Genomic DNA, 72,089 nt, shown 5'->3' with positions numbered 1-72,089 from the left:
CAATGCCTACAATCACGTAAAGCTGAAAGGAATTAACAAACGCTTAGGATGGTGTTTGGTGTATGGTGAGGGTTTGTCATTAGCCTTCCTTCTCAGGATGATATGCACATTCTTTGTTATGCATTCTCAGATTTGGCTGTCACTCACTTCTCCAGTCTCATCTCCCTCTTCTTCACCCCACCTAACTGAAGCTGCACCAGATTGCCCGCAGTTCCTTAAAAATCTCCCATGGATTTTTATCCCTCATGCCTTTGCAGAAGTTGTTGTTTTTGCTTGAGGTGTTTTCCTCATGACCCTGTTTCTAACTTTCAAGGCAAGATCAAATGTTACTAGTTCTGTGAAGCTATCTATTCTCAATGTGTTTAGGCAGCTAGGTCTGCTGTCTTCAGTAAACTAATAGTATTAATGAACCCATGGGGGTTAAATCCCATTCACCTGACTTCACTAATCAAGGTCATTTTAAGACTTGCTTGTCCTTCAGGCAGCTAAATAAGATGTTTGCCTGAGTTATTTTCTAGAAACTTGGAGTCAGCTGTGTCTAGTTTGAGCCAAGCCAGTCAAGACTGGATAGGACCACTGGCCTTTCAATTCAGCATGCGTGAGTGTTCACTCAGTGACCTTTTGAACTGGCAGAATGACCAGTACTGCACCTTATTCCAATAACCTTTCCTTGCTCCCCATGCCTCAGACCTGCCACTTCATGATTCGTGTCCCATAAATATCCCAAACCCTTTGCCTTCTGGGAAAAGTCATGCCTTCTGGAAAAAAGTCACCCACCACAAAATTCATGAGTTTATATTATTTCCATTTAAGAGATAGGTATACCTAGAATTTCCTACTTCGATTTACTAGTATGAATTATGTCAATTCATCTGAACCAATGAATTATTTCATTAGGGGTAAAACAACAGCAGAACCATGAATGAAATTGCTGGAGGAGTCCTTAGCTGTGAGGAAGAAACAGTATCCAGAAAGTTATAAGATTCAGGAACTTGGTCTGATAGGAGGTTGAATAATTTCCCCAAGGTCTTGCAACAAATTAGTGGAGGAACAATGATTAAAATTATTCACATCTATCTGTAGAATTACTTCTGACTAGGAATTCTAAATCACAGAAGGACCATTCTGGTCACCTGTACCCTGTATTGTTAGGAGCCTTGCCTGATTTTCAAGTTTTCACACCTATAAATCACAGAATCTCAGGGTTGAAAGGTTGCCTCAGACGGGTTGTCTCATGTAATTATTCCTCCACCCATGCATGGATATTCTTTGTAACATTCTTGTCCAATTATTCTGAAGGCCTCAAAGAGGCTATGTGGTGGAATTGAGAACATTGTCTCTGAAACCAGAAGATTGAGTTCAAATATCAACTTCAACACTACTGTTGCATGTTCTTTGACAATGGGTTTAGCATTTATGCCTTGGTTTCCTAATCTGTAAAAGGATTGTAATAACATTATTTTTTTTCAAAGCAATATTTGTTTTGCACTTATGTGCAGGCCCTCTTCTAAGTTTTTTTCTATTTACCAGCACATTTATTCTATTAATATTTCTATGAGGTAGGGAGTATTGTTTTATTGTTTTCAATTACAGAAACTGAGGCATAGGAAAGTTCAATATCTTGTCCTAGATTATATAATTACATAGTGATAGTGCTGGGATTCAAACACGTGCAGTCTGACTTTAGAGTTTATACACCATCTACCATGTTCTACACCTCCTTGCTGCTCTTGTGTGTGTGTGAAAGTTGCTCAGTCATGTCTGACTCTTTGCAATCCTATGGAGTGTCCATGGAATTCTCCAGGCCAGAATACTAGAGTGGGTAGCCTTTCCTTTCTCCAGGGGATCTTCCCAATTCAGGGATCGAACCCAGGTCTCCCCCATTGCAGGCGCATTCTTTACCAGCTGTCTTGGGAAGAGCAAATGATAAAGTATATGTAAAGCAGTTACCACAGGTCCTGGCACACCCTAAATCTTAGTAAATATCAGTGCTGCTGCCCTGACTCTCCTCCCACTTCCAGTCTTCTTCCTAATAGCCATGAAGCCAGAGTCATAAACTCCTCAATTTATGAATGCTGTGAGAAAAGAGGGAAGCCTGCTCCATTTCCTAATACTGCTTCATGGTCTAGAAGAGGGACCTTGTATACAGGCAGGACTTCTCAATGCCCAACATCCCACCCACACCACCACACCCCCCCACTACTAAAGTGGCCTGATTGGGATAAGACTCCCTCTTTTTGATGGGAAGTAAGAAAGTGGTTGAGAGAAAGAACACTTCTTGATAGAGCAAGCTGAATTTATGATAAAACTTACTGTATTAGTATCACTGATATCTGTATCTTTTAAATATTGGGCATAAATAATGATAATACAAGACTAGAAAGATTAATATTGTTAAGAGGTCCATACAGCATAAAGCAATATACAGATTCAATGAAATCCATATCAAAATCCAATGGCATCTTTCACAAAAATAGAACAAATGATTCTAAAATTTGTATGGAACCACATCAAAAATCTGAGTAACCAAAGCAGTCTTAAGAACAAAGCTGAAAGCTTCATGTTTCCTGATTTAAAACTGTGTTACAAAGCTGTAGTAATCAAACCAGTATGGTCTCAGCTGTTTTGAATAGACACATCAATGTCTAGATCAGTGGAATAGTATACAGAACCCAGATACAAAATCATGCATAGATGGTCAACTAATTTATAACAAAGGAGCCAAAATATACAATGAGGAAAAACAGATTCTTCAGTAAATGATGTTGTGATAATTTTTTTGAACTTGACACTGAAAGTAAAGGCAACAAAAGCATAGATAAGCAATTGGGACTACATTGAACTAAAAATCTCTGAAGAGCAAAGAAAACCAACAAAAATGAAAAGGACACCTATTAAGTGAGAGGAAATACTTGAACATCATATATTGGTAAGGGGTTGGTGCAGTCACTAGGGAAAATAGCATGGAAATTCTTCAAAAACTTAAAAACAGAACTCACGTGTGTTCCCAGCAATTCCACTTCTGGATATTTATCTGAAAAAAATGAAAACCCTTAACTTGAAAAGGATCCCTGAACCCTATGTTCATTGCAGCATTATTTGCAATAGCTAAGACATGGAAACAAACTAAGTGTCTATTAATGGATGGATAAAGAAAGTGTAACTAATGTATCTCTTTATAGATACAGGAATATTATTCAATCATATAAAAGGATATCTGGTCATTTGTGACAAAATGGATGAGGCATTATGCTACATGGAGAAAGTCAGAGAAAAATAGTGTATTATATCATATGTGAAATCTAAACAAGAAATAAGCAAACAAACAAAAAGCAAAGGCAAACCAAACTCATAAGTAGAGAGAACAGATTAGTGGCTGCCAGGGGTAGGGGGTGGGCAGTGGGTAAAATGAGTTAAGGGAGTCAAAAGTTACAAACTTACAGTTATAAACAAGTCATGGGGATATATGGTATGGTGACTATAGTTTATAACACCATTTTGCATATTTGAAAGTTACTCAGAAAGTAGATCTTAAAAGTTCTCATACCAAGGGAAAAAAAACTGTACTATGTGTGGTGATAGATGTTAACTAGACTTGTGTTGATCATTTATCAATGCATGCAAACTTCAAATCATTATATTGTACACTTGAAACTAATGTTATGTGTCAATTATACCCCAATTAAAAATGATTGTACAAGTGTTCAAAGATGTAGATTCAGTATGGCCATTTTTTTTTCTTTTAAATAAAACCTGTATTAAAAGTATTAGATTTCAGATTATAGAAGATTCATCTAACGAACCACAAACCACTTCTAGACCATTAGAAGTAGTGTAATTAGATATACACATGGAAAGATAATCACAATATATTAAATTTGAAAAGCAAGTTACAAAATTGTATGTCATAGATCTCACTTAAAAACACAGTAAGAATATACTATAGTAATAGAAAAAAGTTCTAGCAAGACAAATTAAAACTTTAAGGTATATAACTCAACAATAAAATTATAATTAATTCAATTAAAAAATAGGCAAAGGTTTTGACATACATATGAATATTACTCAGTCATAAAAAGGAAGAAAATCTTATCATTCACTATAGCATGGTTGAACCTTGAGGATGTTAAGAGCAAAGAAAGACAAGTACTGTATGATCTCATTTATTTGTGGAATCTAAAAATACAAACAAAAATTTAAAAAAACCCAAACCCTTAACTCAGAGATGTGGAAAACAGGTTGGTGGTTGCCAGAGGTTGGGAGGTAGAGAGTGGTAAAGTTGGTGTAGAGGGTCAAAAGGTACAAACTTCCAGTTACAAATTAAGTCATAGGGATATAATGTACAAAATGGTGACTGTAGTTAATAATACTGTGTTGTATATTTGAAAGTTGCTAAGAGAGTAAATATTAAAAGTTCTCATCACAAGAAAAAAGTTCGCTGTGTGTGGTGATGGATATTGAGTAAACTGGGGTAATCATTTCACTATAAATACATATTTCAAATCTTTATGCCGCACACCTGAAACTTACATAGTTATATGTAAAATAATCATAACACAATATATGCAGTTAGAAGGAGCAACAGAAATATGAAAATCTAAAGAAAAGAGATATTACTTCAGAATAGTGGGATTAGGGGGGATTTCATTGAAAGAGTTGGCATGTGAGTTGGGCCTTTTTAAAGATAGGAATTAATTTGGTATGTGTGAAAGAAAAAGAATATGCTATGCAAGGGAATAACAGATTTTTTAAAAGAGCAAGAAATTGTGTGCGTTTGTGTGCCAAGTCACTGTGTGACTCTGTGTGACCCTATGGACTATATAGCCTGCCAGGCTCTTCTGTCCTTGGGGTTGTTCAGGCAAGAATACTGGAATGGGTTGCCATGCCCTCCTCAAGGGGATCTTTCCAACCCAGGAACTGAACCTGCATCTCTTATGTCTCCTGCATTGGCAGGCAGGTTCTTTATCACTAGCATCACCTGGGAAGCCATAAGAAATCGTGAGATGTGGTAAAAAAAAAAAAAAAAATGGTGTCTAGTTTCATTTGGAAGTGTTAGAAAATAATTTTGGAAGGTAGGTTTGGGCCAGTTTGTAGAAGACCTTGAGTATAAGATTAAAATACATCTATTTTTCTGGTTTAGGACAGAAGGATGTGTATGATATTTTATGGTATGAGATTGACCTCACCCACTGGGTTAGTCAGGTAAGTCTAAGTCATGTCTCTTATGTTGTTAAGGGACCAACACTTAAGTCTCAGAGGCTTAAGAAAACGAAAGTCAAAAGTTTATTTTTATTTATCTAAATTCTGCTGTGGACTTGGGCAATTCTCCAGGACAATTATCCTGTGTGTTTGTTGGCTCAGTAATCTGATCTCTGTGAACCCTATGGCACCTCCATTTCAACACATGTTTCTGTGATGGCTGTTGCAAGAAGAAAGTTCTGAAAGGTTGCCCACCTGGAGCTAAGGTACTCTGCTTTGGAAACCGTGTGTACACCGCTTCTGCTTACAGCCCATTGGCCAGATGAGCACCATGGCTCTTCCTAATGCGAACGGGGCCTGGGAAGTATGGTCTCTGTGCGTCAGGAAGTGAGGAGGACATGGATACCGAGGAGCCCAAGTAATGTCTACCACACCCTCACTTGCAGAAAATCACTGTGATTCAGAGCAAGATTGTATTTACAAACAAAATAGAGATATGTAAGGTTTCTAATATACTATTAACAGAAATTTCCCCATCTGTTGCATTTATCACTTTCAAATGAAGGAAATGTTGTTTATGGTTTATCCACCCACCACACATAATGAAAGACAGATACCTACTTATTTCCATAACCTTTATTATCTCTAGAGCAGCATAAATTGGTGTACCTTGTGTGGGACATAAGTTGGCTTCGGCTGCAAGTTTCAATGTAACCAGTATAGACCACAGCTTCCAAAGGACGTCTCCTCATCAGAATGTGATGAGAAAGAAAGCCACATTTAAGGGAAGAAGAACACTGACATAATGTGTATATACGCAGTTGCCTGAAAGTGATATTAACATGTTACATGCTCTTAAAATATCTTTCTCTTATGTAGAACGGAATGTAGAGATAATATGGTTTTGTCAAAAGTGCCTGAGTCAGAGAGTAATAAGCCAGAATCCTGACTTTACAAACTTATTGCTCTTGACTTTGAGCCTCAGTTTCTCATCTTTAAAATGGCATTGATAATAGCAGAATTGTGCAAAAATGTTTTAAGGATAACAGCTACATTTAATTAAGAGCCTAGCCTGTGTCAAGCATTTTACATGTGGTATTTTATCACATCATATCTATCCTCTATCCATCTCTCTCTTTGTCATCAACACAAGGACATTGATTAGCTCTTATGCAAGGGGAAGGGGTGTTCCAGATTGAGTCTAAACTGGGATTTAATGTATCTGATGAACTGACCTGGTGAATACAGCCTCAGGTGGGTTTGTATGAGGAATTTTTTCCAGAGGTTGCTGAAGGAAAATAATAAAGTGTTTCCATGTGGATATCTAGGAATTAGCCTGAAATAGGATGGACATCATGCTGTTTGAAAAGTAGGCATCCCATCCACGTACTCAAGTCTATACATAGCTAGAAGTAGATGGTAAGGAGATGACGTGGGGAGACTCTCAGACACAGAGACAGAAGCAGCACTTGTTTGGTAAGTAAGCGGCAAAGAGTAATTAATACAAGAGAGAAAAGAAGAGTAATCCCTTCCACTTTAGTATGAACTCAATGAGAATCAGAATGCAGCACTGCTAGAGTCTCTTAAGGGTTGTGATATTTAGAGTGTGCTGGACCATAGCATGCTTGAAACACAATCAGCGTCTTCCTGGTAAGCCTCCTCATCTTTGACTGTGACCAAGGTGCACTGTCTTCACGCGGCTTCCTGGCTAGTTCCCATATCCCCAAGGGAGAAAATGAAAATCAGCAAAAGAACAGTGTGGGTGAGAATGAATGGAATACTCACTGGGGTCCTTTGAAATGTATGGGAGGTTGTGTCTTTAGTACCAGATCCACAGATTCTAACCCAAGGCCTGACATGAAGGAGCTCAGAAAAGTCTTTATTAAAGAAGAAAACAAGTGAGGAATCAACCCCATCCTTGAGTGAATGCTGTTTCTCTGTGCGAGATAGTATTGGCATTCTGGACAGAACATTCTTCATTGTTCAGGAGTGTCTAGACCATTGAAGGACATTTAGAAACCTCCCCCCACATCCCCCCCGTGGCTCAGTGGTAAAGAATCTGCCTGATAACGCAGAAACTGCAGGAGACAGAAGTTCCTTCCCTGGATTGAAAAGATCCCCTGGAAGAAGGCATGGCAACCTACTCCCGTATTCTTGCCTGGAGAATCCCATGGACAGAGAAGACTAGCAGGCCACAGTCCATGGGGTCACAAAGAGTCAGATATGACTGAAGAAGCAGCCTGCATTTGTGCAACTCAGGAGCAGTAGTTCCCAGGGACATGTTCCATTCATCGTGGCAATCAAAATATAGGCCAACCCTACTTCAGATGCTTACTGTGGGGGTTCTACTTCCTCACATTGAAAATCATTGGTCCGATGGGGCTCACCATTGCTATGAAGGCATAGAACCAATATTTCTGTGGGAAGTCTTACAGCTTCTGTAACGTGGGGCCTTTCTTTTCTCTGTATGCTTAGTATACATTGTGATTGGGATTTTTTGCTTCGTTTGGCTGGTGCCCTAGGAATCTCTTAGAAGAGAACTCTGTTTGACATCCTCATGGGGATGTTCTGGTCCTGAGCAATGAGTCTGCCATGGCCAGCCTGGTATCCCCCTGAGAAACCAATTCTGGCCCTTCAACACCACCACCTTCTTAGTGTCTGTTGTCAGAAGTCGGCAGGCATATTTGAAAGAGGAGCCAAGTGGAGGTGAAAATGTCAGCTTTGTTTATGGTCTGGTAGATATTAAAGATCAGAAAGGTCAGGGCTCTTTGGAAAAGAGATTTGGGGCTTTTTCTACCTCCTAGGTCATAATCCATACTAGAGCCTAACAGATATTGCCTGGAATATTGTGGTATATGTGTAAGTGGAGGGGATTATTGGATGGAGAAGTTGGGATGAGTGAGACAGGAGAGAAAGATGCGTGTTAGGATCATTTGTCTTTTTTTTTTTTTTTTAATGGCCTGCCGTCTGAAATTCTAGCAGGAATACTGCTGGATCTAATACACACCACTAGGTGGCAGTAAAACAGAAATGTCTGCAAAGAAAGCAGAAATCCCTGCAGAATTATAAGTTTTATAGACCAAGACAACTGCAGTTGTAAAACATTATGGTGTATCAATTGGCATATTTGCTGATCAGATCTTTACAAGGTTCGAATAGGCTCATAAATACTGGGTTCTCTAGTTTGGCCTGTTCATGCTTCATGCTTCTGTTTAAGACATTTTGGAGGTTGGAAATTCAGCAAATGGTTGAAATAGCAAAGCAATATGCCACTGACAATTTGTTTTCCTGTGATTGAGGGAAAATATATATGTCTCGATCAGAAGCACTACCCAAACAAGCAGAATTTGCTACATTCAAAGATGAGCTCATTTTTCATGCAAAGCACAGATTAGGCTGGAATGAACCAACAGCTAAAACATTTTGCTATGTGATTTTTATAAGTGAGTTCCAATTCCCTTGCCATTCCCACAAGAGTCTTATTATATAGGGATGTTTCCATTTTTTAAAAAATAAGCAGTAACCAGCTGATGATAAAATCAGGCTTTATGATAAATGCATAAAATCATAGGGCAGGGGTGACATCAAAATACACTTTCTCATTAAAGTGCTGGTTTCATGTGAGTGTTTGAAAAGAAGAGTGAATTGATTGAGGATTGTCAACTTTAGGTAATGGGGAAACTGAGGCCTCGGTGTTAAATGACTTGCCCAAAGACATGTGACTGGTGAGTGATTTAATCAGGCTGTGAAGGTAGATTTCCCATAAGGCATTGGATGGGTTGAGACCTATTCAAGAATTTTTGGATACCAAAAAGCAAAAGAAGCAGCTCAGCTTCTTTCTGTTTTTGCAGATGTGTGCACCAATCGTCTTAGAGAAAAAGATAAAATTTCTTGAAAAGGTAGACCTTCATCATATGTTGACTGCTTGTTTTATATTTTTAGATAAGGATCTTGTCTCTGGCCAATCATTTACCATGGATTCTGCCTTAGGGAACATCTCTTGGCTTCCTCCACAGAGCAAAGGCGAACGTGCCCTTTGCTCTATCTAGAATCCTCGCTTATGCTTTCACCTGGTTAAATGCTGTTGAGGATGAATCTGATGGCCCTTTAATGTGTTCCCCAGATATCCTTCCTAAGTACTTTCTCCAGGGAGGAACAATTATTTGTCCTCATTGCCTAAACTTTTAGATGTAGGGTGGAGAACTCATCTGTTTTACTAGTCATTATAGGCACGAAGAGCTTCCAAGGTGGCGCTAGTAGTAAAGAACCTGCTTGAAAATGCAGGAGACACAAGAGACGTGGGTTTGATCCATGGGTCATGAAGATCTCCTGCAGGAGGGCATGGCAACCCACTCCAGTGTTCTTGTCTGGAGAATTTCATGGACAGAGTAGCCTGGCAGGCTATAGTCCATAGGGTCACAAAGAGTCGAAAGCGACTTATCACGTACACATGCATATGCATGGAGCATAGGAGGTCCTTAAATAATTACTTTATGAGAGAAAATAGTGATCCTAATCCTGGCTTGTACACAATTATATTCTTTTTAAAGATGGAATATTTGAGAATTTGAAATAGTACAGAGTATAAAAAGTTTAGTATACATTGCATATTAATTGTATTGGTAATCCTTTTAAATAACTGAAAGTTTTAATTTTATCACAGTAGTTATACATGAATATAATTAAAGTCTCTATCTACCTATGCATATATAGCTATTTATCATATATATACATAGACTTAATTGTTTGTTTTGCTCTAGGGAAAGAGAAACTAATAATTATTGATCCCTACTATGCGGCAAACACTGTATTAGGTCTTTGTACATATTGATGCTATTTAGTCTTCAAATAGAAGCAGTTTGTGTGATGAAAGTAGAGCTCAGATAATTATATAGCATGTCACGCACTCAGAATGTAGGAAAGCTAGATTTACATTCAGACCTACCTTCCTCAGAAGTTCCCGATATTTTCACTCTTCAGGAGCGAATGGGACTCTTGTGTCTCTTTCCTAAAAGGCAGTCAGTGGCAGAGTTGAGTGTTAGGATCTGGGACTCCCGACCTTCTTCTGGATAAACCTCTTTTCTGCATCAGACTTTCTACTCTGTTTAATGAGAAAAGAAGGTAAGAACTCATTTTCATGCAGCTGGAGTAATCTGGCAGATTTCAAGATTTCACAAGGCCCAGACTTTCCATTGGCTCTGTTTACATTTTGAAATGCATTCATTTGGCAATTGTCAGGGCCTCATGTGAACAGCTGCTAACTTGTGGTGTTAGCTAGTTCACAGATTCCTTGGTCCTCCTGACTCCAGCTTCTACAGAAGTTCAGAATTGGAAAACACAGTTTCTGTCATTTGTTTATATGTAAAAATTCATTTTCCAACTCTCCTACTCCTTGGTCTCACCCTAAACCACCTTGCGGTGTATTTGTCAAGGAAATTTGCCACTTTCAGTTTGGAGACAACAATTCAAGCCAGAGAAAACCAAGCACCAGAATTCATGAAACAATATATTAGAAACAGTTTAAAAATGGGAAAGACTGTATTTGTTCTATAGCAAGCAGAGCATTAAGAAAAATCAATAATAAGAACAACAACTAATGGTGATAATGTCTTCCTTGACTCATAGGGATATTTAAGAGTAAAATGATGTAATTGATGGGAAACACTTTGAAAAATAAAAGCACCATGCAGCACAAGACATTACGATGATCATACAATTGTCCTTAAGCACAGCTAAAAGTGAGCCTTATCTCCCTCAGGACCAGATGTCATCCTTGAGAAATCATTTGTATAATTCCCAGAGTGCAGAGGACGTCTGCAAGGCTCCAGGCTCTCGTGCTTGTTGTTCTGTTTCTCCATGGGGGTGTTCAATGGACATGGCCAAGGGCAAATTAGAACCTCTCTGAGCCTTTGTTCTCAGGTCTTTGAGATGGGAATTAATCTTATTAGTAATGGCTGCCTTCTATAGAGCAGTTCTATGTGCAAGGTCCCAAGCATCTGGGGTTTATTATTTCGTTTAATGCTTACAAAGGAAATGCCTTATTTTTTAGATGAGGAAAATGAAGCACAGAGCAGAGAAATATGTAGGCCTAGATCACATAGCTGAAGTATCATGAAGTGTATGTAGAAAATCCACAGATCTTAAGTATACTATGTGTAGTGAATTGTACAGTTCTGACTATCCAACACGCTTTTCTGTATCCCCTCTTCTTCTTTGGGGAGTCACCCCTCCTTCAGAACAAAGTACACAGTATTCTGATAGAACTGCTAATCCCACGTGCCCTTCTGTGTCACCACGGGGTAAGAGTGTGACCAGGCCTACCAGTCACAATAATACTCTCACGCTAGTCCTATTAACTCAGAAATCCCCATTGTTTTGGGCACTAGGGCCCAGTTTCCTGGAAGACAATTTTTCCATGGATGGGAGTGGGATGAGGGGTGATTTGGGGATGATTCAAGCACATTACATTTATTGTGTACTTTATTTCTATTATTATTATTACATCAGCTCCACCTCAGATCATCAGGCGTTAGGTCCTGGAGGTTGGGGACTCCTGTATTTACTGACTTTAGGGATGGCTCCAAGAGAAAAGCCTGGCCGGCCAGGATCCTGAGATTTAGGTAAGAGTGGAGGGAGAGAATGTCTCTCCTGCAGTATTGCCAACCAGGATAGAAAACAGAGGTAAGAAGACTGCTTACAATAGGAAAGAATGAAGTTAACGGAATAACAAAGGCAAGAGATGGAGAGCATTCTGGTTGCATCCTTTAAGCAACTAGGCCCAGCAGTGCAGGAGGGGAGATCCACCACATTAGATCTGCTTTCCAGTCCTCAGAGTCAGTAAGGACCACTAAAAAAGGACTGTTTTCTTTTAGAACAGGTTTAGGTTCATCACGAGGTTGAGAGGAAGGTACAGAGATTTCCCATATCCTCCTGCTCCAACACGTGGTTAGCCTCACCCCATCATCCCCACCAGGGCTGTACGTTTGTGACCACTGATGAACCTCCATTGACCCATTATAACCACCCAAAGTCCATAATTTGCATTATGGTTCACTCTTGGTGTTCTACATTTTGTGAGTTTGGACAAATTTATAATACGCTTCCACCATTGTAATGGGTTGGCCAATAATTTTGTTCAGGTTTTTCCCATAAGCTGTAATGGAAAAATCTGAAGAGATTTTTGGCCAACCCAATAGTATCATGCAGAGGAGCTTCATTGCCCTAAAAGTCCTCTGTGCTCTATTTACCCCCATCCTCTCTCCTTCTCCCTGGCAACAACTGATTCTTTCACTGTCTCCATAGGTTTGCCTTTTTCAGATGTCACATAGTTGGAATCATATAGTATGTAGTCCTTTCAGGCCGGCTTCTTCCACGAAGTAATACGTTTTTAAGTTTCCTCCATGTTTTTTCATAGCTTTGATAGCTCATTTCTTTTTAAAGCTGAATAATAATTCTCCACTGTCTGGACGTACCATAGTTTATCGGACCGTTCACCTACTGAAGAACATCTTGGTTGCTCCAATGTTTTGATATTTATGACTAAAGTTCCTATAAGCATCTATGTGCAGGTTTTTGTGTAGATCAAAGTTTCTAACAAATATAATTTTAAAGCTAGTAGAATTAGACTTTTGGCATTTTCAACCAAAAAATTTCTGAGTAAAATGTTTTGTTTATATAGACTATTTTCCTTGATTCTTATAACCCTGGGCCCAATATTCTTTTTTAAAAATAATATTTATTTTTATTTATTTGGCTGCATAGAGTCTTAGTTGTGGCACGTGGGCTCTAGTTCCCTGACCAGGGATTGAACCCAGCCCCCTTGTATTGGGAGCGCAGAGTCTTAGCCACTGGACCACCAGGGAATTCCCTGGGCCCAATATTCTTGTGAATGAAATGACTTTTTATAATAGAAATAAAAAGGACCAGAAAAAATAAATGACACACTTGATAAATATGTTCAGTGTTTGTGCCTCCAAAGACCTTGCTCTAGACACAGAAGGTAGAACTGGACATGTTAATGAGCCTTGATTTTACTGTAAAACAAGGGCAGATTATCCATCGTGTTATGAAAATCTCTTATTTATTCTGATTATCCCCTCAAAGTTAACATTTTTTCTAATTATTAAGGCAAGTACATATAAATGCTCCAAACTTATTTTAATAATATTTTGTTTTATATTTGTTTATACCTTTGTGCCTTCTTGACAACAAAACTCTAATCATGATTGCACTTTTTACTTGATCTTGGTTATAATTCCCACTGTCATAACAGACAACACACTTTATCATGTTGCTAATATAATTGTTTAACTTTCTGGTTAGATGGTAAGGTCAGCGAGGGTAGGTAGTTTTCTCTCATTGTCACCATCATCATCATTCCATTTCTTAGCCTAGTACCTGGTATCTACTGTTAACTAAGGGCCTGACTAATGAATGCATGTATAAGTGGACCTGATTAATTGTAAATTGAAGCTGAATAATTCTAGTGCAATTCAATTACAAATGTTTTAGAGGCTACTGAAATAGGCAAGATCGGCCCTTTATTTAGCCCTCGGTTACTAAGGTTTTTGTGTTTGTCTGATTTTTTGTTTCTCACACTCCTCCCTCTTTTTCAAGACATTTTGCTATTCATATGGGTCTCCAACTGTAGGCATTGCATAGGCGCATGTAGAAAAAAGTCTGGTCTCTAGTATCTGATGGATCCTAGCTCTGTCCCTTAATATTTGAGTGGTCCTGAACACACCCTTTTTTATCTTCTGACCTTCACTCTCCTCCAATTTGAAATGGGAATCCAATAAGCTACCCCAAAGATGTGTGATAAGGATTAATTGTGCTGAGGCCATCAGATCACCCCTTAGGTGAACCACAAACATGTTTTAATGAGATTTCCAGAAGAGTAGGACACTGAATGCTAAGGTATTGAAACAAGTCAAGGGAAAGTGCTGTCAGGATGAAAGAAGTGCAAGGGGAATGATGACGTCATTCTGAGGGTTTTCAGTGTGGTCTTGACATTGCAGGTGCCACATCAGCCTGAGATCAGTGTTAGCTTGTGAGCAAGGAGGTCTTTCTGAGTGATGGAAGGAACATATTTGTTTCCAGAGCAAAGGACCGCTCTTCTTTAGTGAGTGATGAAGTCAGTGTACTCGAGTCACATCATTTGAGAGCCCCGTCGCCTTCACTGGCATGTGCAAACCACAGACACGTCCAGAGATCCATCTCCAGACAGCTTTGGAGGATGTTAGGTGGTTGTCATGTCATCATTTCTCCTTTCCTGAGGAACATCTTCTCTGTTCGTTATAGATAAAGGAAGATAAATAATTAGGAACACAGTTTGGGATGTGGGAGATCTTTAGAGCTTGCTCTTTACTTAGCCTTTCAAAATCTGTATCTAGGTAACTATTTAGAAAATTATTTAATTGGAGGAAAATTGCTTTCCAATGTTGGGTTGGTTTCTGCCATACAACAATGTAAATCGGTTATAATTATATATATCTCCTCCCTCTTGGGCCTCTCTCCCTTTCCCACATTCCACAATAGATAACTGTTGACCTTTGGGTTAGCAGGAGAGGGTGGCAGTTGAGAATACAGTCTGAAAATCACATCGACAGGGATTCCTATTCTTGCTTCTGTCTTTACTAGTTTTGTAACTTTTCATAGGAATCTAATCTCTTGAAACCTCATTATACTCACCTGTAAAATGGGTATAAAATACCTACTTGGTGTGATTGAAGAATAGCATGGGGTTTGGTACTTACCAGTTAAGTGACTGCTGCAGTTGCACAGATTTTTGTACAAATTACTTCAGGGAATCTGTTTTATTTTTCACATTTAGATCTACATTTCATTGGGAATTAGTTTTTGTTTGTTGCTAAGAAGGAATCAGGGTTCACTTTTTCCATAATAATTTCCGATTGACCTGGAAGCATTTATTGCCAAGTCCATTATTTCCTGACTACACTGCTGAGACTATCCAAACCAAGTGACCATATACATATGAGTTTAATTTTTAACACTCCCTTGTTTTCTATTGGCATATTTATCTATCTGCACACCAATGGTACAATGTCTTAATCAATATACATTTAAACAAGTTCTGATATTTGGTAGGTAAATCTTACAGCATTGCCTTTTTAAAGATTTTCTTGATTATTCATAGCCTTTTGTAATTCTTTATAAAGTTTAGAATTGACTGGTCATTTTTTTTTTTTTTTACAATAATAACTAGTCCTGTTGCAGATGTTGAATGGGGGTATTATTTAACCAACAATATGAGTTTTCGAATAAATAGTATGGTATATTACTTCATTTAATTTGGTCTCCTTTTTTTTCAGTAATGTCTCATAGTTGTGAGTTCTGAAGTCTTACACATCTTTTTTTAAATTGTTGAAGTACTTCGTGTCTTTGCTAGTATAAATGGTATTGTTTTAAAACATTTTCTATTGGTTATGGGACAGGGAGGCCTGGCATGCTGCAATTCATGGGGTCGCAAAGAGTCGGACACGACTGAGCGACTGAACTGAACTGAACTGATGGCTATATATAAACACTTTAATATTAACGTTGCTACTTTCACTTGTTCTAACTGTATTTTCTTTCCGATTGTCTACTGCATATAATCATGTCATCTGTAAATATGGACTTTTTAATTTCTTCCATACCAGTTCTTATGGTTTTAATTTTTTTCTCTTATTGTTCTAGCCTGGTGCTGAGTACAATGTTGAATAGAAATGGTAGTGTCAAGCATTCTTTTCACATTTTCAATTTCAGGGAAAATATTTTCAATATTTCACTAAGTATGATATTTGATATGGCTTCCCAGGTGGTGCTAGAGGTAGGAGATGTAAGAGATGTGGGTTTTATCTGTGGGTCTGAAAGATCCCCCAGAGGAGGACATGGCACCCCACTCCAGTATTCTTGCTTTGAAAATTCCATGGGCAGAGGAGCCTGGTGGGCCACAGATTATGGGGCTGCAAAGAATATTTGATGTGAAGTTTTGAATGATAATGATAGCATTTATCCAATTAAGAGAGTTCAGTCCATTCCAAGTTTTCTAGGGATTTTTAGAAGGAAATATATTGGATTTTATCAAAAGCTTTCATGTATTGAAGTTATCATATTTTTTATTCTTTTTCTTTTAATGTGCTAAATTACATGGATTGAACTTTGCTAAACCAACCAGGAATTTTTGTTTCTGGAGTAAGCCCTATTTGGCTTTGGGTGCTATCATTTTTATATAGTGCTGAATTGGACTTGTTATTTTATTTAGAATTTTTTACATGTTCTTGAGAGAGATTTCTCTGACATTTCCCTTTTTTCCAATATCCTTGCCAGGTTGTTGAATAAAGGTTATGCTGATCTCATAAAGTTAGCTACTCTTTTCTCTTATGTGGGAAAATTTGGGCAAGATTGATATTTTCCCCTTAAATATATGGAAGAATTAACTAATGAGACTGTCTGAGTCTAGGGACTTCTCCATTTGGTGGACTGTTTTAACTGGAAATATAACTTTCTAAATAGCTATAGATCATTCAAGTTTTCTATTCTTGTGTCAGCTTAGGCAAGCTTTCTTCTTTTAGGAATTTGGCAATTTCACTTAACTTTTAAAATTTCCTAGCATGAAGTTATTTACAATATCCTCATACTATCCTTCCTTCTTTTGTAAAAAAAAATTTTTGCAAGATATGTTGTGATATTTTCTTTTTCATACCTGGTTATCAAATCTCTCTCTACACTCCCCTCCTATCTCCTCCTGTCTCTGTCTCTCTCTTTTTGATCAATTTTGTCAAGAATTTATTCCTTTTGCTATTCTAATTGTCACTTTGCTTATTTCCTGTATTGTATTTTTTCCATTTTATTATTTCTTCTCTTTATTTCCCTCTTTCTACTCTTTCAGTTAACTATTTAAAACATTGGGTTTGGGCTTTTTAAAATCTCTTTGCTGAAATACATGCATTTAAGGCTACACATTTTCCTTTAAGCCTATATTTCAGCAGCATTCTGCAAGTCTTGATTTTTTTTAATAATCCAGTATACAGTATTTTCTAATTTTCATTGTGATTTATTCTTTAACCCAAAATTCATTTGGAATTCTTATGCATAATCATTAGTTTCAGAAATTTTCTACTTAGATTTTTGTTATTGTTTTCTAGCTACAAACCACTGTGTTCAGAGAACATATTATGTATGAATTAAATTATTTGCAAGTCATTTAGGCTTGCTTTATAGTCTAGCATGTAGTCAATTCTGATATATATTCTATGTACAGTTGAAGATAATGTGTACACTACTATTAATGCTTTCAGCTGCAGTGTTCTCGGGCTATAGTCCATGGAGTCGCAAGAGTCAGACCCAACTCAGCAGCTGAGAATACATAGCTGTCAATTAGTTCCAGAGTATTATTTGTGCTATTCAGATCTTTTTTATTTGTTTTTACTGATATTTTTGTCAGTGAGTATATTGATTATTGAGAGACATGCTAATATTTCTGACTATGTTTATAGATCTTTTTTTTCTTTTTTCTTATGCCAGTTTATATTTCACATATATTGTGAAGCTATACAATTGAGTTCATATTAATTAATAAGTGCTAAATCATCTTTTTATCCTATGAAATATTTTTTAATTTCTAAAATTGTCTTGCCTACATTGTTGAATATAACTGTACTAAATTTTTTAAAAATTAGTGTTTTCATGGTATATATTTTTCCATTTATGACTGAAGCTATGGATTTGCTTGTATCTCCTTCAGCACTCACTCTCCCAGGAATTGCCAAAGCATTCTGCTGAGTTCTTCTGAAAGCACCTTCCACTCTCTGCCTGACATTCTTATCTTAATTGACTCCTGCGATAGGCAGGAAGCAGGGGGGAGTTAATAGTTTTCCAGGCAGAGTCCTTTACCAATAAAGTGTGGGAGTTTCAAGATAAACGCCTCAGTTTTCTCACACCTCACTTGAGACAACTGTGAGATATGTTTTATACCATCTCGCAGCAGCCCATAACAGAATTCAGTTATAGTTGCCACAAGAATTAAACTGTTCATTAATGCATCCAGTAAACTTCCTTTGCCTGTTATTTTATCATTTCTTTACATATGATCTTGCCATCACATAATAGTAGTAAACTATTTACACTCAAATTCTTCCAAGGAAAGCCAGCCTAGGAAGCTATCTTTACTTACAGTTTGTTTATACATTTAAATATGCTTTCTACAAGGAGCATGTTGTTGTGTTTTGTTTTATTCAGTCTGCTAATTTTTGTTTTTAATTGAAATATTTAGTTCATTTGTATTTAATAAGTATGCTGGTATTTGTGTGTCCTGTTTTCTCTCATGTCTATCTTTATTATTTCTCCTCTGTTAACTTGTTAGTTATACATTCTTTTACTGTATTTTTAGTGAGGATCCTAGGAATTACAAGTACCCTTAAGCTAATCAGGTCTAATATAAATTAGATCCTTTACTACTTCTTAGATATTGCTGACTTAGAACATCTATGCTCTATTTATTCTTTTCCTGATTTTTTTGTTGTTAATATTAAGCAAAGTTACATGTACATTTTAAAGTTCACATTATTATCATTGTTTGCATAGACAATATTCATTTAGGTTTATGTGCTTAATGTACCTATACCAATTTCTCTTAATTATTTCCTGAATTTTGATTTTATGGTTTAGAATCATTTTCCTACTGTCTAAACTCTTTTTAGTGTTTTTTTTTAGTGTGATTTTGTTGACAAATTTTTTTCTCAGGGTTTTTGTTTGCTTATGTAGAAATATTTGTATTTACTCTTTGCTTTTTCCCTTATATAAGTAACATTTTTTATTGAGGAATAACTTACATACATACAAAAGCACAAACTTCTGTGTTCAGCTTGATGAATTTTTATGTGTACCACTGAATTAAGGTTTTGAACATACAGAGCCCTCCAGAAATGTCTCCCCTTCTCCCTCACAGACATCACCTTTGCTATAGAAGTGATTGCAATTCTGTTTTCCAACCATGAGTTAGTTTTGGGATCACACAACATGTACTTTTGTGTCTGGGTTCTTCCACTCAGTGTTAGGTCTGTGGAATCATCTTTTATGTGTAATAATAGTTTTGTTTTCTGATCATCATGTAGTATCGCATTGACTGTATCACAATTCATTTATGTGTTCTATTATCGATGAGCACTTGGGTTGCTTTTCATTTTGGGCTATTAATAATAAGACTGTGATGAACACTATTGTACAGGTTTTCTCTTTGTAGGACATAAGCACTTATTTCTATTGCATATCATACCTTTTTTAATTGGTTTCAGTCTGAGGAGTTAATGGTTATTTCCTTTAAGCACTTTAAAAAGCATTTTTATAGTTTTATGGCTTCTGAAGTTTCTATTGAAAAGTCAGACATTAAATTTTACTATTGCTCCTTTGAAAGTAAGTGTATTTTTCCCTCTGGCTACTTTTAAAATGATTTTGCTTTTGGTTCTTAGTAGTCTTACTATGATATATCTAGGTGTGGTTTTCTTTTTATATGCCCTGCTTTAATCTGTGACTTAATGTCTACTGTCAATTTTTGATAATTTTCAGCTATTGACTTTCAACTATTTCCTTTGACCCTTTCTCTTACACAATTCCACTGTATACAGGGTAGACCTTTGTATCCTCTCTTATTTGTCTTTCATGATGCTGTCGAAAATTTCTGTCTTTTCTTGTTCTCCTTGTGTTATCTTGAATAGTTTCTATCGACATAAAAACTCCTGGGTCACTGTAATGTCCATACTGAATTCTTAATTTAGATGATTATAATTTTTAGTTCTAAAATTTTTATTTATTTATTTTTTAATAAGTGTCAGTTAATCTATTTTAAAACATATTTTACTGAGAGTTATTTTAAAGTTCATGTTTGATGGGTTCCCAAACCAAGTGTTTTTCTGCTGTCTGTGCTTTTCCTTTTAGTGTTGCTTGTTTATATGTGCAGAATGTTTAATTTGAATGTAAGACATTGCTTATGGGAATTTGTGGAAGCTCTTGGTGATATCATTTCCCTCTGGAGTGAGTTCTCTATGTGGTCAATAGAGGACAGATCACATGAATACATTCTGAGACTGTATCAAAGTGGTGTTGTATTAAAGTTGTGTTTGTGTATATCTGGGCTTCCCGATGGCTCAGGCAATAAAGAATCCACCTGCAATGCGGGAGACTTCGTTTCGATCCATGGATTGGGAAGATCCGCTGGAGAAGGGAATGGCTACCCACTTCAGTAGTCTTACTTGGAGACTCCCATGGACAGAGGAGCCTGGTAGCTACAGTTCAGTGGCTCACAAAGAGTTGGACATGACTGAGCAAGTAAGCACGCATATGCATCCCATATCTGGAGGGTAGCCCTCCATGCATGTGTGCTCTGTCATGTCTGACTCTTTGTGACCCTATGGGCTGTAGCCCACCAGGCTCCTCTGTCCATGAGATTCTCCAGGCAAGAATACTGGAGTGGGTTGCCATGCCCTCCTCCAGGGGATCTTCTGGACCCAGGGATCAAACCTACATCTCCTGCATTGACATGTGGGTTCTTTACCATGAGTGCCACCTGGAAAGCCCATAGCCCTCCATAGACATTATTTATTTGATTCTTAAATTCTATCAGATAGGATTCCCTGGGATGCTGCAAATAAAACAAAAAAGGAGCTCAAACAGAATAAATTTAGCATTTTACATAATGATAAGTTCAGAGATAGGATGACTCTTTGCTAACTCATAAATATATCCTGGATCTAGCTTAGATGTTTAAAATTCTCTTAGCTTTATTCTCATGATTTATATGGCTACTGTGGTTATGAGTGTCATATATAGCTGACACTATCTTGAGATAGGAAAGTGAAGTTGCCTTTATAGGGCTCTGTGTAAGGGTAAATAATCTATTTCTATTATTTGGGAGAGGCCTCCTTCTCCCAAAGCCCTGCCTTCATGTCTCTTTGGCAAGAACTTTGTCATCTGCCTATGCCTAAACCAGATTTTGTTAGGGGCAACAGATGAACCGTGTTTGATTTAAAATTAGTCAAGATTAACCACTTAGGCCTGGGGAGGGGTCCTTTTTCTGAGCCTAGAGACAGGGAGAGTGAACACCTAAGCAAAACTGTGACCTGATTAACAAGGAAGAGGGAAATAATAGATCACTTGGAGCGATAGCTGTGTCTCACATAGCAGTCCTATGGAAAGCATGGGCTTCCCAGGTGGTGCTAGTGGTAAACAACCCGCCTGCCAATGCAGGAGACTTAAGAGATGCAGATTCGATCCTTGGGTTGGGAAGATCCCATGGAAGAGGGCATGGCAGCCCACTCCAGTATTCTTGCCTAGAGAGTCCCATGGACAAAGGAGCCTGTCCATGGGGACAGCCTGTAGGGTCACAAAGAGTTAGACACGACTATTATGACTTAGTATGCGTACAGGAGAAGCATATTATTGTTATTGATTTAGTTTTAATTATGAAAATTATGAAAATTCTGTGATTTACAGAGTTCAACTACCTTGCATCAGGTCAATTATTTAGTAGTAGAGTCTATTAAAATAAATACCTTCTCTTTCCAGATTCTTTGCTCTATTTAATGCCCTGCAGTCTTCTGACAAAGATTGAAGTTTCCTTTTTGTGTAACTACCCTTATAAGATGTTCACATATACAGATTAAGGGAGATATCATCATTTTCTTCACCCTACCTTTTCAGATCTTAGCAGAAACATCACAAATGTTCAATTAGGACAAGAATGCTGTGGGGAGAGTGTTAATTACCTATATATCTAAGTGTGCCCCAAACTTTATTTCATATATTTATGTGGCCATTCCTCAATAAGTAATGAACACAAACCACCTAGGGCCTAAAGCATTATAAGGTGTTGCTATTCAAGCTGAAACCACAAGGGACCAGTTGGATTTTTCACTTCCATTAGCAAATATGATTTGTGTCCACTCTCTACTGCCATTCATAATTTTGAACTCCACTCTACTTAAAATATTCTCTCTCAGTTTCAGCTGAATGATTTTCACAAGAATATGTCTCTTTGAGATGTACCCTTAGAATGATGGATTAGAAGCCATGACAACATTTGCTAAGTTGGGAGCCCATTAGCCCTTCCTGTTTCTCTCCTTCTGAGTGGAGGTGGGGAGCCATGAAGCCCTGCCATTGGAAGAGCTGGAGAGTGGACCTCTTCATGACAAAGCAGCTGGAACAACCACAATTGCAGCCCTTGAGAGCAGCTCCTGCCACGGGGTCACAGGAGCAGCATTTTATGCTCCTTTGTAGAATAAACTGAATATTTTTATAAGAAACAAATCTTCCATCTATGATCCTGTTCCCATTAGTGGGTCAAGGCGAGAGCAAACCAGAGAGGCTTAATTTACTTAGGAGACATTCAGTATAAATACTATATTCCCCTGTGTGATGTTCTTGTTCTGTTAGCCTTAATACGTGCAAACAAAGATGGCTTACACAAAGTTTTGAAATGCTCAAAGACCATCCTTCTTATAACAGGGTGTTCCTTTTCGGCTGGGTGTCAAGAAGATCCAGAAAGTCTACATCAACACAGCATGTATTTTCCCTGTGCTAAACTACTATACAATCTGTAATTGCTAACCCCACAAGTTTGAAAGTTTACCTTAACATTTGTGGGAAGCAGATGGTTTTCATACACTGCCAACCTGTTGTTACCAAAGCATTTTCTAAGAATTGTTTCCCAGCCACAGTCACTAGTATAATTAACCTTTCTGTGGATTGAATAAACAAGAAAACGATCACCAATCTGCCTGAAAGCCAAATGCACCGTTCAAGATTTGCCTCAGAGCAAGCTCTGGGGCACATGTAAAATCACATGCAGCATGATGAATAATTCACTTCGGGGATGTTTTCTGGTGGCCACTGATCTTTCCTCTGCTGCTTCTCCATTCCACAGTGCACCCTCTGGTTCTGATCCTGTGTTCCTATTTCCCTATTTCTATGTGCAACCATTGATCTGACTGGGTCTTGAGACAGTCTTCTGAATAGAATAATAACCAGGCAAGAAATTCCTAGACTGTGAGAGAAAATGGCCTCAGATTTGAGGCTTTAGGATGAGTATTTCACAGGTGTTTGTTTCCTACCAGGCTTCATCCAGCCTTTTTCAATACCTGGAGGTTTCCTGCCACTGCTCTCACCTTCCCCATCTTCCTGGTCTTTGTCTTGTCTTCTGTTATGAGTGTCTTACTAATTTCTTTCTTGTTGTCTCTTTGGTTTATATTCTCCACTGTTTTTTCTGACTTTGTAAAAGGCTTTTTACTTTGAAACAATTATATAGATTCATAGGAGGTAACAACAAACAAACAAAATGTGCAGAGATCCCATGTATGCCTTTTAATTACTTTTTCCTAATGGTTACATCTCCCATAACTATGTTACTTACAACTTTCAAACCAGGAAATTGACATTGTACAATCCACAGGGTATATTCAGTTTTCAGGGTCCAGATGCTGTTAAAGCCTGGCTTGGAGAATTTTGAGCATCACTTTACTAATGTGTGAAATGAGTGCAATTGTGCAGTAGTTTGAACATTCTTTGGCATTGCCTTTCTTTGGGATTGGAATGAACACTGACCTTTACTAGTCCTGTGGCCACTGCAGAGTTTTCCAAATTTGCTGGCATATTGAGTGTAGCACTTTCACAGCATCATCTTTTAGGATTTGAAATAACTCAACTGGAATTCGATCACCTCCACTAGCTTTGCTTGTAGTGATGCTTCCTAAGGCCCACTTGACTTCACATTCAAGGATGTCTGACTCTAGGTGACTGATGTGAACTGTTAACTTCCAGATGTTCAAGCTGGATTTAGAAAAGGCAGAGGAATAAGAGATCAAATTGCCAACATTTGTTGGATTATAGAAAAAGCAAGAGAATTCCAGAAAAACATCTGCTTCTGCTTTATTGATTACACCAAAGCCTTTGACTGTGTAGTTCACAACAAACTGTGGAAAATTCTTCAAGAGATGGGAATACTCAACCACCTTACCTGCCTCCTGAGAAATCTGTGTGCAGGTCAAGAAGCAACAGTTAAAACTGGACATGGAACAACAGACTGGTTTCAAATTGGGAAAGGAGTACATCAAGGTTGTATATTGTCACCCTGCTTATTTAACTTATATGCAGAGTACACCATGCGAAATGCCAGGCTGGATGAAGCACAAGCTGGAATCAAGATTGCCGGGAGAAATATTAATAACCTCAGATATGCAGATGACACCACCCTTATGGCAGAAAGCGAAGAGGAATTAAAGATCCTCTTGATGAAATTGAAAGAGGAGAGTGAAAAAGCTGGCTTAAAACTCAACATTCAAAAAACAAATATCATGGCATTTGGTCCCACTGCTTCATGGCAAATAGATGGGGAAACAATGGAAGCAGTGACAGACTTTATTTTCTTAGGCTCCAAAATCACTGCAGATGGTGACTTCAGCCATGAAATTAAAAGACACTTACTCCTTGGAAGAGAAGTTATGATCAACCTAGACAGCATATTAAAGCGCAGAGACATTACTTTGTTGACAAAGGTCTGTCTAGTCAAAGCTATGGTTTTTCCAATAGTCATGTATGAGAGTTGGACTATAAAGAAAGCCAAGTGCCAAACAATTGATGCTTTTGAACTGTGGCGTTGGAGAAGACTCTTGAGAGTCCCCTGGTCTGTAAGGAGATCAAACCAGTCAATCCTAAAGGAAATCAGTCCTAAATAGTCATTGGAAAGACTGATGCTGAAGCTGAAACTCCAATACTTTGGCCACCTGATGTGAAGAATTGACTCATTGGATAAGACCCTGATGCTGGGAAAGATTGAAGGCAGGAGGAAAAGGGAATGACAGAGGATGAGATGGTGGGATGACAGAAGATGAGATGGTTGGATGGCATCACTGACTCCTTGGATGTGCATTTGAGCAAGCTCCAGCAGTTGGTGATGGACAAGGAAGCCTGACATGTTGCAGGCCATGGGGTCGCAAAGAGTTGAACACAATTGAATGATTGAACTTTATTTTATTCAAGTTTCAATAGTTTTAGGTGTACCTGTGTGTGTGTCTCTTGTGTGTTCTGAGTTTTAAAGAGAAAACATCTTTAGTTTTCTGCCTGACTTCTGAATGGCTCAGAGTCAGATTCAGTAAACATTCATTAAGATCATGTATGAGACATTGACAGATAATTCATACAAGCTTGTTTGGTTGATCTGCACATCAACTATTTTAAGAAGAGACTATGTTATTCATTTTTCCTATGAGGAATTCAAGCATACTCCAAAGAAATCTAGTGATATTCCCAAGGTCATATAAGTAACAGCCTGATTCCAAGGCCAGGGCTCTCTCTGTTCCTCTCTTGGTCCTTGAGCTTCTATGTAGATCATGGCCTCTGTTTTCATGTACTTTGTTCAATTCATGGCCTGACTCAAGACCTCAACTTTGCAGGGACCTCCCACCTTCCTGCCTCCCGACTACTGATCCATAGCCTAGAATCACTTCTGAACAGTGCCCTTTGCTTTTGTGATTCTGACATCTGACTGAGGATCAGAGTGTCCAGTGTGACCCATGGTGGTATCTGGGATCATGCCTTAAATGATGGGAGTGATTTATGATGCCCTTCCACATGTACAGACTATTGATCTCTTCAGCATATTGAGGTGTGGGGGGCTGATATTAATATCCCAATTTTGTAGATGAGATAAGGAGATTCTGGAATGATAAAATCAGAAACTCAAAAGTCAAAGGTGGAGCAAGAATAAAACTCAGGTCTTTCAACTCCTGATAAAAGTTCTCCCTACTATTTCCTGTCACAGTTGGGGAGGATGTTTTCCCTTCCATGATGATAAGTACCACTGACTGAACACCTACTATGTACCATGAACTATGCTAGCCTTCCTACATACATTGCCTCATTTTTACTCTGAGCAGTCCTATGTGATACCTGTTATTATTATCCCTATTTTACAGATGAGGACACAGGCTGAGAGAGCACAGGTGACTTAGCATAAGGGACAGAGTTAGCAGGTGGCAAACTGGAATTAGAACTTGAGGCTATTTAACTACTGACCTGTATTTATAACCTATACCTCTTACTTTGGAAGTTTTGAATGAAAAAAAATGCACATGAGTGTTTGGGACAAAATAAGGACTATAGCCTGGGAGACAGTTTTTCAGATAACGCTGAGAAACTGCTCCAAAGAGGTAGGGGGACGGTCAGTGTTACAGATGATTGTAGTGAAGGGGCGGGGGATGTGCAGTCAAGCACACATGTTGGCAGAGGCTCGCTGCCAGTCACGAGGAACACTTTTCCTCATTAATAATTTTAGTGATTTTCTAGACATGAGATGCAATAATTGAACTCAAAATCTCCTGAACTGTCAGAAGACCTGTTCTGCCAGTTTTTCTCAGAGCACAGAGTACCTCATTCTTGTTCTCCACCCTAAACTCCTTTTAGGGGGGTATTGAAAGTAAGCAGCTGAAGTGGTTCATGATTTAATCTTTATAGAGGTAGATGGCAAGTGCCAATTTTTAGTTGGCAAAAGAAACAAATAATTACCTCATTTCCCTTCAGACACGAAAACAAAACAGAAAAGTTCAAATTGTGTAGTATAGAGATAAAAATTAATTTGGATAGTATATTAAATTTTTAAATTATTTTTATTCATTTTTGACTGTACTGGGCCTTAATTGCTGTGCAAGGACTTTCTCTAGTTGTGGTAAGCAGGGGCTCCTCTTTGTTGTGGTACTTGGGCTTCTCATTGTGGTGGTATCTCTTGTTGCCAAACATGAGCTCTAGTCATGAGGGTTTCAGTAGTTTTAGCACGTGGGCTGTTTTTGTGGTACATGGGTTTAGTTGCTCTGTGGCATGTGGGATCTTTCCAGACCAGGGATCGAACACATGTCCCCTGCATGGATAGGTGCTTTCTTTATCACTGGACTGCCAGGGAAGCCCTGAATTATTTCTTAATAATTAAAAAATGGGAGATTTCACAAAATCTGGAAATTTCTAGATTTCCACAGATAGATCAATACAACTGGCAAAGAATTTTTGACCCAACCCTGATTCTGGGCCTTCCAGGTTGCCCTGACTGCCCCCTTTCTCTTCCCTGAGAGCCCTGTGGGCTTGTGGCTTATTGTTGGTTCTTCAGGCAGAAAATCAAAGGAATGGGATTTCACATGAAAGTTGAGGGTTTAAACTGCCTTTCCAATAATACCTGTGTACCTATGACAGTCTTAAATAGTCATCACAGGTTTTTGCCATTTCCTTCCACGTAGAGATGGAGTTTACATTCCTTCCTCTTGAATTGTGTGTTTATGACTGCTTTGATGAATAAAATCTGAGATAAGTGGCTATGTGACTTTCAAAGTTAGATTATAAATGTTACGCAGCTTCTGCCTAGTTCACTGAAACACCCTCTTCCAGAACTAACTTAGGACCATCATGCCGGAGAAGCCATGTGATCAAAAGTCCACTTGATCTTGGTAATAATTACACAATGTATTTGTAAGTCAAGTTATCACATTGTACACTTTAAATCTAAGCAATGGTATTTATCAATTATATCTCAGTACAATTGGAAAAAAAAAGTCCTAGCTGTGTCCATCCTACCAAATATCCCTGCCAAGGCACTAGCCAAGAGTGAAGCCATCTTCAAACCTCCAAACAATCCCATGTGCCAGGTGAATACCACTGAGGGATTTTAATGCTATACGGAAGAGAAGAGTCATACAGCTAAGCCCTGCTCAAACACTTATCTGCAGAATCACGAGATACAATAAATTGTTATTATTGTAAGCTTTGGGTTGGTGGACTTTTTTCCCCAGCAGTAAATTAGACAAAGAATTTGAAGTTCTGTGCCTCAGTTTGATCAGGTGTAAAATAGAAATCAGAACAGATGCATTTTTCATACAGATGAAAATGGGAGCAAATGAAAGAATGGATTTAGCAACATATTGAAAAATACCAAGTACTATTTGAATAGGTTTATTTTGATGAGGATAAAAACTGGTGGCTTTGTGACCACCTTCACTAAGCCTCAGTTTCTTTATCTTTATAATAGAGATGTTAATAGTTATCACAGCCTGTGATGAAGTTCTTATTGTTTTTGTTGTTGTTTAGTCACTAAATCATGTCTGTCTCTTTTGTGACCCCATGGACTGTAGCCTGCTAAGTTCCTCTGTCCATGGTATTTCCCAGGTAAGACTATTGGAGTGAGTTGCCATTTTTTTCTTCAGGGAATCTTCCAGGCTCAGGGATTAAACCTATGTCTCCTGCATTGGCAGGCAGTTTCATTGCCACTGAGCCACTTAGCACAGCTCAAAGCACATAAGTAGTTCCTTTTACTTTATTTCTTTTTAGCTTCTCCTAATCACTGCTCTTTCTTTGTAGGGCATTCCAAGCTTGACTATCCTTGGACTCATCATATACCTGAACTCCAATGAAAACTAAATAATCCTGAATGAGTTTCACTTATTCAAGATCCTTCTAAAAGGTATGGTGGGGGAGAGGATAATGGCATACTCATTCTTTCCGAAGCAGCACACTGAATGAGCACAAATCTTGAAAACAAAAATTTGGTACCTAAAGGATTACATGATGTCTCTCATCTGGGCAAATTCAAATCAAGGCAGTATATTAAAATACTCTTCATGAGAATAGATCGAATGGTATGGTAAGGGAAATAGAACAGTTTACTGTTTGTGATTCTAAATCAAATTAACTCATCTAGCTCAGGAGAATACTCCCTTGATCTACTCAGTATATAACTTCCGATATGTATTACAAAGGATCTGATTCCAGATGTTTTAGATTTGCTGGTTGTGATATGGTTATTTGGTACCTTTTCTCTAAGGTACTCAGCAATTTCTTAAGATGCAGATAATTTATTTCATTCCCTCTGCAATTAGTTTGGGAAACCAACATCCAGTATTTATTTCTATATCTGATATACCCAAGGGGGTTTGCAATTTCTCTACTTCCTATAGCCTAAGAGGGAGAAACATTTAAATGTTGCAAATGTTGTGATAAAGACAAACTTGATGAGGAACTTATACTTAGAAAGCACATCTTTTCCCAAGATTATAGATTGTTGATGATCTGGGCCTCTTCTGTTTACTTTCCCAAAGCCTGGGCTGAACCAAAGTCTTGAAGGTCATTTAGAATGAGTGGGCCATGGAATTTCTGGGCAGATTGCCATGCATCTAAACACTTGCTATTGAGGACCCTATGTTACTGACCCTCCCAAGTCTGGTCCCAATAAGGGTCTTTCTGCCGGGTGTGGCTCGTGCCAATAGCATGAGATGGACTTTGTTTCAGAAACAAAGGATGATCAAAGAGTGGAGATGTGTGAGCTTGTGCTGGAGAAATGTTAATGGGCTATTTGCTTGTTGACACTTGACGTTGGTCTCAGTGTGTCCTGGATTCAGAATTATGTCATGAAGTACAAGCTACAAAAAGCACTTTGTTAGTAAAGCCTGTGAATGTACGAGGTACTATATACGTTGTTTTGTCTCAGCTTGAAATGCATTTCCTCACATGCAAATCTACATAAACCTAGTTAGCTCTCATCCATATTTCAAGACATGCTTTTTGCCCTGGTAAAACTTTACCTGAGCCATCTGAGTGAAATTATTCACTCTACTTGCTGTAGGACTTATTCTACTCTTTGTAGTACCTGCTTTGATTGAAGGGTATACATTGGTCTTCCTGAATAGACTATGAGTTGTTTCTAAATAAATGCCATGTCTGGTTCTTCTAGGACAACTCACTACACAGCACTGGGATTATTATGAGAAAATACTTAAATAGTGGGACAATTATTTACAAGGTTTTGGAAAGAAAGATAAAGACAGAAAAGATAAAAGATTTTGGAGAAGAGAAAGGGAACTTACATGATCTTTATTGAATGCCTAATATATATCACTTAACATAGAATAACTTATCTGTTCCTCACAGCATCTTTTAAGAAAAAAAGTATTATTGTCCTCATTTGACAGAGTAGGAACTGAAGCTCAGAAAGTGTAATAAACATATCAAAGTCACACAACCAAGATTTGGTAAACCAGAATTTGATTTGAAATCTGTATGATCCCAAAACTCTAGGTCTTTTATACTATCTTTTCTATTTCTCAGTCACGTTAGAACTCACAGTGTATGCTCCTAGTGAACAAGAGTTCTGGAAGTCTGATATATTTTACTCCATTTTTTCAGAAGATAATGTTTAGCCATCTCCCAAACATCAAACCTGTCTCCACTTAGTGACTTCCTGACTATTTATAAGATCCAATATTGCCAGATTATGAAGAGACCAAGAACTTGATTAGGCTCTGGTTAATGGTAGGTGACCATGCTTAAATCACATAATTTTTTACATTTTATTGTGGTATATCTTATATACAAAAAATCCACATGTATTTGAAGTGTGTAATTTAGTATAAAAGGCTTGAAAAAATTTTCCCTTGTGCCTCTGGGTAGAACAGTGAGTAATGTTAAAAAGAAGTGGTCTAAAGTAGTCCTTTCATTGGCTCCTCATCATCGGGGAAAGTATTCGATCCTCTACTATTAAATAGGATGTTTGCTTTACAGTTTTTGGTAGCTGTGGTTCATTAAATTGTGGTTGTTTTTTCCTATGCTTTTAGTGCCAAGAGGGTTTTTTGTTTGTTTCTTATTGTCTTTTTTTCCCTAGTCTGTGGGATATTTAAATACTTGGATCTATCTTATAAAAAGTCTAGTATTGTTTTGGACATTGTAAGTCTAAAGGTTAATAGCTAAAATATGATATAAGTATATATCTTAGGTAGGGTAGCAAATTTATACTTATTAGACATGTAACTGGAGTTCTTTTCATTGAACACACTTTGATATTTTTTATTTTGTCTAAAGTAGAATTATTCCTGTCTATACAACTCTGTAGGTTTTGATAAATACTTAGAGTCATGTAACTTCTTCTAAAATCATGACACCGATTCATCTCTCTATGCCAAAATTCCCTTATGTTGTTTCTTCCTAGGTAAGTCCAGCACCCACCTCTTGACCTTTAAAACCATTGATTTGCTCTTAATTTGTATAGTTTCACATTTTCCTGAATATTGTATGCCTAGATTTATAGAGTATGCCATCTTTGGGGAGGGACTTCTTTTGTCAAGTAAAATGCATTTATGATGTGTTGATGATGTTTTGTGTTTCCATAGCTTGAGAGCTCATTTTCCTGCAAAGTGAAACAATCATTTCCCTGAAAGGAAATGATTATAAACTGTTGGGAATGTGATATATTTATTAAAAGAAAATGGAATCACAAACATATGTGGTGAAGTGGGGAGGCTATGATTTGCTTTGCTGTAGTATAAAGGTCGCATTTCTCAACATATGAAAAACAAAGAAAAAACTGTGAATTCTGGGCCAACAGGTGACAATATCCTTCAAGCATACAACCAGGAGTGACCTTGTAGAAGGTCCAAGTCCCTGCCACAGTCGTTCTCTGTCTATTTTGCATATTTAGTATTCATTAAATTATTAGTTATAGGCTGGATTTTATAGTTTGGTTGTATGTGTAGCTCCATGTTACTCAGAATGTGGAGTAGTCATATAGAGATGGGGTGGGTGGGACCAGGTTTATTGAATGGAGTTCCAATTTTCTTCCCACTGAGGAACAAATTTTCAGCTCAGGCTCCCATTGGTCAGATCCTCTGACAGAACAGGCAATGTGGGACAAAAACAGTATGAAGTCCAGGAGAAGAATTTCAACAATGATAGGGCAAGTGACAGATACAGTAGATCCCATTTGCTTAGCCATTTCACTTTAAAGGTTTTCTCTGACCCTTTGGGGAAGTTGAGTAGGACATAGATATCATGTTCCCATTGTATACAGTATGTACAATCCAATGCAAAGTGAGCTTTTTTGTTAACTGTATTACAAACCGAATATTATTAGTCTGTGAAGGAGATTCAGTTCTCAACTGATGCTCTGGTTGTCTCTGTAAGGTCTTGTATAATAAGGAACTCTCCAGATATTCTGAAGAGCAGAAGGTGCATATCTGGCGAAGCCCTCCCAATCCCAGTACAAGTCATATCTGACCTGTAGCTAGGAAACCTTCAGGTCAGGGTCACTGGTGTTGGTGGGGAATGGTGAGCTCTGGGGTGGGTTGGGATATTCACATTGACACTTTGTAGGATATCTTGGAAAGTAAAGTTCCCTCCCCTATGACAGCAGGGAGGAAATTACCAGGCAAAAGAAACCCAAACTTACGACAAAACTGTCAGGCCCTCATTCTCAGCAAATGTCAGACTCCAGACACCAACTGCTAATGTGTTAGAAAGTGCTGATTAGGGATTGCTGAAGCTGCCTATGAACTTTCTATTACCATTATTTAAGAAAGTCTGTAATGAGCTGATTCTAATTCCAGCAGCATTTTATGTTTTTCTTAGAGGTTTCAAATCTGTGAATGTAATAAAAATCTGTGAATTATAATAAATATATTATAAAACAAGGAAGCAGGTACTGAATAAATATAAGCATCAACTTTAGATCAGTTTTGGACTTGATTTGTATGATGTACATAAAAAAACAATATACCTTAATATTGGGTAAGCTTGATGAGGGGAGAATTTTAATTCTGCTTTGTTAATTGATATGCAACTAAGCCCCCAGAACACTTCCATGCATGCAATAAGCTCTCAAAAATATTGCTGAATTGAAGTAGAGACCAGAAAGTAAAATAAAAATAGAAACTTGTAAATCAGAGGGTCTGTACAGTTGTTATAATTAGATAAGAAGTTTGACTCTTAAGTTTCCTAGAAGCTAAAGTGAATATAAAATCATACTTGGTTACATGGCTTACATTGTAAGAAGGAAACCAAATTTATTAAGGGGAAACTAAGCTCTTCCAGGGCTAAATTTCCTAAGAATTCCCCAAAATAGAAATCCATAAGAATCAGCACTGAGTTTGGGGGGTTATTTTTCATACCAAATGTCAATGAAAGTTGAAAGCACAATGCTGAACTTTAGCATCTCAAAGATAACCATGAATGAGTGGTAAAAAGTGAGTAAACAGCAACTTCAATTAAATAGAGTTGGGAGACCAGAATGGGGGTTCTCAGGCCCTGTGACAATAGGCTGAGCCCAACAGGTAAGAAGAGGGCTTCCTCTTCTCTTCTTGGCAAGAGCTCCCAGTGCTGTCAGAACTCAGCCAGTGAAAATCTGTGGGCTCTTTGTTAACTCTAAGCCCTCTCAACTTCCCTTTCCCCTCTGTAAAGGAGTTCTCTGCATTTTTGCTGGGGACTTGCACATGGCTCGTAATGGTTTCAGACCTCAAAGAGCAATTCTGTGCTGCTCCTGAGAAACAACTGGCAGTCTAATTGTTTTAGGTCAACAGAAATTATAGTATATACTTATAAGAAAAATTTTATACTGGAAAACATCTCTTCCAGTATAAGATGTAGGGAGTTGCAGGGGACTAACTGGGAGGTATATGTAAAATTGTATAGACGGGTAAAGTTATATTGTGTTTGAAAGAATTTGGCTTCTCAGAAATTGTCTCCCATATATCTTTTTAGTCATTTCATGATCAATCTTGTTTTTAATCATTTATTCACTCAGAACCATTAGTCACTTTTTATGCCTCAGTTGCTGTGATAGATGCTGAGGATACAAGATAAATTCAACATAGTCTTAGGGAGTTCTGAATCTGATAAAGGAGAAAAGCAAGTGAATGGGTTATTATGGAGATTGCTAGAAATACAGTTCCCATGGTGTGTTTGGGGGCACAGAGGAGAGGCATCTAAATTAACCTGGGATTAAGGTATGCTTATGGCAGAAAGTGAAGAGGAACTAAAAAGCCTCTTAATGAAAGTGAAAGAGGAGGGTGAAAAAGTTGGCTTAAAGCTTAACATTCAGAAAACTAAGTTCATGGCATCTGGTCCCATCACCTCATGGGAAATAGATGGGGAGACAGTGGAAACAGTGTCAGACTTTATTTTTTTTGGACTCCAAAATCACTGCAGATGGTGACTGCAGCCATGAAATTAAAAGACACTTACTCCTTGGAAGGAAAGTGATGACCAACCTAGATAACATATTAAAAAGCAGAGACATTACTTTGCCAACAAAGGTCCATCTGGTCAAGGCTATGGTTTTTCCAGTGGTCATGTATGGATGTGAGAGTTGGACAGTGAAGAAAGCTGAGTGCCGAAAAATTGATGTTTTTGAAAAACATCAAAAACCGAAAAACATTGATGTGGTGTTGGAGAAGACTCTTGAGAGTCCCTTGGACTGTGGGGAGATCCAACCAGTCCATCCTGAAGGAGATAAGTCCTGGGTGTTCACTGGAAGGACTGATGCTGAAGCTGAAACTCTAACACTTTGACCACCTCATGCGAAGAGTTGACTCATTGGAAAAGACCCTGATGCTGGGAGGGATTGGGGGCAGGAGGAGAAGGGGACGACAGAGAATGAGATGGCTGGATGGCATCACTGACTTGATGGGCTTGAGTCTGAGTAAACTCCGGGAGTTTGTGATGGACAGGGAGACCTGGAGTGCTGCGATTCATGGGGTCGCAAAGAGTCGGACACGACTGAGCGAATGAACTGAACTGAACTGAACTGAACTGAAGGTATGCTTTTCAGAAGAGGAGACCATGTTGTTGTTCAGTCGCTAAGTTGTGTCTGACTCTTTGTGACCCATGGGACTACAGCACGCGAGGCTTCCCTGTCCTTCACTATCTCGCGGAGTTTGCTCAAACTCATGTCCGTTGAATTGGTGACACCATCCAGCCATCTCATCCTCTGTTACCCCTTTCCTCCTGCCTTCAATCTTTCCCAGCATCAGGAAAGACTAGCATCAGAGGAGACCATAGAGTTGATTTTTTATTTGAGTGGAGGAGTGACATGTACTGGGAAGTTGCAATTACTGTCAGGTGTGGAGGGCAGTTCTGTAGAGTAAGACCTTCTTCCAGGGATTAAGGAGAGAGGAAGCAAACAGCTAGGAAGAAAAGTGATGGACAACACTGTGAGTTTTATGGGTTATGGTAAGAACAATGAACTCTATCCTGAAAGCTATGGACAGCCATGGTCCTGAGAAAAATGAGATCAACATAATTGGAAAATACTTTCACTTTAATGATTAGTAGTTTTAATCTTGGTCCAAGAGGGATTTTATTTCTGTTCTTTTGGTTCTGAGAGGCAGTTAGTAACAGACTCTAGAGATATAAGTTCAAATTTCAACTCCACCATAATTTTGAGACTTAAAGATAGTCATGTAATTTTTCAGAGCTTCCATGCCCTCATTGTAAGTAGAGTTAATAATTACTCCTTAATTACAGGGAGCTTAAGTCAGTATTCATTGGTTTTGAAACTCGCTGTTCTGATTTCCACCTTGAGGTTGTTTTCCTGGGAACTTTTTCAGTGTGGTGTCTATACTGTGACCCTCTCTCTGCTCTTTCTTTAGTTCACAATGTTCCTGTGCTTTTTGGACTTAAGCTCCAGTCATCTCCAAACTCATCCTTCGAGCCAGGGCAACTTGGATCTATAGAGAGTTCCTGAAAATTCTCAGAGTAGCAGATCTTGTGAGTTACTGGAATTAGAGCAAGTGGCAGAAACATGTGGTTCTCATTGAAACCTCTAGATAAGAACATTTCAAAACTTAACACAGCCAGGATATTTCAGTGCATCAGCGGATCTAGGCCTGAAATCATCTGGAACTTAACACTACTCATTAATGATGAACGTGCTATGAATACAGCCTATGGGGGTGGTGAAGGGGTTGGCTGTGACTTAAATAAAGACAGGGAGGCAGAGGCATATTTTTGAAATCAATTTTTCTTAAAAATCAACCCATCTAAAGTAAGTCATTATGCAGCTAACCAAGGATAACAGCTCTATCAATCAAATCTTTTGCCTTCACAGTTGAGTGAAATCTTTTTCTTTCCTTTCTAACCAAAACTGAGAGGGCAGTTTAATTTCCCAGTTAGAGGCATGAGTCTTTTCTTGACCCCTGTTCTTTATCTCCGTTGAATAGCATACCCCATTTTAATGTTTTATTATTCATATTATATTTTTTTTTGAAAAATTATTCCCTAGAGGGAGAAGAATATAATGAAATGGTATCAGGTTTTTATTTGAAGAACTAATCAAATTTTAGGAAGACACACCAGTGTGCTGTAGAGTTTCTGGGCAGGAAGCTAAAATGATCTTTTCCTAACTAGGGTTATATAAGTATTCTTTTAGCAGAGAATGAATTTTTTGGGCTTTATAGGGAGGGCTCATAGAAGGTAATGGAGGGCTTTATTGTGTAACAGCAGGAGGGATACCAGGCCGTGTTAAGAACATTTCCTTTTGAAAAATTGAAATATTATCCTAATAGCTGCAGTGTATTAATTCTTCAGTCTCATTCCAGGAAGAAATGAATTTATTGTGGAAAAGGTCTGCCCTAGAGAGAATGCCTTCATCTCTGTCAAGATAGGTTGATTATGGCTAAAAAATTACATGAGGCTTATTGTATTTCACAAAGCTCAAAAAGTACACAATAATATACCCATGAGACCAAATTGGATTCTACCCATCAGGGTAAGAAAAATCAACAAGGAAGTATGGTTGTTTCTATCTAATATTGTTCTGAGCATTTCTGTAGGTAAACTGAGCTTTCTGAAGACATACCATAGCTTCAGGATTTGAGAGAATCTAAGGCAGGATTTAATCTAGAGCCTTCATGTTATAATTAAAGAATCAGAGGTGCTGGATTTGTTGAAAGTCACAGAGGTAATTAGGGCCAGTGACAGACCAAGAGAGCAGGTCTTCTGAACTACAGTACCAGCCTCTTTTTTACATTGCATTCTTGAGGAATTCTTTAACTAGTTTAGTTTTATTAAGAGCATAAACTTGGGGGATAAAAAGACATCTAATACCTATGAGCAATTAATAGATGTTTAGAGTGGTGCTTGAGGTCTCTTAAATTTAATATTTCATCTAGTCTACAGTAATCCTGTGAAATATCACTATGACATTCACCCTACAGATACAGAGACTAAGGCTCAGGGAAGTTGAATTGATCAGGATACCAAAGTTAGTATATTGGAACTGGAATTAGCTCCAAGGTCAATTAGGCCCCTAAATTATCACAAACTTCTACTTAACACTTAGGCAGTATAAATTTAGGAAAATCATAATTTCTGAGTTGGTACTGAAATTAGAGGTAATCGATATCCACCTTCAATTTAAGGCAAATTTTTTCTTTATATAATTCTTGAAAAATGTTCACCAGTTTCTACTTTAGCACCTTTGGTAATGAATAGCTCAGTGTCTCATAAGATATCTTGTAGATAGATATACAATGTAGAGTATTGTTAATACTTGATTTCTTAGTTTACCCTTATAACTCATATCCCCTAGGTCACACTCTGGCTTTCTGTTCCCCATGACATACTCAATCATTCATTTATTAATTCAAACATATTTACAGAGTATCTATTACATGCCAGGCACTATATTCTGAGAATACAGTGATAAGTAAAATGATACCATCCCTATCTTCATGAATTTTGCATTGTTTAAGCAAGGATTTGGGTGTAATCCATATTTGAGTAACTGAAAGAGGAGAGCATTAGTAACAGAGCACATAGAATTAAAAAAAAAAAATGATAATCCAGGCACTAAAATGTAGCATGCTCAAACCTATAATAAAATGTTTATGTAGAAGGCAGCTGACATGCCTTTGAGGTTCACTTAGAAAATTAAATATGGGGAGAATTTTTCCTCTGAGAAAGCAATGGAAAAATTTGCTTAGAGCATTTAAATGGCTCCTCAGAGATCTGGCTGAGTTATAGCCAGTGACATGAAGGAATCCCTGGCAAAGAGGGCTATATGTTTGGCTGGAGGCAAACTGTGCTAGATGTTAGACTTTCCATTGTGCAAATATTGACTCCAGAGCATAGTGTGAATAGGGTCATAGTCTGGACCTGAAGAAGCATCTGCTTATATCGACTCTCAGAGGACTCACCAGGAAGATCCAACTCTATCATAATAGATAGGAAGCAGGCCCAGGGATCAAACCAGTCAATTCTAAAGGAAATCAGTCTTGAATATTCATTGCAAGGACTGATGTTGAAGCTGAAACTACAATACTTTGGCCACCCGATGCAAAGAACTGACTCATTGAAAAAGACCCTGATGCTGGGAAAGACTGAAGACAGGAGGAGAAAGGGGCAACAGAGGATGAGATGGTTGGATGGCATCACCAACTTGATGAACATGAGTTTGAGCAAGCTCTGGGAGCTGGTGATGGACAGGGAAGCCTGGCGTGCTACAGTCCCTGGGGTACAAAGAGTCAGGCACAACTGAATGACTGAACTGAGGTCCAGGGAGGGCTTGAACATAGGCTGCTGCGAAAATACCTAGCTCAGGGCAAGACTAACCAGTCTTGAAGCACTTCTTGTAAGCCAGAACCTTTACACAGTTGTATCAAATAATCCTTGCAACAGTTCTCTGAAAGAATATTATCCCCCTATTACAGATGAAGTAGACCAAGCCTCTTGGAAGGTAACATAAACATGGGAGTTGGAATTCCCATCTATGTGTATCTGACTTCTAATACTATGCACTTTCCATTACATTATGCTGTTCTTTCACATTTCTATGACTTGCAACTCTGAGATGAGATTCAAGAAGAGGCAGGATTAAGCTAGAGAAGCTAGAGAAACTTAAACGTTTCAGGGCCCTTAATTTGCATAGGGCCCATTCAAAGTCTTGAGGTGCGTTAGCAATAAGGACATATATTTTTGTAAGCTTTGCAACACTGGTGTATTTATATATTCTTTTTCTAAAAGTGAGCCTCCAAAATTGTGAAAGCCTTTGCCTCCATAAAATCTGTTCTAAAGCCTTATTTAGAGAACAGTCATTCATTCAACAAATATTGTTGTACCGAATGTGTAATACGTGCCAGGCACTGTGCTAAGGTGCTGGCTATACTGCAGTGAATAACCCAAAACAGAGTTCCCAGTCCTCGTGGAACTGATAGCCTATAGACAGTACGCACTGTAGAGTCCTGCCAGGACAGGCATGGTCCACTTTAACTGGATAATTTGAAGAAAATGTGACAAAGAGACTATTTAGCAAGATGTGGTCGAGTTCAGTAAACTGGAAAGAATGGTACAGTATTCTCTGATTAGTAACAAAAAAGCACTAGCTTGATGGATAACAGTAGGGAGTGGTTACTAACTAGGGACAGACATAACTGTGTGAAGACAACTGCCTGATAGGGGATGAAGCCTTTAGTTGATGACAACTAATCAATCATAATGGGAGGGGGCAGGGCAATAAACAGCCTCCTTACTCTTGTCTTCTGACTTCTTGTTAGTATTACCCATTGATCAAACTCAGGTGGAAGTTTCTGCAGGTTATTTCATTAATTTATTCATATGGACCAGTCTCCTTGATCATGTGGTACAGAATTGTGGATATGGAGGAGAAACAGATGATATTCAACACATCATACATGTTCAGTTCCACCTTTAGAGTATTGGTGAGGACGTCTGGAGAAAAGGGTTACATCAAGTAGAATGCCAGTTCTGGGGTATTGATATTATTTAGGAGAATAATATAACTACTAATAAGAGAAAATATTTATTGACAACATACTGAGTTGTAGATATGAACTGAGAGCTTGCTGTGTCTGATATCACGTAAGTTCTCTCCTTTAAACAATATTCTAAAGGATTCTAGAATTTGGTCTTTTGCCAAGTTCGAAGCATTTTCCTCAATATAGGAAGAGTTAAACTTCCTGAGGGATCCTTTCATATAGCTCTATGTTTTATATCTTAGTGTCTGTAGAACAAAAAAGAAAAACCAATAGGTAACTTTATATGTGAAGAATTCACATTCAATCAGCCATAGTGAGGATATTAAAAGATTGAGAATCACTAATTACCAAATCAAAATGGATACTCTTTTGCAAATGCCTTAGTTACCCCCTGATTCTCTCTTAGATTGGGTACTTGTTAAAGGTCCATTGGACCTAGGAGGCAGAATGTGAAAGATACAAGGTGTTGAATAGCTCCCATTTCCTTCTTAAAATATTCTTAAGCAGAAAGGCTATTCCCAAAGAGAACCAGAAGGAACTGACCTATTTATGAGAATGAATTGATTTGTCCACCTGAGACACATGTTTCAAACCACTCAGGCCACTAAGGTTGGATATGCAAATATGTTCTTTCAGAATTCCTCAAAGTTACCCAAAGTAAACTTGAAAAAGTTCACAAATTTTAACAAAGTTAACAATGACTTTTTCCACATCCATGACATCAAATATACTAATGTACTTAACATCCAGGAAGTCTAATCTTTGTTGGAATAAATGAAATGCCTAGAAGTATTAGGGAAGTCTAGACCCCAAATTATGCTTTGAATTAAGGAATGATTAAGCTGTAAATTGTGCTTGCAAATTATTCATTGAGTGCCTTCATTTGACAGATGAGAAAATCGTGACCTAGAAAAGGAAAATGACTTTTTCAAGGTCACAACACGAGTTAGTGACAGAGTTATGATCAGTAGTTTTTATAGCCAGTCTTTGGTCCTATGTTCCTTATAGTTATATTATACTGCCTTCCAGAGACATAGACAGGAAGACTAGCAGTTTGAGAGTCCCTGAAGGTTACTCAGTCCATGAGAGAAAGAATATTTACCATCTCTCCAATAACATAGAGGGAAAAAAATCCCGTGTTAAAGAAATCAATTGGGAAAAAAAGTACAGGAAAAAAGGAAAGGTCTTTAAAAAGTCTAATCTGTCTATACCTTAAAAAGGAGAGTTTATAACACAACGTTGTAAAGCAACTATACTCCAATTAAAATTAATTAGAAAAATGTCTAACCTGTGTGATCTCTGACATCACCAGGTTGTTTAGCTTCATGGAATGTGAGTAGGATACTCACTTCTGAGACTATCTGTAATCTGGGTAAATGATCGTACCTCTAAGATATGTTAAGGAATTTAATCAGTATATCATACTTTACAACACTAATTAAGTGAAAAATGAATAAAGGGAGTCCAGATACTGATAATTTTTGTCAACTTCATTTTTCAAGAGTCATTCAACTGACCCAAACAACTGATTCTCTACTTTTCTTGAGCAGGCATGGGAGTCTTGAGACTCAGACTCCCAGCTTTCTCAAGACCCTGCTATATGAATTCAGCTTTTGAAAAAACAAAATTCAACTGTGCCCCCTTTTGAACCACCATTTTTCCATTTAACTGAATAGGACCCAACTGAGTTTATCTGAGCTGTGTTCCATGTACAGTTTCCAAGAAGCTATTGACTCTACTAGCTGTTATTTGCCTAACATCAATTGTCACCTGAGGCACAAATATAGGGACTCTATGTCTGATGTCCCCAGAGGTGAGAAGCATTTACTTCGTTTCATTGATAGCTAATATCTTGTTTTTCTTTATATCTTTGTTATTTTTGTTGAACATGAAGTCATTTTCTGTTCCCATGAAGTTCTCCAAAAATGTCCCTGACCATTCTTCCTATAATCAACACTCCCAGTGTATTTTAGGTTGGTTGGAATTGACAAAGTCAACTTATATATTAAAAATGTTCAGTCTAATGGGAAACAGTTTAATGGGACAAGAATACTGCTAGGATGGAGAATCGGTGGGTTCCCCTTCTATTTCAGATTGTTTCTGTTTCTAGTTCATTTTGCCTGAACACTAGTACTTATGGAAATTTTGTGGGATAGTTAAGAAGTTTCTGAAATACCTAATAGAATGACACTCCTACATTTTGAGGGAGAAAAATAATGCCCTTTTTAGTGCACACTTTATTTTGAGCCCATGCCAATTATCTGTTCATTTCATTTCCAGTTCTGTTCATGACATAGAGAATCATGCATGTATCCATGCTTAGACTAGAGACCATGATGAGTATCAAAGTTCAGGCTTATTTTTCTATGGAGATTAACCAAGGATTGAGGCATATCAAAAAAGACAAGGGCAGGGAAATAAGTTGCTTTCAATATGGAAATTGGGCCCAGGTAAACAGTGAATCCAGGGTGAGTGACTTGTCATATAAGCCTACAGAAAGACAATCTGGGTTTTGTCTATTTGTACATTTAGAATGAAAATAAACATATCCTAGAAATCTATGAAAATTGATATGACGCACTGTCAAAAATCCCTCAAAGGTACCCAAGTTACCCCAGATGACCATAAAAGTTCAACTGTGCCCAACTCATGTATTAAATTCATAGCATTCTTTTTTTAATTTTTATTTTTTTAAATTGTGAGAGTATGATACACAATTAGAGGAGACTTGAAAAATACAGAACAAGGTTACATATAATTCCACTACATATTACAGTTGTTTTTTTTAAGTAGATAAGTTAAGATTTTTTAGTTGAAGTTTCAGTATCAAACTCTCAAATATTAATAGAAAACTCACAGCATTCTGAAAGCTCATCTTTTAGCCATGAATTTATACAGTTTTTAATATTTATAGTCACTGTACTGAAGAAGAGCTATGATAAAGATTGGGGAGGCCTATTCAAATACAGTTTAATAACTTTAATTCATATTTGACATAGAATCAAAACTTCAAATGAGGTGAACAGAGAACAATGAGAAATGACAGATTAAAAGTATATAAAGGTTTTTTTTGACTGATTAACTGACTTATTATAATATCCAATAAATATTAAATGCTTACCAAGTTTGATATACTATATCCATTGGGTGAGTAAAACATATGATCCATTCTCTTGCGGAATTCACAATCCAGTAATCTTCAGAAAACATTTATAACAATAGTATGAAAGGGGGAGCTATATGCTTTTTTGACCATGCTTCTAGGTAAAAATAAAATAAATTTTAGTATAAACTCAGAGGTCCCTCAAGAGTGAGTACTCCTTAAACTGTCCCTTTGCCACCATTTTGCATCAAATGCTTTCCTTGTTTTAAAGATAAAAAAATATATACCGACTATGTAATTAAATTTTGTATGTTTATTTTCATGCCATTGCTGTTTAATTGTAGAAGAAATTTATTTTTAGGGTAGAATTACATAAAGTATATTATAATTTTTATTTCTTGATTTTTAAAATAATCATGGATATCTAAGCATGTTTTTATACCAGTCAGAAGAAAATTCCCAAGCATTCTCTATGGATAGTTGTATTGGTTCTTTCTTTTCCAAATAATATTAATTACCCACAATAACTTATTTAAGTGTCAGCTTGATATGCCTGTTTTATTTCATGAACTCTTACTGTTATATACGGTTTCTAAAAATTTGGTCACTTTCAGCATTATATATTTTTGCAAACAGGATCCTGTGACTCAAATTTACTATAAAAGTTGATCTAGTTCAATGGGCAAACCAAGAGCAATGACAAATGAGAAGTAGAAGGGAACTAGTCAGATAACTCTACCTCATTTATCTTTTGGGGGATTTCTTTAAGTTGAAAAATTTCCTTGTAAACCTTCCCAAGAAGTCCTGCAGGTCAAGCAAATGTATTTGACAACAAGCTGCTGTTAAGTCTTACTGGCTTATTGAGAAAAAGAGGCCAATGTCCTAAAATATATTGCATTGCTTCTCATATTTCCTTGCTTCATTTCCCCTTTTCTTTCTCATCTTCATTTCTCTAGGCTTGCTTCTTCTAAATAAAGTGTCACCACTTCAATCCTTGACTCAAGTACTGCTTTACAGAGAAACTTGGCTAAACCAAGAAATGATTCTAGAAAACAAGAGTTTAACATTGTATTGCCGGCTTGTCTAGAAGCAGTAAAACCTGTGGCTGGAAGTAAGCTACTATGCATTGCAATCACTTAAGTTTTTACGTGCAGGAAATTGGGGTTGTGCAGTTGGATGGCAAGGCGTTGGGAGACCAATGAGTTGTATCCCTTTATTGATGTGGGAACATCATTTGTTCCCAAACAATTGATGTGGGTTTGTTTCTTTAATAAAAGCTGTGAAATGAGGTGCTTTAGGTAGCATTATAGACCTAGTTTTAAAAAAAGGAAAAGCAAAGGAGAATCCATTTCAACTGAAGGAAGACTGTAAAAACTGAAAGGTTTCTATTAAATCTCTAATGGTCAGTCTTCTGTCCTGCACTTTCAGGGCATACTCATGATGAAAATCAGGCCCAGGAATGGATTATAAGGGTATTTGAGCTATAAAAGGGATTGGTGCATAATCTCAGGAGGTCTGCTATGCCAAAGACTGGGCTTTATAGGAAAAAAAAAAAAAAAAAATCTATGAGAGAAACAATGAACATTACCTGGGAGAAAATCAGACTTCCCATACAGGAGTACTCATATTGGCAGTGTACATTAAAAATGAAATAATTATACATTTAAGTCAAGGTTTTCAATTACACTTAAATTTACTCCCCAAAGGCAAAATAATTATCAATATCAATAATCCTAACATCTAGACATAAAATGGAAGAAACATTTAATGACCACTTTGAGGCCAGTTTAAGGTTTCATATTGTTTAGGAAGAACTGGGGTTATTCTACAGTAAAAAGGAACAAACTACTGATATATCCTACAACATGGATGAACCTTGAAAACATTATGCTATGTGAAGAGTCCAGGCACAAAAGATCATATGTTGTACAATCTCATTTATATCAGATCTATAAAGAAAAGGCAAATCTAGAGAGACAGGTAAGGAAAATAGTGGTTGCCTGGATTATAGTGGTGAGAATGCAGGCTGATCACAAAGAAGCATGAGAGATTTTGGAGTGATGGATCCAAAACTAGATGGAGGTGATGATCACACAATTCTGTAAATTTACTAAAAGTTATTGGATTGTACATTTAAATGAGTGAATTTTATGGTATGAAAATTAAGCAATATTAAAGTTGTTTTAAAAAAAAAAGAGTAGAATCATGAGACCTGCGGTGGTAACATTTGAATAAATAAATCTGAGATTCTTGAATCCACAAATTCTCTTGAGCAGCACCTTCATCTTTTCAATATTCCCCCTTTCCTGGAAGACCATGTATCTATTTAGCCTTAAGCAGGTACATTATAAAGTGACTACCTCAAGAGTCACCTGTACCACCTGTCCTTAACTCTTGGCTAATAAGCAGAGGTAGGTCTCAGCACAACCCTGATAGAAAAGTACAAGCCTAACTCTGAAAAGAAAAATCCTTAAGCCAAAGAAATCCTGTGTGTGTGTGTGCTCAGTCACTTCAGTCATGTCTGATTTGTGTGACTGTATGGACTGTAGCCCTCCAAGCTGCTCTGTCCATGAGATTCTCCAGGCAAGAATACTGGAGTGGGTTGCCATGCCCTCCTCCAGGGGATCTTCCCGACCCAGGGATCAAACCTGCATCTCTTAAGTCTCCTGCATTGGTAGGCAAGTTCTTTATACCACTAGTACCACCTGGGAAGCCCCAGAATTTGCCTAATGTGTATCAGGAAAAACAGGGGAGAATAGTTGGGGTGTGCAGATCTCTATGTTTCACATTCGGTGCCACCAGACAGCATCCCGTGCAGGAGGACAGATGCTTTATGCTTAGGATGTCAGCTATTTTCTTTCCTTAATAACCCAGAGTTTGTGCAATTAAAAGATAGACTATAGTGGCAGATATGTAGGTTAAGCACCAGCTCAACAATTTAAGCTCCTCCTCCTCAAGGCTGCTCTAACCATCATCACTGCTAAATGAAAATCTGCTAACAGAAAATATCAAGGAACAATTCCTCAAGGAGACCAAGCAGATTTGTTAGCAGATCATAATATCAAAAGTCTTTTGCTATTTATGTTTTACTGGAATGAACACATATTCCAGATAGTAGTTTGACCTCCCTTCCTATAGAGCTGTTCCCATTAGTGCCTTCTGAAAGCTTACAGAAGTCTCATCTACTGGTTTGAGTTCAATACATTGCCTCTGATGAAGAGACCCATTTTATAGCAAAGGAACTGTGACGTGTGATAGTGGGCCTGTGCTTATGGTTTTATGGTCTTATTATAAACCCTATCACTTAGCAACAGTGAGCCTGACAAAAAGGTGGAACAGCCTGTGAAAGCTCAGCTAAGGCGCTGGTGGTGGGGCAATGCTTGCAGGGTGGGATGCATGCGTGCTAAGTTGCCTCAGGTGTGTCTGACTCTTTGTGACTCTATGGACTGCAGCCCACCAGGATCCTCTGTCCATGGGATTTCCCAGGCAAGAATACTGGAGTAGGTTGCCATTACCTTCGCCAGGGGATCTTCCTGACCCAGGGATCAAACCAAGGATCCAGGAAACCCCAGGTGGGATACCGTCTTGCAGGATGTGGCTTATACTATGAACTGGTGGTATTTTGTCCCATTTAACTAAAATACATGGCTCTGGAAAACAAAGGGTGAAAGTGAAAGTGGCCATCCCAACTCTCATGCCCTCTGATCCACTTGTAGAATCTGTGCTTCCTTTTCTGTAATCTTAGTCTCTGTCAGATTACAGAACCTAGTTATATGGTGGGGACAAACATTTTTCCAGGGGGGTAAAGTAGGGCTCTACTTAACTGGATGCTGTAACTACTACTGAGTCACTTTGGACTCCTCATATGTCATTAGACCAGGAAGCTAAGAGGAGCATTACTGTCTTAGCTGTGGCAATTTAATCTTCCTGTCACTATCAGGAGAAAGGATGACTGCTATGCTAACCCAGAGGAGTCACTGGGGTACCTCTTCCTATTTCCATGCCTGGTAATGGTCAACTATAGCAAACATGAACAAGGACAAAGCACTCAGTTGCTATCTCTTAGGTATTAAATTTTGAGTCATCCCACTAGGCAGATAACCCAGACTAACTAACATGCTAGCCAAGAGTGAGGGGAATCCAGGATGGAAAATTGATAAAGGAGTTGAATGTCAATTTGTCCCTTTAGACAAACTATAGGAATAGGCTGTAGCTTGTTGTACAAACTCTATTGCTTTCATGTTTAAGGGTATCACAAGTGGCCATAATATTGAATGTGAAATATTGGACGTTCCTCTCAGAGAAGGAGTGAGAACACCTTCATGTATTTTTTTTTTTCCCTTAAAGATATTTATTATAGTCCTGGAGATTCTTAGGACAGGAGACAATAAATGGATCTGAATGGTGCAAGAGGCTGTCAGTGTCCATATTAAACTTTCCTTTGGAGTTCAGTGTTTTTCTGGCTGGATTCACCAGTCCCTGTTTGAACTTTGCTGATCAATTCCTGTGGTTGTGTTGCTTTCACCAGATTCTTGTGAATCCATCCCAGATGCTCGCAGTAAGCTCACACTACAACTGGCTCCCAGCAGAGATAGAATTTATATCTATCTAGTTCAGTTCAGTCACTTAGTTGTGTCCAACTGTTTGTGATCCCAAGGACTGCAGCAGCCAGGCTTCGCTGTCCATCACCAACTCCCAGAGCTTGCTCAAACTCATGTCCATCAATTCATTGTTGCCATCCAACCGTCTCATCCTCTGGTGTCCCCTTCTCCTCCTGCCTTCTATCTTTCCAGCCTCAGGGTCTTTTCAAATAGGTCACTTCTTTGCATCAGGTGGCCAAAGTATTGGAGTTTCAGCTTCAGCATCAGTCCTTCCAATGAATATTCAAGACTGATTTACTTTAGGATTGACTGTTTTGATCTCCTTGCAGTCTAGGGCACTCTCAAGAGTCTTCTCCAACACCACATTTCAAAGCACCAATTCTTTAGTTCTCAGCTTTCTTTATAGTCCAATTCTCACATCCATACATGACTACTGGAAAAACCATAATTTGACTAGATGGACCTTTGTTGGTGAAGTAATATCTCTGTTTTTTTAATATTCTGTCTAGGTTTGTCATAGCTTTTCTTCCAAGGAGTAAACATCTTTTAATTTCATGGCTGCAGTCACCATCTGCAATGATTTTGGAGCCCAAGAAAATAGTCTGTCAGAGTTTTTATTGTTTCCCCATCTATTTGCCATGAAGTAATGGGAACAGATGCCATAATCATAGTTTTTGAATATTAACTTTTAAACCAGCTTTTTCATTCTCCTCTTTCAATTTCATCAAGAGGATCTTTAGTTCTTCTTCACTCTCTGCCATAAAGGTGGTGTCATCTGCATATCTGAGGTTATTGATATTTCTCCTGGGAATCTTGATTCCAGCTTGTGCTTCATCCAGCCCAGCATTTCACATGATGTACTCTGCATGCAAGTTAAAGAAGCAGGTGACAATATACACCCTTGATGTACTCTTTTCCCAATTTGGAACCAGTCTGTTGTTCCATGTCTGGTTCTAACTGTTGATTTTTGACCTGCATAAGATATCTCAGGAACAGGTGAGGTGGTCTGGTATTCCCATCTCTTGAAGAATTTTCTAGTTTGTTGTGACCCACACAGTCAAAGGCTTTGGTGTAATCAATAAAGCAGAAGTAGATGTTTGTTTGGAACTCTCTTCGTTTTTTTATGATCCAACGGATGTTGGCAATTTGGTCTCTGGTTCCTCTGCTTTTTCTAAATCCAGCTTGAACATCTGGAAGTTGATGGTTCACATACTGTTGAAGACTGTTCTAGAGACTGTCTTGGAGAATTTTGAGCATTGCTTTGCAAGCATGTGATATGAGTGAAATTGTGCAGTAGTTTGAACATTCTTTGGCATTGCCTTTCTTTGGGACTGGAATGAAAACTGATCTTTTCCAGTCCTGTGGCCACTGCTGAGTTTTCCAAATTTGCTGGCATGTTGAGTTCAGTACTTTCACAACATCATCTTTTAGGATTTGAAATAGCTCAACTGGAATTCCATCACCTCCACTAGCTTTGCTTATAGTGATGCTTCTTAAGCTCACTTGACTTTGCATTCCAGGATATCTGGCTCTAGGTGAGTGATCACACCATCATTGTTATCTGCGTCATGAAGATCTTTTTTGTATAGTTCTTCTGTGTATTCTTGCTGCCTCTTCTTAATATATTCTGCTTTGGTTAGGTCCATACCATTTCTGTCCTTTATTGTGCCCATCTTTGCATGAAATGTTCCCTTGGTATCTAATTTTCTTGAAGAGATCTCTAGTCTCTCCCATTCTATTGTTTTCCTCTATTCCTTTGCATTGATCATGTAGGAAGAATTTTTTGTCTCTCCTTGCTATTCTTTGGAATTTTGCATTCAAATGGATATATCTTTCCTTTTCTCCTTTAGCTTCTCTTCTTTTCTCATCTATTTGTATAGCCTCCTCAGACAACCATTTTGCCTTTTTGCATTTCTTTTTTTTGGGATGATCTTGATCACTGCCTCCTGTACAATATAATGAACCTCTGTCCATAGTTCTTCAGATACTCTTGTCAATCAGATATAATCCCTTGGATCTATTTCTCACTTCCACTGTATAATCCTAAGGGATTTGCTTTAGGTCGTACCTGAATCGTATAGTGTTTTTCCCTACTTTCTTCAATTTAAGTCTGAATTTTGTAATAAGGAGTTCATGATCTGAGCCACAGTCAGCTCCTTGTCTTGTTTTTGCTGACTGTATAGAGCTTTTCCATCTTTGGCTGCAGAGAATATGATCAGTCTGATTTCAGCATTGACCATCTGGTGAGGTCCTTGTGTAGAGTCTTCTCCTGTGTTGTTGGAAGAGGCTCTTTGCTATGACCAGTGTGTTCTCTCTGCAAAACTCTGTTAGCCTTTGCCCTGCTTCATTTTGTACTCCAAGGCCAAATTTGCCTGTTACTCCAGGTATCTCTTGACTTTCTACTTTGAATTCCAGTCCCTATGATGAAAAGGACATTTATTTTTGGGTGTTAGTTCTAGAACGGCTTGTAGGTCTTCATAGAACTGTTCAACTTCAGCTTCTTCAGCATTACTGGTTGGTGCATAGACTTGGATTACTGTGATATTGAATGGCTTGCCTTGGAAATGAACAGAGATCATTCTGTCGTTTTTGAGATTGCGCCCAAGTACTGCATTTTGGACACTTTCATTGACTATGAGGGCTACTTCATTTCTTCTAAGGGATTCTTGCCCACACTAGTAGATATAATAGTCATCTGAATTAAATTCACCCATTCCAGTCCATTTTAGTTCACTGATTCCTAAAATGTCAATGTTCACTTTTGCCATCCCATGTTTGACCACTTCTAATTTACCTTAATTTATGGACTTAACTTTCCAGGTTCCTATGTAATATTGTTATTTATAGCATTGCACTTTACTTCCATCACCAGTCACGTCCATAACTGGGTGTTGCTTTCACTTTGGCTCCATCTCTTCATTCTTTTTGGAGTTATTTCTACACTCTTCTCCAGTAGCATATTGGCACCTACCAACCTGGGGAGTTCATCTTTCCATGTCATATCTTTTTGCCTTTTCATACTATTTATGGGATTCTCAAGGCAAGAATACTGAAGTTTTTTGCCATTCCCTTCTCCACTGGACCACATTTTGTCAGAACTCTCCACCATGACCCATCTATCTTTGGTGGCCCTACATGTCATGGCTCATATTAGCTCTCATTAATAATCAGTACCCTAATTCAAACCACTAACTTGTAAATATTTAGCCTTATGGAGACCTCAAGAAAAAAACAGTACAACAGAAGGTGATTTAGTGGTGGTATATCACCAGACATTTTATTAATCAATTACTATGTGCTAGATATTGAATTATATAAAAATATGCATTACGGCACAGATTCCTCAATCAAGAAGGTAACAGTCTGGCAGAAGTGATAAGAAAAATATTGGCAATATAAGCTAAAAAGATTCACAAGTTCTAATAGAGTTGAGAACAATGCAACTTTGGGATTTCTCACAGGATGTTAGGATTGGCTGCAATTGATAGCTATTTAGAAAACCAGCAGCTGTAAATTTTCATTTCTTTGTTGGAGGTTTGAGAGATGACATGGAAATCCTATGGTAGACAGAATGTTCCTACTGGTTAAAGTGTTCCATTAGGATGTGCTGTTATATTTTGGAGTGTTACAGGATCCTTCTGTTCTTTCAAGTAAGAATGTCTACTTTCTGCACACTCCCACAGGGACATTTATTGAGCTCTGAGGCAGATGTGTTGTTTCATCAAGTTGTGCGCTAGGGTGATCAGGGGAAAGCTGAGTCCAGTGGCTTTCTAGATAGCAGTGCCTTTTGTTTGACTTGAAGAGATGGTCTTATCCTCAGTGTTGAATCATGATTAACATCTATTGATTCTTGCCATTTCAGACGATCTTGAGATTCATTGTGTGGGACCAGCATAGAACTTTCATTCTTGCAGCTTGGAGTTTACATGACACTCAACAATAAGACAAATACTATAGGAGGAAGTGTGGTACCAAGTATATCTTTCATAAAGATGAGAAAAATAATTTTGGCTCTTTCTTTTCCTAGTTTCCAGCTACACTTATGAATGTATTTAGACATTTGCATTTTCATCATTATTTACATTAGGCAATTATTACTGGTTCAGTCCTTGCCTAGCTCAGTTAACACTTGGAGAGAGTGTAGGAATCTCATGGAATTGGAGAAGACTGAAATTAAAAAAAAAAAAAAAGATGGAAATCTGCTCCTGTATGTTTTAGGAATCTTGTGGATTGCAGGAAAGTCACCAGGATATTGGTGCCTGCTTTGAAGCCACATGGCTGCTAAGGAAACACTAGGGCTCATTTCAGATTTTCAGTATCTGTAGGAAGCATAGAATGACCTTGATATACTCTTTATCTCTGTATAATGAATGCCTATCCTTTGAATGTGAGTAGAAACTGTGGATATGATGAGATATCACCCTCATGATTACGTTATATGATCATATGGCAAAAGGAGGCTATTTGAGCATAGGTCTAATGTAATCACATGAGCCCTTAGAAAGTAGAGAGTTTTATGTGACTGGTATTAGAAAGAGAACTCAGAGAGATTACAAGTATGAGAAAGATTCCATGGCCTGCCACTGTCTTGAGGGGGCCATGTGATGAGAAATGTGGGTGGTTTCTAGAAGCGGAGTATAGATTGTACTAACAGGTAGCAAGTGACTGGGACTTCAGTCCTATGATAGGAAAAAGTTGAATTCTGCTCATAACAGAAATAAGCTTGAAAGAAGTCCCAGAGCTCCAGATGAGAACACAGTTGGCTAATATCTTAATTTTAGCTGGAGTAGAGAACCTAGCCATACAGTACCAGATATCTGCCCTATGAAGCTGTGAAATAATGAAGAGGCATTGTGTTCAATTCCTAAGTATGATGGGCTTTTTTTTTTTTAGCAATAGAAAGTCAATACAAGATACAAAGTTGGAAATAGTTTGAACTGCAGATTTACAATCACATATGAATTCATCCTGAGCATCATTTCTTATATGCTGGCTGATTTTGGGCTTAATTATAGATGTTTTTTTTCTCATCTGTAAAGGGATAGAATAATACCCATTTAACTCCTGGGATTATTGTCACACTTAAATGAGACACAATTTACACAATGCCTGGCACAAAATAAACATTATTTCCCGCTCCCTAGTATGACTGTCCAGGTCAACCCATTTAGAGAAGATAGAAAAAGCCTGTGCTAGATACTGTGATTTGCAGGAATTGGAACTATATACATCTTTGAAAGGGGAGGAGAATGGAGCTCAGAAGAGTAACATTTAAGTACAATGTAGGGAAGCAGATCATGCTTCTAATCCTTGGGAGCCAGAATAGAACCCAAGAGTAGGGTCACTGCTAAGATTTATTGACTCAAAGCCAGGATCCATAGAGTCCCACACATTCTAGATAGGACAGAAAAATCTAAAGTTTGAAAGTGGTGTCAAACCACATACCTAGGAAAAAATCTTTCCATTCATTTTTATTCATTTATTCACCAAATTCTAATTGAGCACGTGTATGCATGGTAATTGTGCTGCTGCTTCTGCTGCTGCGGCTGCTAAGTCGCTTCAGTCGTGTCCTACTCTGTGCAATCCCATAGACGCCACCCCACAAGACTCCACCGTCCCTGGGATTCTCCAGGCAAGAACACTGGAGCGGGTTGCCATTTCCTTCTCCAATGCATGAAAGTGAAAACTGAAAGTAAAGTTGTTCAGTCGTGTCCAACTTCTAGCAACCCCATGGACTGCAGCCTACCAGGCTCCTCCATCCATGGGATTTTCCAGGCAAGAGTACTGGAGTGGGGTGCCATTGCCTTCTACGGGTAATTGTGCAGGATACTATTATAGCAGTGAATGAAACATGAAAATTTATGCCCTCCTGGACTTACATTTTAGTAGGGAGATGCAGGCAATAAATAAGATGATTTGTCAGTGACAAACATTGAGGAGAAAAATAAGTCCAAAAAAGAAGGTAAGACATGCAAGGAAAGGGGCCCTCCAGATCACAATTTGTAGTAGGGTAGTTAATGTATGTCTCATGAAGAAGAGACCATGAAGCAAAGATCCAGGGAGTGAGGAAGATGACTATCTGGGTAAAGGACACTCCAAGAGGAGGAGGTCTGGCTGGAAAAGCTCTCCATGATCTGTTCCAACTAAACAAAACATGGCATTGGATTCCATTTATGCAAGATACCTAGAACAGTCAAATTCATAGAATCAGAAGTACACTGGTAGATGCCAAGGGATGGTGGGAGGGGAGGGAGAATGGGGAGTTAGTGTTTAATGGAGACAGAGTTTCGGTTTAGGCAGGTGAAAAGGGAGATGGATGATGGTGTGAGTTGCACAGCAATGTAAATTCACTTAGTGCCACCGAATTGTACTGTTATACATGGTTAAAATAGTATGTTTTATATTGTGACTTTTATTACAGTAAGAAAACATTGAAAAAAGAATAGCTCTTCTCACAATGCCCGGAAAACATTTACCAATCCAGTCAAGAAGGTGTTTAAACATCAATATTTGATTTCCAGTGTTTAAATGCTGCTCCTGCTGCTAAGTCGAGCCAGTTGTGTCCGACTCTGTGCGACCCTGTGGACAGCAGCCCACCCGGCTCCTCTGTCCACGGGATTCTCCAGGCAAGAACACTGGTTGCCATTTCCTTCTCCAAGTGTTTAAATAATGCCCAGCAAAATGTCTGATAACGTCTCAAAGACTCATTTAGCTAAATATCTTCATGACCAGGTGTTGTTTAAACCTGTGTTATGTGGCAGGCAACGCCACTGAGAACAACTCTTTGATGAATAAGTAGATAGGGTCTCTTATCCTTAAGGAGTTGACTTTCCTGAGAGAGAAGAGGAGACAGACATTAAACACAGTTGACAACCACATCATAAAATGTGATAAATATGATGAAAGAAGGAAACAAGCAAGAGCCTGAGACAGAGGCAAGGTGAGGAGCTGGTTTATATTGGGTGACAGAAGAGGGGCTGGGAGAAGATGAAACTGAAACTGACAGAATTGTGGGCGTGGAGCTGGCAGCCTGTGCAAAGGAGTGGGGTCTAGGGCGCTTGGGAAACAAGTGCAGTTACTGCCGCTTTCTTCAATATTTGCCAAATAGATCTGGATGCATCTAAAATGATTTCCTATCAGCACTCTTCAGCAAGAGCCAAAAGGTAGAAACAATCCAAATGTTCATCTGCTGGTGAATCGACAAATGAAATGTGGACTGTCCATACAATGGAGTATTATTCAGCCATATAAAGGAATGAAGTACTGATTCATGATATAATGTGTGTGAATGTTAAAAACATGAAGCTTAGCGAAAGAAGATGCCAAGTATTGAAAGAACATGAATTAAATGATTCTGTTTACATAAACTCTCCAGAATTGGCAAATCTGTAGGGACAGAGAGGGATTAGTAGTTGCAAAGAGCTACAACTGGGAAATTGGAAGTGATTACTAACAGATATAGGGTTTCCATTTATGGTGAAGAAAAAGTTGTGGAACTAGATAGTGGTAATGATCACACAACATTGTGAATATACTTAATGCCACTAAACTGTATACTTTATGTTAAATTTGTACAAATTGTTAAAATGGTACATTTTATGTTATTTGTATATTTCCTCACTAAAAAATTATAGTAAAGAGATGTTATCAAAGGCAGATCTGTCTGTAACAACTGTTTAACTTTCCAGTTTACCAAACTTTTTATATGCTTAGGGGAAGTATGGGAGTAGGTGTCATGGTTTGGAGAAACAGAAAAAGGTGTAGAACAGTCACATAAGAGAGTAGAAAGATGAATGAAATTAGCATGATTATCAAGCAGTCCTAAAGTTCTGCTTGAGTTTAATGATCATGAATTTAAAATAAAACCAATCAGCAGGGTTTTGGTTTTTCTCCAGTCAATTCTGTTGTGAGGATGATGAAGAGTGAGTAGAGAATTATATTTAACTAGGGTTGATATTAAAAGTAAACTTAAAGCATTCTTATTTTATAGTTAATTATATTTTTGTGAGTAATTTTCACTGCATTAGTTACATTACAGTCAGAGAATATGGTCTGTATGATGACAATTCTTTGAAAGTGGTTAAGATTGCTTTATGGCCTAGGACAGTTTTTCATAAACAGTCTACATGTGTTTAAATAGAATGTGTATTCTCTGACATTGATGCAAGACAGATAGATATTCATTAGATCAACTTTGTTAATTGTGTTATTCCAATTTTCTAGATCTTTATTGACCTCAGTGCTTAATTTTTCACAGATAATTGTGTTATGTAATATTCTAACAGATCATAGGTTTACCTGTTTCCATCTTAAATTTCACCATTTTATGCTTTTATTATTTTGAGGTTATCTTAAACACATACAGATATAGAATCACTAAAATTACCAGGGAATTAAAACTTTTACTATTTTGTAGGAACCTTTTCTTTTTTTAAAATACTTTTTATTTTGTATTGGGGTATATCCTATTAACAGTATTGTGATAGTTTTATGTGAACAGCAAAGGGACTCAGTCACACATATACATGTATCCATTCTCTTCCAAACTCTCCTCCCATCCAGGCCACCACAAAACATTGAGCAGAGTTCCATGTGTTGTGGTTCCTTGCTGGTTATCCTTTTTAAATATAGCAGTGTGTACATGTCCACCCCAAAATCCCTAACTATCCATTCCCCCCTGGCAACCGTAAGTTTGTTCTTTAAGTCTGTGAGCCTCTTTCTGTTTTGTAAGTTCATTTGTATCGTTCTTTTTTTTTTTTTTTTTTTTTTAGAATCCACATATAAGGGATGCCATTTGATATTGATATTTCTCCTCTGACTTATTTCATTCAATATGACACGCTCTCAGTCCATCCATGTTGCTGAAAATGGCATTATTTCTTTCTTTTTAATGGCTGATTAATATTCCATTGTATGTATGTACCACATCCATTCCTCTGTCAATGGACATTTAGATTGCTTCCATGTCTGGGTTATAGGGTTTCAATGAACATTGGGATGCCCATATCCTTTCAAATCATGTTTTCCTCCAGATATATGCCCAGGAGTGAGATTGCAGGGTCATCTGGTAGCTCTGTTTTTAATTTTTTAAGGAATATCCGTGCTGTTCTCCATAGTGGCTGACCTAATTTATATTGCCACCAACAGTGTAGGAGAGTTTCCTTCTCTACACACCCTCTCCAGCATTTATTGTTTGTGGGATTTTTTTGATGATAGCCATTCTGCCTGGTGTGAGGCGGTATCTCATTGTAGGTTTGATTTGCATTTCTCCAATAATTAGTGATGTTGAACATCTTTTCATGTGCCTCTTGGCTAGCTGTATGTCTTTGAAGAAATGTCTATTTAGGTCTGCCCATTTTTTGATTGGGTTGTTTGCTTTATGCTATTAAGTCTCATGAGTTATTTGTCAGTTTTGGAGACTAATCCCTTGTCAGTCACATCATTTGCAAATATTTTCTCCCAGTCTGTGTGTTGTCTTTTAGTTTTATTTATTGCTTCCTTTGCTATGCAAAAACTTTTGAGTTTAAGTAGGTCCCATTTGTTTAATTTTGCTTTTATTTCCATTATTCTGGGAGATGGGTTGAAAAAGATATTGCTGTGATTTATGTCAGAGAGTGTTCTGCTTATATTTTCTACTTTTAAAGGTCTCACATTTAGGTCTTTCCCCGTATTGAGATTATTTTTGTATATGATGTCAAACAATGATCTAACTTCATTTTATTTACATGTAGCTGTCCAGTTTTCCCAGCACTATTTATTTGTTGAAGAGACTATCTTTCCAACATTGTGTAGTAACATTTTCTATTTGAAAGAATGCTTTGGATTTTCACAGTTTTATTTAACTTTAACATAATTGATATGACTTTCTTTTGGATAGTGTTTTCCTAAGAAATCTCATTCTTTCCATTTCATTTCAACTTTTCAGTGTCTTTATGTTTATATCACTATAAATAACAAGTATTGGTATTTTTAAAAATCCAATCTGACAAATTTTGCTTTTACTTAGAGATTTTAATTCGATCATAGTTATTGTAGATATTGATGTATTTGCATTTTTAGCATTTTATGCTTCTTATTTTCAGTTCAGTTCAGTCGATCAGTCGTATCCGACTCTTTGCAACCCCATGAATCGCAGCACGCCAGGCCTCCCTGTCCATCACAAACTCCCGGAGTTTACTCAAACTCATGCCCATCAAGTCGGTGATGCCATCCAGCCATCTCATCCTCTGTCGTGCCCTTCTCCTCCTGCCCCCAATCCCTCCCAGCATCAGGGTCTTTTCCAATGAGTCAACTCTTTGTATGAGGTGGCCAAAGTATTAGAGTTTCAGCTTCAGCATCAGTCCTTCCAATGAGCACCCTTCTTATTTTACTTCTATGTAATTTCATTCTTTTTCCTGCTTTATTTAGGACAGACTTTTTAAAAATCTCATACCATTTTCCTCCTAATTTTGAAGTGATATACTTAGTTTCTATTATTTTTGTGGTCAACCTTAAAGTTTAAATGTTTATGCTTAAGAAAGTTTGAATTATATTAATGCCTCTACCCTGCTCCTGAATAATATAAACATCTTAAAATATATTAATTCTAACAGTTTACTTCTTAGCTTGCATGGTGTCTTTTATAATGTTTTAGTTTCATCTAGTCTTATTTTAAATCCACAAGTTGAAAATGATTATTTATGCTTTGTAGAGGCTATTTAACTTATATGCAGAGTACATCATGAGAAACACTGGGCTGGAAGAAGCACAAGCTGGAATCAAGATTGCTGGGAGAAATATCAATAACTTCAGATATGCAGATGACACCACACTATGACAGAAAGTGAAGAGGAACTAAAAAGCCTCTTGATGAAAGTGAAAGAGGAGAGTGAAAAAGTTGGCTTAAAGCTCAACATTCAGAAAACCAAGATCATGGCATCTGGTCCCATCACTTCACAGCAAATAGATAGGGAAACAGTGGAAACAGTGGCTGACTTTATTTTTTGGGGCTCCAAAATCACTGCAGATGGTGATTGCAGCCATGAAATTAAAAGACACTTACTCCTTGGAAGGAAAGTTATGACCAACCTAGATAGCATATTAAAAAGCAGAGACATTACTTTGTCAACAAATGTCTGTCTAGTCAAGGCTATGGTTTTTCCAGTGGTCATGTATGGATGTGAGAGTTGGACTGTAAAGAAAGCTGAGTGCCGAAAAATTGGTGTTTTAGAACTGTGGTGTTGGAGAAGACTCCTGAGAGTCCCTTGGACTGCAAGGAGATCCAACCAGTCCATCCTAAAGGAGATCAGTCCTGGGTGTTCATTGGAAGGACTGATGCTGAAGCTGAAACTCCAATACTCTGGTCACCTCATGTGAAGAGTTGACTCATTGGAAAAGACCCTAGTGATGGGAGGGATTGAGGGCAGGAGGAGAAGGGGACGACAGAGGATGAGATGGCTGGATGGCATCACTGACTCAATGCACATGAGTTTGGGTAAACTCTGGGAGTTGGTGATGGACAGGGAGGCCTGGCGTGCTGCAATTCATGGGGTCGCAAAGAGTCAGACACGGCTGAGCAAGTGAAATGAATTGAACTGAGAGGCTATATTTGCTTTTATTTTCCATATGTTAGCCATGTTATTTGCTCACTATCCCTTCTTCTATCTACAACTTTCTTTGTGAAACTGGTCTTTTATTTTTCTTCCCTGAAGTACATCTTTATAGGACCCTTTATTAAGTATTTTTTAGTAATAACCTATTCAGTTTTATTTACCTGAATGCTATTTACCATTGATCTTGTAAAATAGTTTCACTGGGCATACTAATCTTTAAGTTTTCAGTTATTTTCTCTTAGCCTTTGACACTACATTTTATTGTCATGATTTTTAGCTTCTGTTATGGTTTTTGAGAAGCTAATTGTCAGTCTAATCACTGTTCTCTTGAAGGTAAGTTAATTTCTTTATTTGCTTTTAAAACTTATTCACTTTGCTGTATAGCAGAAACTAACACAAGACTGTGAATCAACTATGCTCTAATAAAGATTTAAAAAAAATAATTGGTCTTTATCTTTGGTAATTTTTGTATTACTATGAGATGTATAGGTGTAAATTCATTTACCCAGCATGGGATTCATTGGTCTGCTATCATCAGGTTGAAAAGAATTCTTAGTGATTATCTCTTCAAATATTTTCTCTCCTCCAATTTTCAAATCATATTTTGGGAGAACTATAACTTGAACTATACTTGATCTCTTTATTTTATTCTCCAGATTTCATAAACTCTTTCAGATTGTCTATGTCTCAGTTTGTATTGCATTGTGGGTAATTTCATTACGTGCTTCTTTCATTCATTCAGTTATTCTTTTGTTATCTTACCTGATTCCTAATGTACTGTTTACATTTTTAATTTCAATTATTATTTACTCAACATTTAGAAACCCACTCCACTATTCTTGCCTAGAGAATCCCATGGACAGAGGAGCATGGCAGGCTACAGTCTATGAGGTCACAACAGTCAGATGTGACTTAACGACTAAACAACCACAACATTTAGAATTTCTTTTTTACTCTTTTCCAGCCTTCTGATTCATTTTTACTAGTTAGGTTGTGACTTTAGAAAGAAAAGAAAGTTAGTCACTTAGTCCTGCCTGACTCTTTGTGATTCCATGGACTATAGCCCCCCAGGCTCCTCTGTCCATTTAATAAGATAGTATATATATATATATATATATGTGTGTGTGTGTGTGTGTGTGTGTGTGTGTGTGTGTGTGTATACATATATATATATATCACCATGTACCTTGTGGACTGAGATTTTCCACTTTTAGCACAGGCATTTTGGCACCAGGGAGATGTAAAGTATCAGTAGTTCAGTCATGTCTGATTCTTTACAACCCTATGGACTGTAGCCCACCAGGCTCCTCTGTCCATGGAATTCTCTAGGCAAGAATACTGGAGTGGGTTGCCATTCTCTTTTCCAGGGGATCTTCCTAACCCAAGGATCAATTGTAGGTCTCCTTCCTTGCAGGCAGATTCTTTACTATCTGAGCCACCAGGAAAACTGATTGTGGCTTTAGAACTGATGATACTGTTGACACAGGCAACAATTCATATGGGAGATATTTTTTTCTCCAAGGCTAAAATAATTGATTTTCCATGTGGGATGTTTTCTTTTCTGCCTTTTTTAAATTTCACGTTTTTATTAATAATATAATGATCTAGGAATCTCAGCTCTTTGCAGTGTCTTTATTTTTATTTTGCACTTTATACTGGTCCTAGGTCTCATGATGTCACTCTGGACAGATAATGCTGCTGTTGTCGTTGTGTTCTTGTTTAGTTGCTGAGTTGTGTCTGACTCTTTGTGGCTCCATGGACTGTAGCCTGCCAGGCTCCTCTGTCCATGGGACTTCTCAAGAATCCAGAAGTGGGTGCCATTTCCTTCTCCAGGAGATCTCCCTGACCCACTGATCAAAACCTGGGTCTTGATCTGCATTGGCAGGCAGAATCTTTACCACTGAACCACCTGGGAAGCCCAGGGACAGATAGTAGGTTGTAATAAATATTTGGGTCTATAAATACACAAATGAGAGTTACTTTTTAAAGTGTTTGCTTTCCTGTCTAAATTCAAGCTCTTACTTTCATATCTCATCAATTAGAGTTTTTGCTTATGGTCTTGTAATCTCAGTTCTACATTTACAAATACCTTTTAAAAATTTTGTTCTAATGGTGTTCTACAGTGAGATAATTGATAGGCTTTCCAGTGTGCTATATTTGCAGAACAGAATCACACATTTTGTTTCTTAAATCTACTTATAAACATAGAAAACAATTACTTTCATCCAGAATTTCAAAACTTATTGCAGTAGATTATACGAACATTATTTATAGTAGTTTCCCCTGTAACTTTTAGACGTTTGTTTCTGTTTCATTTCTAATTTTATATGTTTTGTTTTCTCCCATTTATTTTTTCTTACAACAACTGGTGGATGATTTATTTCATTTATTTCTTCAAGAGAACTCCTCTTGGATTTATTTAGGAATTAAACTGTTTATTTTAAAAGTCTTACTTAGGTATATAATTAATATATTTTAATTAAATTTTGTGAATCTTCTTCTTAGTACATCTTTGGCAAAGTTAATATATTTTCATATTAGTGTTCTCATTTGGTTATTATTACAGCTATTTCTAAGGTTTGGTACTTTCTAGATATCTTCATTTTCGGCATACAAGTTAAGAGACCATGTCTGCATTTATAAATGAATTTTACATGTCTTTTAAAATTACTTTTTAGTATTATTGTACCTCTGCCAGAAAATACAGTATGTGATAATTTTATTTTCTAAATTTCACTGAGTTTCTAAAAATTTTCTAATGTATAATGATCATTAAAACTATTCTATGGGTCCTTGAAAAAAAAGTGTATTTTATATTTTCAGATGATAAGGTTTGATTTAGCACAGGTACTTCTCTGTATATAGAAATCTAGCTTTGCTTATATTTACTTATTATTTCAAATTACTCATTGCTTTGAGTGCTCTATGCCTGACAAACTTTTCACTATTTAGCTTGCAATTGTGTGAATTTTTCTTCAAACATTTGGTCCTATTTATGTCAATACTTTAAAAGTTATTACAGTCATAGTCTCATTATATGTTGTATTTTTTTTCTTTTCTTTTTTTCTTCTTTCTTTTTTTATATGTTGTATTTTTATAAGCTTCAGTTGATTTGAAGTCTATCTGATAGTAATAATAACAATATATTTCTTTTTTTAAATAGTCTGGTTTCTCTGCATCATCCTTTTTTATCAGTTTTTTTGAAGATGTTTTGTTTCATGCATATCAGTTCTTATTTTGATTTTTTTAACATTTAAAAAAATGTTAATCATCAATTTTATTGTAATTACTAATTGTTGCTTTAACAAAGCTACTATGGTCTAATATCTGACTTTTACATTTTCTGCTATTTTTAAAAGTTTATCTTTGCTTTTTCCTCCTTTTTTAAAGTATATTTAGCTATAGTTTGGGAATTTTGTCTTTGTTCTTTTCATCAAATTAGAGATTTGAAAGGTGTCTGGTTTGCTTTTAGCTTCATTCTTAGTTATAGTCATAGTTTAAAATAAGTTGCTCAGACTTATATTTAATAATAGCATCCTTGACAACAGAATTCTCTCTATTGTCTCCACTACAAAAAAATCATATAGTTTCATTTTCATCAACTTCTGCTCTTTTACTATATCTGTGTATAATTTTTGTTTTTATAACCTGGAAATTTTATACCTTTCTTTTATGGTTTATTTCTTGTCATTTGCATATTTATATATTTTTAATTTTCAAGATACAATTTTGCAATTGTAACTGTAATTGCTTAGAATTCATTGTTGGTTTCATGGGTTAGTATTCATTACCAGTCTTTTCATATTGAACTTCTCTACTCTTGACTATTGACTTACATCTTTCTCCTTTGGATGAAGTATATCCTTAAGTGAGTTTTTAAGGAGAAGTATGTAAGTAATATATCTCCAGAGATTTTATTAATGGAGATGTTAAACTTCTTTTGCGGAGAAGGCAATGGCACCCCACTCCAGTACTCTTGCCTAGAAAATCCCATGGATGGAGGAGCCTGGTGGGCTGCAGTCCGTGGGGTCGCTTAGAGTTGGACAAGGCTGAGCGACTTCACTTTCACACATTGGAAAAGGAAATAGCAACCCACTCCAGTGTTCTTGCCTGGAGAATCCCAGGGACGGGGGAGCCTGGTGGGCTGCCGTCTATGGGGTCACACAAAATCAGACTCGACTGAAGCGACTTAGCAGCAGCAAACTTCTTTTGATTGTGATAAAAAAAAAAAAAAAAATCCACAAAATAACTTGAATAAGATAGAAGTTTATTTCTCTTTTGTGTAAATCATTAAGTCATATAGTATAATATACTAAAATAAACTAGCATATTTTAAGGACTGCCTGCAGGCATGCTTTGCACTTATTATCTCATTAAATCTTCAGAAAAGCCCCTGAGGTGAAATTGAGCATTCTCTCTTCTGCAGCAGGAAAACTGTGGCTGAAAGGGCAAAGGAATCTGTCTTAATGCTAGTAAGCGACAGACCTGGGAGTTGAAGTCAGCATTTTCTAGTTCTCATGTTATCCTCACTTCAGCATGCTGCCTCTGAGGAATCAAGTGACGAAGTAGAGCTAAAGATAAAGTGCTGTAAGGACAGAGCTGAGCAATTGGCAATTGATAAATTCTTCTTGGGAAGACTCTTCCAAAGAAGCATCAGACAGCAGGTGATATTGGAGAACAGACTTGAATAATTAAAACAAGTTTTCCAGGTGAGTAAGGAAGGAAAAAGCATTCTAGGCTAAGAAGGCAAGAGGTTTGTGTATGTGAGGTATGTAAGCTTTTGTTCCTTAAAGGAATTAACCTAATCTTTCTATTTCATTTCCCAACATGAAATAGGTGCTTAGTAAGAGCTTATTGACTCACATTTATTTAGTCATTCTTTTTGTTCTATGTAGCAAACGTGCTACTTGCCTCTGTAATATTGTCCTACCCTAGTTGCCTCTGTAATATTGTCCTACCCTATCTTAGTAAGATAACCCTAGATACTATGAAGAGAGCAATGTGCCCAGATGAAAACTATGTGTAATTTCCAGTCTTCCTTACAGCTTGAGGATATAAAATGGAATCTCCTGAGAGGGCTTCTGGGAAAGTCCCAAAAGTGCCCTTTACTATATGTTTTGATTCCTGATTAGAATCATATATTTAGAGTCATGAGTCTAGTGGCTTAGACCATGGGGATGGAAGCAACATGGTAGTGAGAATAAAATTCAAAGACATAAGGACCCTGGGTCCCTGATGACATTGTGATGTCACCATACCAATTCTGAATGCCTGTTTTAAAAATATACTTTATGTGAAAAATAAATTCTTCTTGTTTATGCTACTATTATCTCTATTATTTGCTATGGGCAACCAAGTACAATTTTTCAACTGATATATCCCCAATTCAGCACCCTTTCTAGGAATGTAGGTGACTGGAACACTTAAAAATAATTGTGGCTAGAAATTACTATTTGGAAAATACACAGAAATACCAAGAGAATTTCCCAGTTGGACCCCATTCCCAAGGTGGATCTCAAAGACAGTTTTATGCCAACCTTATAACCTGGAGGAATTCCAGAAGTCTTTCAGGAAGAGAAAGTGGCTGCTGATACTGCTATACTTTAGTGGAAGCTGAAAGGCTGGAATGATGACCTTTCAAGAAGAACAAATGTTATTAAATAATGGATTTTGCGCCACCTCCACCTCCTGCAACAGTCAAGAGCAAAAGGATGAAAAGGGAATCCTATTCTTCTATTAATAACTCTGCAGTCAGGCTCATGCTGACGAAGCAGAAAGCAACTGTAAAATTAGCAGTTTTGCCTGCAAATTAGCCCCTTGCAAAGCCATAAAAAGAGAAAAGGAATTAAGGAAAATTCTATTAAAGGAGTCAAGGATGAAAAATCAAGAGTGATAGAGCATAAATACCCAGACAACTGATAATTTTTTTTTAAAGAAGATATTACCCAGGTTTTAAATAGCTGCTTAGAGTTGTGTATGAAGAAGGTGTTAATTTATAGCCTTTGATCAGTGTCCTTTCTTAATGGCTCCTTGGAGCAAATCAATCAGAACTTGAAGAACACAAGGTTTAGGTTGATGTTAATAAAAACCAAATATTACTGTTCCACTTTAGAATGGCAATGCAATAAGTGAAAAGAGGTTTAACTTCAGAGGCAAAGTTAGGTTTGAATCTGGCTCTGTTCCTTTACTAGCTTGGGGAAAGTCTTCCATCACTCTGTGCCTCTATTTTATCTTCTATCAAAGCAGACTATGATTATGCTTCATTGTGTTAAGAGCATTAAATTAAGTACCATATAAAGGATTTAGTCCCTAGTAGGTTGTTAACAATTGTTAGTCCTTTTCTATTTTTCCTTCCTCATCAGATGGCCAGGGACATCAAACCTCCTTGCAAACCCATGCAAAGCAGTTAAATTTAGTTCTGGGAAATTCTCCCCATAAGATCAGTCCCTATTGAGGAGCTGAACACATTTTCACAATTTATGACTGGTCTTGGGCAACAGGCTCCCATTTGCAATTTTATGAAAATGATAAATCAATATCCAATAGTGGGGGATAATCTCAAGAAAGATACTGAGACTCGTTTTAACAATAAAAGGGCAGGGATTCCTGTCTCCAGCAAGGAGCATAGATGGGAGATCTTTGATACAATTTGTTTTATTTTTAGGCTTGGTAGTTTTCACAGTCATAGGTGTCTATACTGAAGTTCTAAGAGAAGGTAAAGAGTTTGAGGGCTCTGTTGGGGGGCTTGGGTGTCTTAAATCACTCCTGCTTTCTTAGTTCAAGGCAGTATTTCACATCTGAAACACACATTTTCACTCCTAGATCTGACAAATGGCAAGATATAGACAAAGCAATTAAATCCACAATGCACCTGGAGGATGAACACTGTTTGAAAGTGGATAAATCATTAAGAAAGACCTGAGCAGCACTTTAAAAAGTCTTTTTTTCTAATTGATGGCTGTCAATTATAAGACTGGGCAAACAAATATAGAAAAATCTAACTGTACTAGCAACACTCATCAGGGTCACCGTCAAATGTTATAATGTAATCCCAGAATCATTCCCCTCCAAGCTCCAAGACCATTCTCTAAGTGAAGAGGATTTAAAGAGCCTCTTGATGAAAGTGAAAGAGGAGAGTGAAAAAGCTGGCTTAAAACATCAATGTTCAAAAAAACGAAGATCATGGCATCTGGTCCCATCACTTCATGGCAAATAGATAGGGAAACAATGGAAAGAGTGACAGACTTTATTTTCTTGGTCTCCAAAAATCACTGCAGATGGTGACCACAGTCATGAAATTAAAAGACTCTTGCTCTTTGGAAGAGAAGCTATGACCAAACTAGACAGCATACTAAAGAGTAGAGACATTATTTTGCCAACAAAGGTCTGTCTAGTCAAAGCCATGGTTTTTCCAGTAGTCATGTATAGATGTGAGAATTGGACCATAAAGAAAGCTGAGCACCAAAGAATATATGCTTTTGAACTGTGGTGTTGGAGAAGACCCTTGAGAGTCCCTTGGACTGCAAGGAGATCCAACCAGTCCATCCTAAAGGAAGTCAGTCCTGAATATTCATTGGAAGGACTGATACTGAAGCTGAAACTCCAATACTTTGGCCCCCTGTTATGAAGAACTGACTCATTGGAAAAGACCCTGATCCTGAGAAGGATTGAAGGCAGGAGGAGAAGGGAGTGACAGAGGATGAGATGGTTGGATGGCATGACCAACTTGATGGACATGAGTTTGAGGAAACTCTGGAAGTTGGTGATGGACAGGGAAGCCTGGTGTGCTGCAGTCCACGGGGTCAGAAAGAGTCAGACATGATTAAGTGACTGAATTGAACTGAAGCTCTTCATATCTTAAGATCATAGAATCTGGGCTAGGTGGGGCTCTTAAAGTGATAATTTAAATTCCTCAACAACATCACCACTGAGTAGTTCCCTACTTGTATTTGAGTACCTCCAGTAACAGAGAAGAACATCCTTTTTTAGATAAGCTATATAATACTAGGCAATCATTTGTGTAGAGAATATGTGCTGCCATCACGAAGTACCACAAATTAGGTGGCTTAAAACCACTGAAGTTTATTGTGTTACAGTTCTGAAGGCCAGAAGCTTGAAATCCAATCACTGGCAGAGCCCTGCTCCTTCTGAAACTTGTAGGGCAGAATTTTTCCTTGCTCCTAACTTCTTATTCTGCATTGATACAACCCCCTACAAGCTTTCTTTGTATATGTGATATTCCATACATATATTTGTGTACCATACATATGTTTGTGTTGACTTTATCCCTAGCAGAAATTTTCATTCTAAGTAAAACAAGTCTCCTTGAAAATAAAAGGAGGACTGAATTGCAGCTGAGGGCCCTGGCAGCAGGGCCATGTTTATGACTCTGAAGTGAATTCCTTCCAAGATTGGCCAGCAGTGAAGACAGACTTTGAAACAATGTACAGAAAATTCCAGCAACTGGGAGAGCAGACCAGGAGGTTGCAAAAGGATATGAAGAGAAGCTCCAGTGCTGACTTGGCTATCAGATTGGCTGTGGAGGTGTCCTTAGACTTACTCTCTAATCCCCTCTCCAGTAAGACCAGGACTTTATGAATGTGGTTGCCATCCTGGACATGGTAATGAAGTGGATGGATCCCTTTAGCCAGGGAAAGTTGAATCATATCTAAAAGACCATGATTGACCCCTGAAAAAAGTTTGACAGTATCTCCCAGAACCTCAAGATGGTGGTGGAAAGCAGGCTTCCGATAGAGTAGGACTATAGGTGGCTGCAGGACAAGGTAGAGAAGTATAAGCCAAAGGAGAAGACAAGATCAGTGCTCCCCAAACTCCACCATGCCCCAGAAGAGTTTCAGCCTGTATGGGATGACCTTGAAACCAAGATCAAACAGCCCCTGGAGAGCTACTGAGGTTCTACAACAGCTGATTCCACTCCTTCTAGCCCAGCTTTGAGTCCCTGATCCAAGAGCAGCCCAGGACGTGCATAAGACCTTTGGAAACTTGACCTAACATCTTGGCCAGCCTGGCCACCTGGATGAAGTTTGGGCGGCAGGAGTGGGAGACAGAGACCAGACTGAGGGAACCCAGTTGCACTCTGTCTCTGTTGTGGCTGATGACTAAATCCCTGTTCCCCTCAAGAGAGTCCTGAGACACAAGTCAGTCTCTTGAGCTTTTGGCCTTTTCAAGTCTAGGCTCAGATGTCAGCATAGCAGAAGGTCCTGCCCTTGGCCCTCCAACCTATCTGCCAGGTTGGAGACAGAGGAGGCTTCTACTCTGCCTCACCAGCTCTTTGGAGCAAAAACTTGGCACCAGGAAGCTCAAGCAGGGTGCTGTCTCCCCACTCAATAGCAAGATCCAGGAGACATGGGTAAGCAGTGTAGCAAACCTCCAGGGGCTTTCTTATTTCCAAACTGTACAGAGTACATCCTGGCCTAGAGCCAGAGCAAGCTTCCAACTTTTGGAGGGCATGGGCATTGTCATCTCACTTGAGTGGTTGAGATCACGTTCGCCTCCAAAAGAACCATCCTGGAAGTCCACCTATCTTTGTCTCCTTTCCACTTCAGATTCTTTTTCCCCACTGGGGGAGTTCTATTCTCCAAGAATGTATGTATCTGGGAATTCAGCCTTCCTTCTCAGAGCTGTGGTCCTCCAGCTTTAACAAGCTCTGCCCTCCAACCTCCTAGCATAACAAAGCCTGGCTTAGCTCAGTCTCATGCCTTAAGTCAAGTGTTAGAAAGTGCCCCAAATCTCTTAGCTTCCCTGGGTAACCAGGATTCACCTCACGGAAGTATGCTACCATGCAAAATATCTTGGGTGGATTCACAGCCTCAGAGTAAGAAGAGTAGGTTTTGTGTTGGCTTTATGCTGGGCCAGAAAGAGAAGGCAGTGTCCTGAGGCTGACCTTCAGGGGAAAGGCACAAGAAACAGGCAGCCACGGCCTTTTGGGATAAAGTCTAGATACCTCACAGCTGCCAGGAAGAGCAACTGTCTGAGGATGTTCAATGAAAGATGCATTTGGTTAGTGCAGCTGTGGACCACAGCAGGTGTGGAACTGGGTCCCCAGGGTTCCTGCCAGAAGCCAATATATCTGCTCTGCGGCATTGCGTCCTGTGTGGAGTTGACTGAAGACAACAAAGGAGGGGTTCAGCTCAGAAAGACAAATTACACCTTTGCAGCAATTGGCTCCAAGCAGTCAGAACTAAAATGAGAGCATGCCATTTTTGCCCACAACTCCCACTTAGGACCAATGGGGAAAAACCAAATTTGCTCCTGCTCAGCAGTTCATAGGATGACCATCTCCTCATCAGTTTGCCTCCATCTTCCCCACTCCCACAACCTTCCAGCAGAATGGACCTTCCCCCTTAGACACCATAAAGCTTTTTAACTCCTCTGTCTACATTTAGTTTTGGTCTCTGCCAAATACAAGCTATGGCAGTGGCAGCCTCCTCTCTTGCTGTCAATAAGCAGTGTTTGTTCTCATAATAGGCAAATTTGGCCTTGGAATACAGAATGAAGCAGGGCAAAAGCTAACAGAGTTTTGCCGAGAGAACACACTGGTAATAGCAAACACCCTCTTCTGACAACACAAGACAAGACTCTACACATGGATATTACCAGATGGTCAATACTGGAATCGGACTGATTATATTCTTTGCAGCAAAAGATGGAGAAGCTCTATACAGTCAGCAAAAACAAGACCAGGAGCTGACTATAGCTTAGATAATGAACTTTTTTTTTTTTTTTTTAATTTTTATTTATTTATTTTTTTGATAATGAACTTCTTATTGCCAAATTCAGACTTAAATTGAAGAAAGTAGGGAAAACCACTAGACCATTCAGGTATGACCTAAATCAAATCCCTTATGATTATGCAGTAGAAGAGACAAATAGATTCAAGGGATTAGATCTCATAGACAGAGTGCCTGTTTATGAAGGATGGAGGTTCGTGACATCATACTGGAGACAGGGATCAAGACCATCCCCAAGAAAAAGAAATGCAAAAAATCAAAATGGCTGTCTGAGGAGGCCTTACAAATAGCTGGGAAAGGAAGAGAAGTGAAAGGCAAAGGAGAAAAGGAAAGATATACCCATTTGAATGCAGAGTTCCAAAGAATAGTAAGGAGAGATAAGAAAGCCTTCCTCAGTAATCAGTGCAAAGAAATAGAGGAAAACAATAGAATGGGAAAGACAAGAGATCACTTCAAGAAAATTAGAGATACTAGGGAACATTTCATGCAAAAATGGGCTCAATAAAGGACAAAAATGGTACGGACATAACAGAAGCAGAAGATATTAAGAAGAGGTGGCAAGAATACACAGAAGAACTTTATATAAAAGATTTTCATGACCCAGATAATCATGATGGTATGATCATTCATCTAGAGTCAGACATCCTGGAATGTGAAGTCAAGTGGGCCTTAGGAAGCATCACTATGAACAAAGCTAGTGAAGGTGATGAGATTCCAGTTGAGCTATTTCAAATCCTAAAAGATGATGCTGTGAAAGTGCTGCACTCAATATGTCAGCAAATTTGGAAAACTCAGCAGTGGTCAAAGGACTGGAAAAGGTCAGTTTTCATTCCAGTCCCAAAGAAAGGCAATGCCAAAGAAGGCTCAAACTACCGTGCAATTGCACTCATCTCATATGCTAGTAAAGAAATGCTCAAAATTCTCTAAGCCAGGCTTCAACAGTATGTGAACTGTGAACTTCCAGATGTTCAAATTGGTTTCAGAAAAGGCAGAGGAACCAGAGATTAAATTGCCAACATCTGTTGGATCATCAAAAAAGCAAGAGAGTTTCAGAAAAACATCTATTTCTGCTTTATTGACTATGTCAAAGCCTTTGACTGTGTGGATCACAATAGACTGTGGAAAATTCTTAAAGAGATGGGAATACCAGACCACCTGACCTGCCTCTTGAGAAACCTGTATACAGGTCAGGAAGCAACAATTAGAACTGGACATGGAACAACAGACTGATTCCAAATAGGAAGCGGAGTACGTCAAGGCTATATATTGTCACCCTGCTTATTTAACTTGTATGCAGAGTACATCATGTGAAATGCTGAGCTGGATGAAGCACAGGCTGGAATCAAGAATGCTGGGACAAATATCAATAACCTCAGATATGCAGATGATACCACCCTTATGGCAGAAAGCAAAAGAAGAACTAAAGAGCCTCTAGATGAAAGTGGAAGAGGAGAGTGAAAAAGTTGGCTTAAAGCTTAACATTCAGAAACCAAGATCATGATATCTGATCCCATCACTTCATGGGAAATAGATGGGGAAACAGTGGAAACAGAGAGAGAATTTATTTTTTGGGGTTCCAAAATCACTGCAGATGGTGACTTCGGCCAAGAAATTGAAAGATGCTTACTCCTTGGAAGAAAAGTTTGACCAATCTAGACAGCAGAGACATTACTTTGCCAGCAAAAGTCCTTCTAGTCAAGGCCACGGTTTTTCCAGTGGTCATGTATGGATGTGAGAGCTGAACTATAACGAAAACTGAGCACTGAAGAATAGATACTTTTGAACTGTGATGTTGGAGAAGACTCTTCAGAGTCCCGTGGACTGCAAAAAGATCCAACCAGTCCATCCTAAAGGAAATCAGTCTTGAATATTCATTGGAAGGACTGATACTGAAGTTGAAACTCCAGTACTTTGGCCACCTGATGTGAAAAACTGACGCATTTGAAAAGACCTCGATGTTGGGAAAGATTGAAGACAGGAGGAGAAGGGGACGGCAGAGGATGAGATGGTTGGATGGTATCACTGACTCAGTGGACATGAGTTTGAGTAAACTCCCGGGAGTTGGTGATGGACAGGAAGGCCTGGCTGTGCTGCAGTCCATGGGGTCGCAAAGAGTGGGACATGACTGAGTGACTAAACTGAGTTGAACTGTTCTCATTTGGGTAGTCTTTGTGTACCTCTACAGAGATTGTTAATTTAAGGAGAAAATACAACACTCAGGATAACGTGCACCCCCTAAAAATATCTAGACAGGTTTTCAATATACTTTGCCTATTGAT

The 72,089-nt window shown here is 38.0% G+C and overlaps 1 pseudogene; it reads left to right on the top strand.

The window, feature by feature from the left end:
• The first annotated feature begins 33,280 nt into the window (after window positions 1-33,280).
• LOC136149035 (bridging integrator 3-like) lies at window positions 33,281-68,066 on the top strand (annotated as a pseudogene).
• The last annotated feature ends 4,023 nt before the right edge of the window (window positions 68,067-72,089 follow it).

This window comes from Muntiacus reevesi, chromosome 1, assembly GCF_963930625.1.
Source record: "Muntiacus reevesi chromosome 1, mMunRee1.1, whole genome shotgun sequence".
Taxonomy (NCBI): domain Eukaryota; kingdom Metazoa; phylum Chordata; class Mammalia; order Artiodactyla; family Cervidae; genus Muntiacus; species Muntiacus reevesi.
The sequence above is the reverse complement of the archived record's forward strand: the minus strand, read 5'-3'. Positions and strand labels throughout refer to the sequence as shown.